A 72089-nucleotide genomic window follows, 5' to 3' on the forward strand; every position below is an offset into this window, starting at 1 on the left:
CAGACTACCAAACTATTATGAAAGAAAATTCCTTGATGATCTAGACAAAAAAAAAAAAGAAATGGAACCTTTCTCTAAAAGAGCATGCAGCAACAACAAATAATAGTAACAATAATATAATAATAATAATAATAATAATAATAATGAGAATATGGCCACAAAGAAAGTCAATTGCTAACTATTCCACCCCGTTTGTCACTGAAATTGTTTTTTTTAAGTAGCAATTATGTTATATATGACGGAAATAAAATGGAGTAGTATTGTACCAAAAAAAAAAAAAAGGAGTAGTATAAACATATATAACATAGAGTACAAGTAGTCAAGTCAAGGCTCAAAAAATCAAATAATTCCTCCACAGAAAAACAAGAGCGAAAGCTAAAACAAACACCAACAACCAACTACACTCCTATCAAGAACACCCAACCACAGTCGAATAAGATGAAGACTAGGAACAAAACCCTTCAGTCAACCAACGAACAAATCTCAAACAAATAGGAGCAAAACATGAGAACTCACACCCACTAGCCTAGGGATAGGTCATACTCTTAACAATCCTAGACAACCTAAGAGAACAAGAAAATTAACGTAGTGCAAATATCACACTTCAAAACTTACATACAAAAGGTTAAATCTACTAAACTAGATAGGAAAATAATTGTCTGTGCGTTTTACCATTTTACCCTTGAGGGGGCATTTTGGTAAATTAGAAATTGAAGCTCCCCTGCCCTATATATATGTGAAAAGCAAAAAAAAAAAAAAAGAGAGAGAGAAAGAAACGGGAGAAGAAGGACGAACGGGAACGGGAGGAAAGGGAGGAGAATTCTCCTCCGTCACAACTGCTGCGAAAAACGGCGGCGCCGATTGCTTTCTCTCCGGTTGCTCTATTTCTCAGGTTCGGTTCCTGTTCTGTTCATCATCATCATCATCGCTTTTTTTTTTCTTTTTCTGCTTGCATGTCTGTTCTTTGTGTTGTTTTTGTTGTTGTTTTGCCTCTTTTATTTATGTAGCTTGGTTAATTCAGTGTTTGTTTGGTCTGTATGTTGTGTTTGTTTTGATGGATTGAGAGATTTTGGTTTAATTTTCTGGGTTGTTAATTGGTTCAATTATTTTTTTGTACAATCATTATTCTCTCTTTTGTTCATCTAAGATCATGCATGTCTCTAAAAATGCTTTATTGAATCAGTTTTTGTTAATTTAGGTTGGAATTTATGTTTTTTCTTTCAATCTGATGTTAAGGGTTTGTGTATGGCATTTTTTTCTTATTTTCTGGGTGAATTTCGGCTTTAATTTTGCTTTATACAGGAGCTGTAAGAGAAGTGAAGGAAGAAACTGGGGTAAGATTGATTTAACTTAAAGATATTCCTAAGTTTTGATGTAAATTAAATTAAAAAAGCCTTATGTTGAACTTATTCATAAGGTTGCATGATAGGTTTCAATTGCTTAAAATGAAGACTTCCTTTTGATGCTAGCTGCTTTGATGTTGCAGATTGATACAGAGTTTGTTGAAGTCATAGCATTCAGGTAACACTATCATGTCATCAAGAAATTTAAATAATTTTTAATGAAATAAATTTGAAATAGTTACCATTGATTCTTTGAATATACATTTATATAATGTAGTTATGAATTCTGATGAACTTCATGATAAATTCTAGGCATGTACACAATGTGGCATTTGAGAAATCAGATTTGTTCTTCATCTGCATTGGTAATTCATATGTATTGGTAATTCATTGGCAGTATTTAGACACTATGTAGTTTGAAGAAACTTTATTTCTGTTAGGCACTAGGTAGTTAGGGAGTTAAAATGTCAGTATATGGTCAAATGTAAATATGGCACTTCTGAAAAAACTAAGTTAATTATTGGTTGAGATTCCTCCCTACTGCAGGTTGCTGGATAATTTTATTTAGGAGGACTATTGAACAAGAAAAAATTGAATAACCTTTGGAATGAATATTAATCATTGAATTTTTTTATGATTGGTTGCTACTATTTGTTATGCTTTGGTAGAAATTTTTTAGATTCTTTGTGTGGAGGGTGGGATTAATGTTTAGCTTTAGCTGCAGTTGTTCTTAGATAATCCCCTCTTCTGTTTTTTCTGTTTTATTTGGTTCCACTAAGCTTGCAAATTTATTGACATTGTTATGTTCTAGAAGCAGTGACAAGCTCGTCTGTATAGCAAGGGTGTGAATTTCTATTTATGATGTTGGAGAGGCAATCAAATTGAAGGTATAATCCTGGTTTTTAATCATGGCTTGAATTTCTATGATGTATGATTTTCTATTTTCATTTTCATGCAGTAAAAGGTGGATAGAAATTAGATTTGTGGAAGTTTGTACAAATGAGTGTTGTGTTTGTAGTTTTGGATTGATTTTGCTTCAGTTTTTTTTTAGATATTTTAAATATTTGGATTCAGTTTTGTATGAAAGCAAGTGTTGTTAAATTCTGATTCATAGGTTGCTATACTACAACTGGCAGGACTGAAAATATAGCATGTTATAACAATTAACCAGAATTTGTTTAGCAGACATGCAACTGCTCCATGAAGCTTATGATTGATATGACTATAAGAGTTATCCATCTAAATTTTTATTACTAATGAAAACTAATCTATCACTCTAATCCCTTTGATATTTCATGGCCTTTTTCTCTATTAAAACCCACAATAGTGGCATAGCCACTTTCAATAGTGGAAGAGGTTCAGGAATGTAATTTTTTTGTACAACTTTGTATTTTGGTTGGAAAGTGACATTTTTTTTTGTTGAGTTTGTTGGATTGGATCCAATTTTTGTGGTGGGTTTGGGGTTTGATTCAATCTGTTATGGATAGTGTTTGGTAGATTGGATTTTGAGATTGTGAAAGTGAGATTTTAAATATAAATTTTTTACAAAAAGTTGTGATGAATTTTGCTTCTTTATCAGGTTCTCTTGAATTGGGTCTCTTCAATTTTGCAAAAAAAAATTGATTGATTTTTCAGTTTGTTTTCTGAATTAGGGTATTTCAAACAACATTTGGAAAAATTGCCATTAATATATGTTATTGTAGGCACCATTGTTTAAATTGGTTAGCTTTTGGCTTAAATGGTTCAGAAATTGTTTTCAACCTTGCTGCCACCGTTGGTGAACTCAGCGAACCTATGTGGCCAATAGAGGTCAGTTGTTTTGTATTAATGGAAGACATGTTAGACTCCTTTCTACTAATTATTGTTTCTGATGCTTAGATTGGTTTCTGAGTATTTCTTAATGTTCATGACATATTATTCTATGCTTATACCTACAGGTTGACATTCAGCTGGAAATTAGTTCATAAATGACTAAAAATAATAAGAAAATTGGCATGATTTTATGGCTCATAGGTGTTATTGTTTTTCAGGCACGAAATGCTGCAATAGCAAATAGTTACTTTGTTGCTGCAATCAACCGTGTTGGGACTGAAACATCTTGCTCAATATGTGAAACCAGAATTTGAGGGTATTTAACCAGAATTTGATAATTGTTATACCATGTTAACAATTAGATACTATGTTTAATTGAGGGTTTGATTTTTTGGTTTTGGGTTTTTCCAGAATTTGTTTTTTATTCGATGGTGATTTTCTTTGTTGCTTTGATAATGTACATTTTGAATTGTACTTGAGTGAGGTGGTGAAGAGCATCAATAATGCTTAATTCAATATTTTAAAACTTGGTGCAATTTATTCACAGTGAAGACATAGTCTTAAAATAGAAGATGAAATCCAACAATGTAACTGGCATGATCTTATATCTGTTGTTTTTTATTCATTTATATTACCATTTTCTAACTGTATAATGGTATGAATGTAGGTTTCTTCACTAAATTTACAGTTATGATGGGCTCTCACGCTATCGCACTGACTTTCATGAGATTGAGGTACCATGTTTCAAAAGGAATTTTATTTGTTGAGAACTGTTTTGAATTGGTATTACCGTCATCATATTTAACTTTATGGTTTTGTATAATTCTTACTTCTCTTATCAGCAAATTGGTTGAGGGAACTTTAGCTGTGTTTTTAAAGTATTAAAATGAATAGATGGCTGCTTGTATGTTGTGAGTTATAGCTGGATATTGAAGGCTGGCGAACGAAAATGTTGCTCAATCCGAATAGTTTTGTAGGTAGTGATGATTAAACTGGTTTGGGCTGTTTGGGGACTGTTTTTGGATGAATTTTGACATGTTTCATGCAGGAAAATTGGGTTAAATCTGCAGAATTGTAATTTTCCATGGAAGCTGGCTCGAAATATTTGATCTTAGGTGCATTTTCCTCTGGAATCTAACTGTTTGGGTACGACCGGACAACTACCGATATCTAAAAATATCCTTTCTTAGATGTTTGAATCCTTTAGGCATTTTATTTTGCTGTTAGGTAAGTTGTAACGACCCTTTTAGCTATCTGTCATGAGTAATTGATATTTTTATACTTCTGATTGTTATACTGCTTTCGATTTGCAGCATGGCCAAGGAAAGGTAACAAGGTTCTGCCTCATTTTTTATGTTATGACTTCTGATGCTTTTATCCATGGCCTTCAATCTAGATGTAGCACAACCAAAAGCTGGATATTTAATATGAAAATAATGTGTAGTCTTGGCTAAAAAAAGGTATATTCTAGATTTGATTTCTGATTAGGGATTGAAGATGCATTCATGGTTTCAAGACAGCATTGATATTATTATTATTGTAGATGAAGTATTTTGGTCTGAATGAGGTTATTATTTTGCAGAAACCCATTGACAGTTATGACATAGGCTTTGAGGTGCTTAGATTTGATTGAAGTTATTATTTTTCAGCTGTAAACTGTGAGTTTTCATATCTCTTCATGACTTTAGTTGCATAATTTTCCTTATGTTGCTTCTTTGTTTTTTATGCAAAACTTATGTGTATAGTATCCCTTTTAATTTTGTTGCCCCTGGGGACATCAATGCAATCAAATAATCTGGTTAGTCCCTGTAAAAGGTTATTCATGAAAAAAATTCTGCTACAAAATCATACGAATAGGGAATTGAAAGCGTGACATACTAACTTCAATTTGTACAACTAAATGGAATGCAAGACAAACTTTCATTTAGTTTGAGCAGCGTGGGGTTTGAGGTTAGTAGCTAAGTTGTCAAACATGTTTGATGATTTCTTTTTAGAATAATTCCAATCTCAAATAAGAGCTTCACCAAAAGAAACAAAAAATGCCATGTTTGATTCAATGTTAGATTGGTTTCAAAAACATAAGATTATGTTTGAATGAATGTTTTGTATGTGAAGTATCAATGTAAGTAAAAATTGTTGACGGGTTGTTTTTGCTGTCATATTCTACTTATTAGCCACTGGTATAGTCCCTGTTATCTTTCTGTTGACATGGTTTGGACTTTGGATGCGGGGTTTTCTTCATATTGGGCTGGTGAGGTTCTTTGCGTTGATTTTAATCATTGTTCCCACTTATTGATGGCAATATCTGCTTGTGTTTTTGCAACTTTGTATGCATAAGATCTTTGAAGTAGTTGTATGGTATCCTGGCTGTGTGAATTTGTAAACAGGGTCCTTTTAATAGTTATGGATTGCGATTGCGGTGTTTGGAAGATTGAGTTGGATTTCAGGACACTCACATCAGATGATCTCTAATTTTCATTAGACCTTTTTTTTTATGAATAATGTTGCTTAATTGATTGAATTTCCAATTTTTATGTTATCATAGCAGGTAAACAAAATGACACATTTGGGTGAAAGGTGAACATGTTCTAGAGTGGTGTTGGACTTGCTTACTGCTCTGCGATTTTTGCAGTGTGTTCGCTATGTTCTGGTCCAGTTATGGTGCTACGAGAGGTTATTTTTTTTGCATTCTTTTTAGGTTACAATTGGATGCACGGGTATAGCTTTTAAGGGTATTATGTGCAGCTATTCTCCGTGGTTGTTTTGTGGTAGTTTTTCGATGGTTTTTGTTCTGTTTTTATCAAACCAAACACATATTGTACTAATAGTTGATGACAAATTATAATAAAACCCAGAACCAAATATATATGTATATCCTTTCTTAGCTTAGAAGGTTTTATATATTTGTTTTAAATATTGAATCAAAATTGCAAATGTGTGCTTTATACTATTTAAACTTATAATATATTGATTTAGTTCTTTCATATATACATGTGTTTCAATCTTTGTCATCTAACTTTCTCTTTTTGGCTATTCATGATTGTACATTCAACCTAAGATATGAGTTCAAATACTCAAAATGTACTTAAAGGTCTTCTTTGTTGGACGGATTGTGAATTGTGGCCTTCTTTACTCTCCTATTCTGGGTTTGGCAATGTAGATTGTATGTAACATGACTATATTGCTCGAGAGTAGTTTTGCACAGCTGCTACTATGTTGTGAATAGATACCCTTCTTATCTCTACCCTTCTCTTCTATTGGATTTAATAATAACAGTTTGAACCTTAAATGAACTCACCAGAAATTTTAATGTACTCCATAATTTTCATGTGCTTTAGCATTGAATCATAATTGGATTTAAACGCTTTCCACCTCATAAAGGTCGTTTTGTATCTTAGATGGATGTAACATGCGGTTTTTAGCTTAGTTTGTACCTCCCCTGATTTCAGACCAGGAGGTTTTCTTGTGGTGATGTTCTGTTGTCACAAAATGGATCTCTCTACTGTTGTACCTAATATAAGTGGTAGGGGAATATAAGGAAGTTTTTAGATCATTCTAAAACTGAATTTGAAAAATTTTCCTTGTGTCTTTCATATATCATGAATGCCAAAATTTGAGTAAAAATTCTCACTATAAGTTTGCACTCTAATCCTTCAACAAAAAAAAAGAAGTTTGCACTTTAAGTCATCTAGAGGGTTTTTGCTTTAGTATTTTCCTTCTGGGCAAAGACGATTCAATTTCTCCTATTCCCACACAGTGGTTGGATTTTGAGTTATTCTGTAGTGTGTGGAATAAGTTGCATTCGTTATAAGTATGCCAATGTACATGGTTGCAAGGCTCTCCAAGACAAAATATTGACAGGAGGTGGGTCTTGAAATGTTATCTTTGTCTTATGTCTGGACTGGACAAACAATTTAAATATATCCATATGGCATAACTTCTATCATATAAGTGTGTATGTATAAAGATATTTCTATAATTATATATAAAATAAAGTCAAACTGTTTTCATATAAGCTTAAATTGTTTTCATAAACTATCTTTTAGAGCTTTTGGAAATGAGATGATAGCAATTTATAGACATGTCATACGCAAACAGTCTCATAAGTGCTTATGCCACTATTTATGCTTATATATATATCAATCCGAACAGACCCAAGATTTTCTTTGTTATTATTTTTATTGTTGTTGTTGTTTAAATTTAGATGTGATTAAAAGTATTTTATATTTCCTATGGATTATGTATGATTTATGAAATTTTGAACGGATTATGTATGAATGTTTAAAAGTTGAGGTTTTTTTGTAATTAAAAAAAGTTTTTATTTGTACCAAAAATAAATAAATTCAAAACTCCATAATCGGTACCCATGGATACCTGAATACCCACGAGTACCCGTATAGTGGGTACCCACGAGGTTAGATTGACTCTGCATAGTGCAGGGGTGGTGGATTAGATCAAGTACATAGTTCACAATTATTCTACTAAATTAACTTTACAATTATTGAGTTGTTGAAAGCCACTACTTTTCCAATGCACGTTTAGCCTTCTCAATTGTTGTCTTCGCTGCAACTTGCTTTGTATCTCTCTCTACAAAAAAAAGTCCTTGACGTTTTCATTTGTTACTCGTGATAAGCCGTTTTGAACATTTCATTTTCTAACCCGTGATGCAGGAGTACTCTAAATATTGTGTTATGGTTTATAATTATCTGTCATTTCGCAATCTATCTGTCCGATATAATATTTTGTCAAAAAAGTAGCTAACCCCCGAGCGAAGCACAGGTTTGTAACTAGTAACTAAGGAAAACATGACAGACACATAACACACGCGGTCTGATTGGACCGATCTGCTCTGATACCACTAAATGTGACACCCTAAATCCCAAAATAATTATTCCTAATATTTATTCAAAAATAGAGTTTGATTTGCAGCGGAGAGTGTCAAATAATTTTTTTCTATGAATATAAGAATTCTTCCACAAGATTTAGGATACCACATCGACTAATAACAAACATAATTCACATTTCACTTCCTTAAAAATTATAATAATATTAACATCGAATCTTTTGCTTTTGAAAATACTTTCCTTTACATCATAGACAATGATTTTCTTGTACAAAACTAAATAGATAAGCATATCCCTTTTCCCGTATCACTATCAGAGCGGTGCTTTTTCCCCAAAATAACAGACGACACAAGTAAAGTCTTCATACAAAGCATGTACTTGACTCCAATACTCATAACCTATTGAACTACGGTTTCGCAACCGCAGGGCCAAGCCAGCAAACACCAACAACGAAGGGGTGAGTTTCGAGAACATGTAATAGTATAAAATAAATGAAAGGAACACGCAAGAAGTTAAGAGGAACACTATATCATATCAGTTCAAATTCTAGGAACACCATATCATATCAATTCAAATTCAGAAGGATTCTTCAAATATCAACGCAGTTTATTTAGTATAAATGTCACCATGTCAAATCACAAAATATAAGCATTGCCACATCAATCACATTTAACATAAATATCAAGATATATAGAATACAACAATCTAACTTAGCACATTCAACCAGTTCAGCCACAATTCAAACAATGATATGCATGCTCTTAGACTCTAGACTCTCTTCTTCTTTATTCAACATTATTATATTCTGAATCACGTGAGGGGGAATATCATGGTGGTCTTATCATAACTGATAAGCCGGGGAGGGGGAATATCATGGTGGTCTTATCATCGATAAGCCGGGGAGGGGGGATATCATGGTGGTCTTATCATAACGGATAAGCCGGGGAGGGGGGATATCATGGTGGTCTTATCATAATGGATAAGCCGAGAGAAAACTTGCCCTTACAGGTACTTCATCAATCCAAGACACCTATATAAAAATTATCTTTACTTCTAAACCTTTAACAACTAGTTTCTCCCCTCGTTGGCCTAGGACACCCCTTCGGGGCCCCATCTTAAGTCGGGTCGAAACTAACGTTATTCCAATCTTTTCGGTAATCTCACTTTCAAATATATCAATGTAGTCTTTCATTTCAAATTTTCGTCTCAGTATGATTCAAAACACTTTCGAATTAATAAGACACAATTTCAATTTCACATATGCATATTACCATTATAAAATACACAGCGACACACATAATTTCAATCAACAAGAGTCCAACCAACCAATTAAGCACACATTTCAACATCAGCACAACAACGAACTCACATGACATAATTCTAACAACACATATGCATAGTTCAAATAATATCTCACTATCTATAGTCATATACATTTTGCATACCAACGATTCATTTCAACAAGATCAACATCATATAACATCACAATTATATTAATAATTGAATAATTAATCAATTCAAATATCACTAGTAAATATAAAAAGTAAGCAGTACACAAACTATATCAAACACATCAATTACCACAAATTCCACATAAATTAAATCAAATAACACCTTAATAAAGTTTCTAATTTCTCTTTTAATCTCACACTTATATATTTGCACATTAGTTTATTCTTCTCTCAAGGGCTACAACCGTCGCAGTGAGCCCCGAATGAATTTGTGGGAAATATAATTTTCCCGTTCATCCCATTTAATTTACACCTCATGATCTCGAACTCTTCTCTCTCACTCATACCTGAATTGAAGCTTTCACGCAACACACGAAAATAAACAGAACTCGATGACGACAACAAACTTGAACCAATGATTGAATATGCGTCTTGCTGCTTCAATTATTGTGTCTAATAACACACGAGCACAATTGAACAAACACAACATACCAATAAAATTAATTAGTTATTATTCATACTATAGTTTAAAAATATATTTATAATATAAATAATCGCAGACGTACCTATAAATATAAAACTTATTTCTCTACCATATATATGGCTTGAAATTGAAATCAAGATCAAGAGCTTGAAAACATAACACGCATAAGAGAATGAAACGTGACGCCGATGTCAGCAGGTTGGCATAAACCTAACCGGACATATGAAGGGGAAACCTATCTCCAATGGATGGAACCACCACAACATCGACCAAGAACAATCCTTGACGAGGCTGCACCAGTTTTTGAACGACTGAAGAGATTTGTGCCAGAAGGATTAAGGGATGTTATAATTGATTAAAGAGAGAAGATATATACATCTTATATGCTTTACAAAAAGTGGAAAATAGTGGCGGCACCACTTCAAATCTAGGTTTTATGTTTGAAACCTATAGAAATAGAATACGAAGGAGTGATGGAAAATAGGCTAGCGGCATGCGTCATCAGTAAGGAAATAATAGGTCTTATACTGTCAAACAAATAAATAAGGAAAGCTACTAGTTTTGTGCACGCATGGATTCACTAGAATGATTGAAATTGAGTTTGGTCCGTTACAAGAGGGTATGAGTACCTAAAGGCAAAGAAATAAAGGGGTGCATAGAAGGACCAAAAGCACATTAACTCATTTTTAAAACTTTTAAAATAAAAAAAAAATATAAACTCTAAAATATTAATAACATATCAAGATAATTATTTATTTAATAAATGAATAAAAGAGAATGATATTTACAAGAAATAAAAATGTAGATTCGCACACATTTACTATCGCACATATACACATGAAAATAAACTTCAAATTATAGCAAGTGATTTATATATACAAAATATCAAATTATAATATAAATAAAAAATGGGGTGTTACACTTTTAGCTTAAACATGCACCAAAGCTAACATCCCCTTAACCTCAACAATAGGACTACTGTTTCAGTACACCAAAAGTTTTTCCCATAAATGTTGCCCATGCTTCCGACCTTTAACCACATTTCCGACATATTGCATGTGGACAATAAATACACTTACACTAAAACATTAAGAGAGTATGTTTGAATAAAGAAATATGTTCAGGTAATGGAAAATGCTAACAAGTGCCCTAAGGACATTGTTTAAGCATCTAAAAGTAGCAACTTTTGCATTGGAAATTGTACGGTTATGACTTTAACATGTGTTGGACTTGTATTTTCAAGACATAGTTTCTTTTTGTGGATTCCTTAAACAATACCCTTAGGACACTTGTTAGCAAGACCCTATAATTTTTTTGTAAAAACTAAAGTTCATCTAGGTAAATTTTGTTGTTTGGATGATTTTTTGAAAATATATTCAAAATAGTAAAAATTCAAGTTAAAAGTAATAAATAACTGGACCTAAAAATCAATTTTTAAGCTTACTTTTTTTGCCATAGTAACTTTTTATAATGTTACAGATGTCTAAAAACAAATCATTCAAAATTTATAAGTTTAAAAATAATTAAATAAATTCAAATTTAGCAGGAATTAAAAATGCACGCTGAAAAACTGCATAAGGATTCAAAATGCTAGGACGAACTAGGCTTAAGGCTGGTCAGTCAAAAATTTTAAAAACTAAGACTGTCGTGTGACCTAACATAGGCTTATTTTTGACCTGAGTCTGACATTAAAAAGTTTGATATGACATGCTAGCGTGTTTAAAAGCATATTTCATATGAACATCTTTTTTTCTGTGGTGGTCGGGGTTTGAACCCCGGACCTTGCATATGCATTATCTCTATCAACTGAGTTAAGCTCACGAAGACTTTCATATGAACATCTTTAAATATATAATGTGATTTAAATTTAAATAGACTAACGAACTAATGGATCAATGAGATTAAACTCTCTTTTGATATTTAACATGAATTTTTTAGAGAAATTGACTATATATTATGTTGAATGTCAATTTTAGTTTCTAATAATACATTTAAAAATGCTGAAAATTAAAGTATAACAATAAATAATATTATTCATATTTTTTTAAGTTGGCCTGTCTAATAGACTTAACGGTATGTTTTAATGGCATGTGATCCGACATTTTAAACTAAACAAGTCTCTAAAAAAACTCAGGTCTCCTTCTATCGAAGAAAAAAGTTTGGTCTGATCTGATTTGTCATAATCTAGGTTGTATGCCCGTGAGGCAGACCTGGTCTATTCTAATCCTTGCTTAAGAGACACATTTAAGTGTTTTTACTTAATGAAATATTCAATAACTTATGTTTTTCTACGAGAAAATAACTTATTCAATAGTACTAGCTAATACTTTTTTACGGTTTAATTAAAAGTTGACGTTACACTTTTTTAATTGATGCATAACCTCTTAAGATGTTAATAGACGCTTCAAACTTAGAAAAATAAAAATCCAGCAAGTTCTTTGAAGAAAAACTGAAGTGATGTCAAGCATTGTCTTTATATATTATTTTCATTTCCATTTAATGCAATTTTTCCAGGCGAGACTTCCTCTATTATTATTATTTTGGAAAATGTTTTTGTTTTCCATTTTTTATTAATCAAATACTCTAGCTTATGGAGAAAAGTCAAGAAAAAAGACTAGACCATAAATTAATTATCTATGCCGTACAACTTTCGTGTTTGAAAAGTAGAGGATGCATCAATATATATAGAGTGCAATGTTGCACGAAGAGTTCATCATAAAGTAGCAAACCAAATTGTTACTACTATACCATGGATACAATGGGGAAATTGTTTTTTCTCATGGCAACCTTAACAATTGTCTTGTCTAATTCAACAACAACAGCACAATCACCTATTCAACTTTTTTTAAATTGTCTTTCACATTCCCTTGTCTCTGAAGTTACTTACACACCAAACAACGCCTCATTCTCAACTATCCTCAACATGAAAATACAAAATAAGAGATTTAAAACAGCAACAACACCGAAACCTTTGGCAATTATAACTGCAAAAGATGATTCTCATGTCCAAGAAACAGTTAAATGTGCCAAAAGCAACAGCATTCAGCTTAGAATTCGAAGTGGCGGTCACGACTTTGAAGGTTATTCATATGTATCAGATGTGCCTTTTGTTATACTTGACTTGTTTAATCTCAATTCAGTTGATGTTAATTTACAAGAATCAACAGCATGGGTTGAATCAGGTGCAACACTTGGTAAGATTTATTATACCATTGCAAAGAAAAGCAACAAGCTTGCTTTCCCATCTGGGGTCTGCTTTACTCTAGGTGCCGGTGGTCATTTCTCTGGTGGTGGGTATGGAAATTTGATGAGAAAATTTGGTCTTTCTGTTGATAATATTATCGATGCAAAAATTGTTGATGTTAAGGGTAATATTCTTGATAGAAAATCAATGGGAGAAGATCTTTTTTGGGCTATAAGAGGTGGTGGTGGTGCTAGTTTTGGTGTTATTCTTTCATGGAAACTTCAATTGGTTCCGATAACTCCACAGGTTATCGTTTTCAATGTGAAAAGGAATGTCAGTGAAGGTGCAACTGATGTCGTTTACAAATGGCAATCAATTGCACCAAAACTGCATAAAGATATATTCATTAGAGTGCAACCTAATGTTGTTCAAATTGGTCAAGAGGGAAAAAAGGTAGTGCAAGTTAGTTTCATTGGTCAATTTTTAGGAAAAGTTGAAAGACTTTTAATTTTGATGAGTAAGGAATTCCCCGAATTAGGTTTGAACCAAAGTGATTGTCTTTCAATGCCTTGGATTAATTCCACTCTTTTTTGGTATGGTCAGCCAATTGGTACTCCTCTTGAAGCATTGTTGGAAGAACCAAAGGATCCTCAACCAATTTATCAAAAAAATAAATCAGATTATGTGAAGAAACCTATTCCTAAAGAAGCTCTAGAATCTATATGGAAATTGATGATTGAAGGTGAGAATTTCCTTATGCAATGGAATCCATATGGTGGAAAGATGAAAGAGATATTGCCATCAGAAACACCGTTTCCTCATAGAGTAGGAAACTTGTTCTTGATTCAATACTTTAATCCGTGGTCAAATGATTCTTCTGAAGTTAGTGAACGTCATGTGAATTTTTCAAGGTCGTTTTATGAATTTATGACGCCTTATGTTTCGAATTCTCCGAGGGAGGCATTTCTCAATTATAGGGATGCTGATATTGGTGCTAATCATCCAAGTAATGTAACGAGATTTGACATTGCCAAAACTTATGGAAGCAAGTTTTTCAAAGGAAATTTTGAAAGACTCGTTAGTGTAAAAACCAAAGTTGATCCCGAGAATTTCTTTAGATATGAACAAAGTATTCCTACTAGATCATTGTATAAGTCATATTGAGTGATCGATATAAATGTCATATGTAGTGTGAATTCCTAATAAATAAATTAATAAATAAATGGCATTATACGAATTCTTATCAGATTGCATGCACTGCTTTGTTTTCTTTATTTCAGCTCTCTATTTTTCTTAATAAGTTGTTAAATTATATATTCAAGGATTTCAAGGGAACAATAAGTTATTGTTGTGAAAGTGCCTCAAAATTGAAGAAATTGGAATTCTGGAAGTTGAAAATCGGTGGCCGATTTTCAGAGCACGGTGGCCGATTTTGGACTCTGTTTTTTTTGTCTGTTGGTTCTGCAAAAATCGGTGGCCGATTTGGTGAGCACGGTGGCCGATTTTGACAGCAGAAAATAAAATAGAAACGTATTTTCGGACCTAGATTTGTTCCAGTTTTTTTGAGAATTCTTTTACTATAAATATAGACATTGTATCATTGTAAACCTTGGAGATAGAGGGAACTGAAACAAGGGTTTAGAAATCAAACTAGGGTTTGTATAGAGTTTGTCTCTTGGGAACAAACTAGGGTTTGAGGGTTGATTCACCTTGGGAAACACTATTAGGATTGAGTCTCATGGTTACGGGAAGTGGTTGGGATTTGGGTAGAATTAGCCGGGAGACTTATTCTTGTAACCCAATATCTCTTTTGTAACGTTACTCATCATATAGTGGAACGGAGGGCTGCTCTCTCCCCCAGACTAGGTCAATTTGGACCGAACTGGGTCAACAAATTCTTTTGTGTTCTCTCTTCTTTTCTCTTGCTGTTTTTCTACTTTTGCGTGTTTAATTGCAATTCACTTTGATTGGTTGCTTAATTATCCCTTTGCTCCACACATCAAGTTGTTATTGGTGTGTTTTCTCATCGAATTCGCAACAATTATATATTGAAGTATATCAGTCTAATATCCTTAAATATATAACTTATTATTATCAGTCCACAGTACCAAATTCCAAGCAGATCTGTTACTTCTAAAAATTATTAATTCTATCGACGTCGATCAGAAAAAAAGTTGTTTTTTTTAGCATCCTATTCAAACAGGTTCCACTTTCACGTGGTTACAAAGTCAAACACTCCGCTACTTTATAAATAAGCTAAATTGGGATCCCGTGCAAATCTATTTTGAAAATGATTGAATGTGATATTTATAATTTATAAATGTTTCATTCTTGGTTTTATAAATGTTTCATTCTAACCCACTTGCGTTATTGACTTGAGACCTGCGAGTCTGCTCCTCCTTGAGATCTCAGGTTCGATTCTCTCTAAAGTCAATTTAAGTGGGTTAATTTAGATTCTTTTCAAAAAAAATAAATGTTTCATTCTTGGTAAATTTTATAAATTTTTAACTGTTTGGTTGTACGTTTCCGTTGCCAAACAGATGATTACAGATGTTCTCATCGCGATAAGTGGGTTAATTTAGATTCTTTTCAAAAAAAATAAATGTTTCATTCTTGGTAAATTTTATAAATTTTTAACTGTTTGGTTGTACGTTTCCGTTGCCAAACAGATGATTACAGATGTTCTCATCGCGATTTACATAAGCTTCAAAACCAAATTTTTGTGATATCGTTGTTTTTCATCGCAGAAATGGTAATCGCACCGCTAAAACAAACACGCGCGATGTTTAAAAGGAGTATAAAAGAGATTGAAAAAGTTGACAAATTTGGAATTAAATATTAGTGACCTTAAATCCTAAAAAATCTAATAAAAAATTTGAGAGATTGTTAGCAAGTAGCAACGCAACTAACACGGGTTAAATCCTGTTGAAGGGATTAGACTACAAAAATATTGCGAAACAATATTTGAATTTTGACCGTGAGAAATATTTATGTTTAGTATCTAACACACGTCAAATATGATTATGTGTATCGATAAGGACTTACGTGAAGAAAAAAATAAATACTTGAAAGGAAAATTAACGAGGGTTGAACATGTAAACATTGATTTTTAAATAATATCTATTGTAAGAACCAAATTGGTCCTATGAACAATTCATGGAGACATTGATGTTTTGATTATAATATAGCATGAGAACAATTCGTCTACTGACTTTTTGTTAAGTGTCACTACCTGAAGAAAATTGCTTTTTTGACATAAAAAACTTCACATTGACACATGGAAATTCCAAGAAAGCCCCCGGCGGTTGTTAACAACCGCTGAAAAAACCGCCGGCAGTTAACTGCCGCTGAGGCTCAACGGTAGTTAACTACCGCTGAAAAATTGGTTTTCTGTTTTACAATTCACACATATCTATTTGTGTCAGCCACCACTACATTTTTTAATTAATTAATAATAATTAATGTTCTCTCTCTATTCTCTATCATCCCTCCCAACAACCTCCTCTTCTTCTTCTGCAACCCTTTATGAGATTTGTATTGGCAACTATATTGGGCACTGTTCTTTGACCAATTGTGTGATGTTAGATTGATATAGGTTATGGTTAGTCATTGAGATATTTTGTTCATAATTGCTGTGAGGATCTGGAACTGGTGACTGTGACACCTGTTCTCTCACAGGAATTGCATAATAGAAAACATCTGGCATTATGATTTTTTATCACACAAAACCTTATCCATGTCTTATGCATTGCACGCAAATTTCTTCAATCTTTCTTCTGCTTCAACAAGCTGAAGCTAAATCAGTTATTTTCCTTGGTTGATTATTATAAATTGTATCCTAAAAATTTACTCTTTTCATCTTTTTATTATTCATAATAACTCGAGTTACAGAAGGTGTATAAACTAGTTTTCTATCTATTCTAACCAGCAGGTATTATTGATATTTTCAACTGTGTAATTTAATAACTTTAAAAAAATCACAGGAAATAAATTAAATGATTGTCAACATAATAACATATTTCTATGGTAGTAGTTGGCGATACAGGGTTGCCCTTTTGCCATGGCTTCTTACTATGAAGGTGAAGGCTTCTCTAATGTTCAGGTTGATTTTAACAAAAGGGTTGCAGAAGAAGAAGAAGAGGAGGTTGTTAGGAGGGATGGGAGAGAATAGAGAATAAAGAACATTAATTATTATTAATTAATTAAAAAATGTAGTTGGTGGCTAACACAAATAGACATGTGTGAATTGTAAAACAGAAAAGCAATTTTTCAGCGGTAGTTAGCTACCGCTGAGCCTCAGCGGCAGTTAACTGTCGGCAGTTTTGCCAGCGGTTGTTAACAACCGCCGAGAGCTTTTTTGGAATTTCCATGTGTCATTATGAAGTATTCAATGTCAGAAAAGCAATTTTCCTACCAGAAAGTTGTCATTCAATGACCGATTTAGAGAACGAAAAAATATCAGTCACTCCAGAGATAAATTTAGAGACCAAATAATTTGTAGCTTAACTCAGTTGGTAGGGACAATATATAAAATATGCAAGGTTCAGGGTTCGAATCCCGACCACCACCAAAAAAAAAGTATGCAAGGTTCAGGGTTCGAATCCCGACCACCACCCAAAAAAACAAAAAGACAAATTTTTTTTTTTAAAGAAACCATAAATTTACAAAGAAAAGTTAGAGAACAAATAATTGAAATTGATAACCAAACACAAGCTTCTCTCTAATTCAGCGGTAAAAATATTTTAGTGGCCAATTTGTAGACAGAAGTATCGGTGACCAAAACTTTAAACTTTGGTCGCTACACTTCACATTATTTTTTATGTAACATGCCCTTTCCGAAATTTTACTTTTTGATTCCGAAATTCGACTAACAAACACACCCTTATTGATTTTGGGTTTGCTGGGTTTTTGTAAGTAAAATGTCTTTAAATGAATTTTTAATAGATATGCAGGTTCTAGGTTTCATAATTTTATTTTTTTTATAAGGAAAAATATATTAAAATACTCATTTCAAGCACAAAGTAGTGCAAGAAACAAGAGAAGGAATATAAAATGGCTAAAATGCACTTTTGGCCCCCTAAGTTTTGCCCAGTAGCGATTTTGGCCCCCTATTAAAAAAAACCACTTTCCAGCCCCCCAACTTTACCCCCTTTTGCAACTTATAGGCCCCCAATGATTTTGACTTGGTCAAAGCACATATGACCAATAGATGGACGCCACGTGGCATTTAATTAATTAAAAAATAAAAAAACAAAAAAGAATTTAAAAAGAATTAAAAATCAATTTTGGTAAAAAAAAAAAGAATTAAAAATTCCACCCCGGCCCACCTCATCGTTTCTCTCTTCCCTCCTTCTTCCTCTTCCTTTCTTTTCTTCTTCATCAAATCAGAAGGGGACAAACTCTCCAAAGCTCTTTCATCTTCATCTTCTTCATCATCATCCTCCTCTACTTCTCCTTCTCCTGCATCCTCACCTCCGCCCGCACCCACACCCACACTTGCACCCGTTGAATCTCAACCGAAGAAGAAGGTTGTTGCAGCGGCGGTTGTTTACAAACATCCGGCGTCGGAGGGAGGGTATTCAATCAATATCATTAGCTATTTGCTAACTTTGCTTCAGTTTATTTCTGTTGGTATTGTTTTCTGCGGTCAAAATGACCCTTTTCCTTTTTTTCATGTTGGAGTGACATAGCTAATGTCTTGAGAAGCATTGGTCTAATTACCTAACTGACATTGGTCTAATACTAGTAAAAACATTGGTCTAATTACCTAACTGACATCATTGATTATGTCTTGAGAAGCTTAAAATACTAAGCAAAATATGCAATCAGTTAAGTTGACTTTCTTAGATGCTGCTTGTGTTAGTCCAGTAGTCATTTTGGTAAAATTTTTGAAGTTTGAAGAAGATTGAGACAAGGTTGTTGTGTTGTGCTGTGGTGTTTTGGGGTAAGCCGCAAGCTTCTTGTGCTGTTGATGAAGAAGAAAAGAAAGGAAGAGGAAGAAGGAGGGAAGAGAGAAACGATGAGGAAGAAAAGAATTCCTTTTTAATTCTTTATTTTTTTTACCAAAATTGATCTTTAATTCTTTTTAAATTCTTTTTAGTTTTTTTATTTTTTAATTAATTAAATGCCACGTGGCGTCCATCTATTGGCCATATGTGCTTTGACCAAGTCAAAATCATTGGGGCCTATAAGTTGCAAAAGGGGGTAAAGTTGGGGGGCTGGAAAGTGGTTTTTTTTAATAGGGGGCCAAAATCGCTACCGGGCAAAACTTAGGGGGTCAAAAGTGCATTTAAGCCAATATAAAATTATACATATAAACAAGAAGTTGCGACAGCGGCGAAGCTAGCACGATTTTCACGAGGGGGCCAAATATAAAGAAGTAATAAAATATATTTTAAAAACTAATATATTAAACTTAATCGATAAGTAAAATAAATTCACAATCATTTTTACATATATTTTAAAAACTAATATATTTTAAAAACTAATATATTAAATTCACAATCATTTAATGAAACGACAGTGAAAAAAATAAAATCTAACAATAATTATATATAAAAGTTGAGTTCTATGAAGTTTTAAAAAGTCAGATTTATCTATTATTGACACTAAACTAAATAGATTATCAATATTTTATTGATATTGTTCATCTTTGAATCAACAAAATTGTTTGGAGTAGCCAAATAATATATTAATGGGGTAGCTACATACAAAATTATACTAATTATCCAAGATTTTATTTTGCTTTTGGGGTAGCCAATGCTACCCCATTCATACAAAGCCATTCGCCCCTGAGTTGCGAGATACATCCAAATCAACATAACACCAATGATTAACAGAAGACAGCAGCACTAACTCAAAAAATCAGCACCTATACATCATCAATCAACATCCAATAATCCTACCAAGTTTGATGATTCATCAACACAATGTGATTAATTGGCTAGGATTTGCAAACTTTTTCGAAGAGGATCCACATCGTGATGACAATAGTGAGAGAGTTGTGAACACTTGTTTTTGGTGTTTTAGTGGAGAAATGCTTCCTTCGGAACAAACCCAAATTAAAAAAGTTTGAACACACTCACACAAATACCTTTTTATTTAAAGATTAAATGGTTTGGATGTTGAATGATATGACTAATTTAGTTATCTTTTAATTTCTTTCATTATTGTGTATGTGCCCAAATAGTTTAATTTGTGATTGTGCCTATGCAAGACTAGCTCATTTTAGTGTTGTTTTGCTAGGTTTGATGATCACTATGAACTTTGGAGGAACAAAATTACAAAATTGTAAAATTTTTGGGGTCAAAAGTGCAATTAAGCAACAAAAAAAAAAACCAAACCAACACAATTTGGGTTGATTTGGTTTTTAGCGAGACCACACATAATTTAAAGGCTTAATTATATAAATAGTCCCTTAAATAATTATGAAATTTCAATTTGGTCCCCTTACTAATTTTCGTCCCAATTTGGTCCTTTAAATTACCTCCGTCCATCAATTAAATCCATTCTGTTAAATCTTGTGAAAAAACGTTAACATTCATCCCTCCTTCATCATGTTCAAAATCAAACCCAGCAACATTCATCATCTTCATCAATAAACCCAGCAACATTCATCACCTTCATCATCAAAACCCAGAAAAATTCATCTTTTTCATCACTAAATGCAGAAAAATTCATCACCTTCATCATAAAAATCCAGAAAAAATTATAAAAACTCAAAAAATTAAACATTTCCTTCATCACTTCATAAATCATAAAAATCAATAAAAACAAAACATTGGATTCAATCAAATCGAACAAAAGCCTCTTCATTTTCTTTCCCCTGCCTATATCTTTTCCTACTTTTGAAATTTCCCCTAACTGTTTCTTCATCACAAATCTCAAAAAAAAAAAAAAAAAAAAAACCAACTAGGTGGTGTTGGAAAACTGGGTTTCTCCATAAGATATTTTCAACAAAATTAAACCTTCAGTAAAATGAATCAAAACATCCAAAATCACCATAATCACTTCTCATATTCCAATTCATCTTCCATAAAAGCACTCTTCCAACTCCACACAATTCTTCCAACTAATTCAAACATCTCTCACCACCTCACCCACCTCAAATCCCTAGTCAACTCGCTCCAAAGCTCAAAATTGAGTCTCAAGTCGTTCATAACTCGTCCCCTTTCATCTCACTCCATCACCAAAACTGCCGCTGCAATCGAATCCGAACTTCAATAATGGATCGACCGCGAAACCATCACCACCGTCGTCTCCGACAACAACAGCGAAAACGAAGACGAGTTGCTTCAACCTTTTAACTCGGTTCTCCGTCAAAGTCTCACAAGGCTTCAACTGCGAGTTACAACAACTTTGAAGGAAGGTGTTGTTGAGAAATTCGTTGAGTTGCAGAGATTGGAGAGTGAATTTGCAAGCTGTGTAGTGAGATTCGCAGTGCAATTGGAGGTTAGGGAAGGGTTGAGACAAATGGTGAAATTGAAACGGTACCAATTGTTGTTGTGGTTCGGCGGCCATGTTCTTAGGTGATTGATTGACTGAGTTTATGGATTAGGGTTAGGGTTTGAAAAAGGGAAATTGAGAATAGGAAAAATGGTAAGATGAGTTGGGTTTAATTTGGGTCATTTTTGTAATCGCGTGTTGGCTTTTTGTTATTAAACTCAGGATTGTTTAATTTTTGCTTCACTTTGTATGTTTATTTGTTTGATGATTTTTTTTTCTTCATGAATCCTATGAAAATGATGTTATAAAAAAATATGGTTTAATCTTAAGTAAACATGTTTATTTTTTTAGGTATATTTTTGGTTTGATTGATGAATGTTTATGAAGTTGATGAAGATGGATTTGCATAGTTTAATTTTTTTCCTGGGTTTTGATGATGAAGGTGACGAATGTTGCTGGGTTTATTGATGAAGATGATGAATGTTGCTGGGTTTGATGATGAACATGATGAAGGAGAGATGAATGTCAACGTTTTTTCCACAAGATTTAACAGAATGGATTTAATTGATGGACGGAGGTAATTTAAAGGACCAAATTGGGGCGAAAATTAGTAAGGGGGCCAAATTGAAATTTTATAATTATTTAAGGGACCATTTATATAATTAAGCCTAATTTAAAAAAGAACTATGTTATTTGCAACAAAGGAAAAACTAGCGAACACATCACGAATGAAATACAACCATTATATCAAAACACCTATCTTTACACTTAAAAGTTCCACACTGTTGAGCATTAATCAAGATCTGAGAAATAAACTTCATTATAATACATCTTGAAAATTTTAGTAGGGAGTGGCCCAGTTAAAAAGCACTCATTGCTAAGTTTATAGGTAAGTACACCTATTAACATATTTAATTCTAGATTTGGCTTATCAAGACTATTAGAAGTGCATCTCTGCTCATCAAGTGGATTGGCGCAGTATTTTGGACTGATATCTGAAAAAGTAATGCTGACTACAAGCTCCATAAAAAAATATTATAAACAATTATCCTAGAGACGCTCCACTCTTTAAACAAATAAAATAAAATATATACACAGCTTAAACTAGTGGATATATATATTTATATAGAATTCCATTCATCTTCCATTTCCTTCCACTTTGTTTTCATTGATTTGCCAGATCTCTTTTCCTGCATATTCAACATATTTCTTTGGAGTTCTATTATGTTTTCTTTCCCTGCAGAATATTGTGATGAAAGAGGGGGTTATTAGAAAAGCTATTACAAGAGAAAGTGATTAAAGACAAACAACAGATATGAAGGAATACAAGAAATTGATTGCTGCTGCCAACCACACTACTTTAACCTCTTCATTCTTTTATTTTCACATATGCAAAGGTATTCATCAAATTTATGCTATACATCATTTTATGGTTTTCATTTAATCATACATGAACTGGATTATTTTTTTCACTAAATCATAAAAAAAAAGTATTAAGATTTAAGACACATAAAGAACCAAAAATAAATTTTGCCAAGATCTGGCTTCCTACAGTGTTGTTGAATATTCGCTAATTACTCCAAGCTAATTACTCCAAACTGCAAACTATAGCTAAAAACAATTGTTATTTACTTTTTAACCTATCATTTGATGGTATTCATTAAATTTCTATCACCCTCTTCACTTTTGCAGATGGCAGCCCTCATTATAAAAGCAAATGATTTATTTTCTCTAAATTGTATGGAGAGAAGACTTTATTAGGTCTTCACTTTTGCAGATGGCAGCCCTCATTAAAAGCAAATGATTTATTTTCTCTAAATTGTATGGAGAGAAGACTTTATTAGGAAAATGTAGAACCTATGTGCATTCTTGAAACATATTCATCCAAAAAAGTTATCACTTTTGATGTAAAGACCTAGACTCATCAAAGATGAAATTCTAAACAAAACACTAATCCAATGTATCAACAAAAACGGTGTTATGGCTTCTAATGAGACAACCTACATGTTCACAATAGCAAAGGGGGATTTGTGATTTATACATAAATTGGTCCAAAAATCAAATAAAGCCATAAAATAAATCTAACTCATAGGTAAATTATAAGATCAAATTCAAGTTTTGAAGCAAAAAATATAAGGGTTGCAGCAAAATTAGGTTTTTCAGTAAATACGACACTTTAAATAGACATAGCTTTAGCCTTAATGGGTTATGTATAAAGTCAATAACAAACCAAAATTTGACATCATTACTTTTTCTTACTAATAATAATAATAATAGACACCTTTTTCCTTTCTACTATATAATGCAGTGTTGCATAACCCAATCATACTCATAGATTGATTAGGGCATTTAATGTTTTAGATTGAAAGACATGATTTAGTGTAGTCTCTTCTCATACATGACTGTACTTTGCTAGAAAAAATCTGCATAACGCATCCTAATTTTGTAGAAAAACTTGCAATTCACAAGTTTTAAATTTAATTTGATTTTTTTTCATGTAAGCATTCCTTTTAAGAGACTAAACAACAATAAATTAGTTTATGAGTATGATTGGGGGAAGCACTGCAATATAATAGAACTTATAGAAGCAAAAAAATAGAAGAAAATAAATTTCAGAACTTGTGGAACTTTTGCTAGAAAAATTCCAAACTGAAATTAGAGACAAAAATAATATCATTTAGTTTCCAGGTTTGGAGTTTTAACACAAAAAACGCCTTTTCCATGTAATACAGAAAGGAAAACACTGAATAGATATTAGCAATCGGATCAAATTAATCATCATTAACAGCTTTCTAATGTAAAGGTATTTAATTAATTCTAGCGTCAACAAAGAGAAATTTGTTTGTTTTCTGATTTAATTTGTTTATCTGAATGGGTACTAAATTCATGATGCTGACATAATATCCTTGCTTTAAACCTATGATTCAAGATGATTATTTGCTTATCAAAAACATACAAAAGTTAGCATTTTTGTGTTACCCTATACTCAAACAGGTTTAGATCCCAATCTGAAGGGAGTGCACAAAAGAGGATGTTTATGAAAGCAAAGATTCAAACTTTAGGAGAGGCGCGCGCGCGCACACACAGAGAGAGAGAGAGCTTACAAAGCCAATCACCATTATAGAAAGACCGTTGATAACTTTACAAGAACAGCAACACCATTGTTTTCTTCCATTGTTTCTGAAAATGCACAATTCACTGTTTCTCAAACTCTGTATTATTTCTTTTTTTAACCTTTTGTCTTCTTTTTTGGATATTTGAAAGGTATTTCTTTGTTGCTAATGGAAAATTCTTTCCATCTATTTTAGAGAAAAAAATATTAACTTATATTAGTGTTTAATCTCTCTTTTTTTAAATACTACAAAAAAAAAAAATTGAAGATACATGTTTGGGACCTTTTTTAGACCCATTAAAATTATTTAAAGCTAAACAAATTCAAATTTATTTGAAATGATTAGTTTTTACATACAAATAATGAGCAAAGGTGCATTTTCATTTTACTGGAAATATGAGTGTAAAAGAAAAGTTAAAGCTTTTAATTTTGAAGCAATATGTCCAATGTGTAGATTTTTTTCCAACAAAAAGATGGACATAATTGGAAGCCTCTTTGTTGCATTATATTATGCATTGAAAACAGCTTGCAATAGCATTCGTGGACAAAGGGACAACATATGGTATGTTGGATGAGTATGATCACCTTCATTTTCTTATGACCATGTGCAGTCAAGTTTGCAGAAATATTTCATCTTTCTTAAGTTTATTCTAAAGGTCATTGAAAAATGGACAATGATTTTGGGAAACACAACGAAAAAAAATAGACAATGGAGTTAGGAGACAAATCTGATGCAAATGTAAGTCATACATCTCAAAGTTGTTATAAATTTATCAATATCATGAAAAGATGTATTTTTTTTTCCACTAAATCATACAAGTTAAAATTCCAAAGATATTAACATGCAAAGTTGGTTTTTTTTCCTTCAAATAATCACTAAATCGCCAAATCATAATTAAGTAATCCATATTCAAGAAGTTCGTAAATTACCATTCAAATCAGTAAGAAATAGAGCATCACCTTTGCAAACGGCCATCGACGACAAGCTTAATCGACCTTAGTTGATGCAGGCACTGTCAATGACTTTGAAAATCACAAGGATGTCACAGTCATCTCACATCTATCCCCTAATATATCACGAAGAAACAAAGCTATCAGTGCATAAAATAAAAATGTCGATGAAGCAGGTGCAGGAACATAAGATAGTATGTTAGACATAATTGACAGTATGTTAGAGTGCATTGTCATAGATTGTTATTTCTCTCTCAACAGATTCAAGAATATTCAACCATTTGGCCTTTTTTACCACCAATTTAAAAAAAAAAAAAACTGATAAACAACAGAAATTTGCTTTTAGAAATTACGAAACAACGTCTCCTGTAGTTGTTTTAAATTTAAAGTTGATATCAAACGTTTGATATATGCTATGGAGGTACTGCAATGGAATAAGAAAATGGGTTTCCTATAGTTAAAGGATTTTGGACTTCAAAAAAGAATTATCACTTTGATGTTAAGACCTAGACTCATCAAGATAATATTTGAAACAAAACAACGGATCAATTTAAACAAAGATGATATTTTCAGATTCTACTAACAAAGGGAGGAAAATACACCTTGGAAAGCCTATTTTTTTCGCACAAATAAACAAAATATAAACTAATGGAATGGAGTTGAGACTTCGATACATACAAGTTTAGAATTAAAAAAATGGCAAGAGTACAAAAGCAAAAATAGAGAAAGAAATTTTCCAGGAAAAAAAGTGACTAATTTTTACACTAATAAAAATTCTACAAATAAATGAAGATGACTTTTTATTCTATATTTCAATTTGGAATCGTCTAACAAAAATAGTAATAAATAAGAGTATTTTATCTGATAAAAAACACAGACTATTTTTACAATGAAATAAAAAAAGGGGCAAAAAATTAATCTGCAGATTTGAACCAAAAATCCCCTTGATGACAGATCTGTAGATAAATCAAACCTTAACATTTACTTTTTCTTTACAGAACCAAACCCTAAAAAAATAGGACTTTATATTTGCTTTAAACCATTTTTCTCTTATCGATCTATGCATGATGTTTGACAGTGTTTTTAAACTATGGCGACAGTAACAGTGTCCAAATTAACATTGGAAAAATATATCATCTTCAGCTAGGACTAGAAGATTGTCGAAAGAGAGTAAGATGAATATATCAACTTAAGCCATAATTTTCCTTACCGATATCTGCATGCAATGGTCGCAAGTCACGATCAGAGGAACAAGTACGACGACGGCGACTTCCGGTACGGTGGTCACGGGTAAGGATGCCCATGTCGTGAAATAAAATAGTTAGCAGAGAGGTCATGTGATGAGGATCACAGATCGAGTACTCAACTCCGCTGAAAATAGATTGGAGGCGGTCAGAAATGGAGTTTTGGACGGCGACGACGACGGATCTCAACTCCACTGTTTTGAAAAACAAATGGTATAGAAGTATAGATCGCGGAGAGAGAGAAGGACGATGGTGTTAATATCGCAGCCAAATGAAGCTTTAGAGTGACAAAGAAGGTCATAAAAGAGTGTGGCGGCTACGGTATGAAGCAGGAAGAACAAAGACCATGTGTTTTCTTTTGACGAAAAGGGATAACTCAGAAAATGGGTTACATGGAATATACACGTGTGAAAATGGACAGCATTGGAATGGACTTGGCCCAATTCAGAATAATTCAGTTGGAGGTGTAAACCTAAATCAGCAGTGCAAATAGTAATATGTCCAAAATTTCATTTTTGTTAATTTTTTTGGTAGAATAATTTGTAATAAAATTCGGATTAAATGATATAACATATTTTGATTTTACTCCTTATAAAATAAAATGAGGTGTTTTCATCCTCACAAATTTTTTTATTTTGTTTTTGTTCTCTAACGAAAATAATTTTGACGTGTTCTTGACATTTTTTAAACATAATATGAACATACAAAAATTGAACATAAAGGACTCTTAATCTTGACATTCATATTAACAAAAATTGGCCATTAGGAACCAAAAACAAAATAAAAAAATTTGTGAGGACAGAAACATTCTGTTTAATTTTTCATGGACTAAAATAATATTTTGCTATATTTTTAAGGACGAAAAACTTATTTACCCTTAAATTTAATAAGACAATACAAAATACTTACATCTTCAAATATATCTTGAAAAATATTCAAAATAATAAAATTATTAAAAATCTTCTTTTAAAAAAATTAAAAATATAATACCCGCATATAATAAGTTTTTGTCGTTGATTAATAAATATAAATTAATTTTATAAGTAAGAAAATTTGACTTCCTAATTCCTTCCATAATTTTTTTTTACTTCCTAATATTATAAATAAAAAAATTATATGCAAAATTAACTTTATTATCATAAATTGCATGAGCTATCATTTTCGTAAAGTTTGTTCTACATTCCAAACACTGAAAAACAATTAAATGCCATGAACAAAAAGAAGAAAATAGATACATGTTTAAAATTAAAGCTTGAAATCATGAAAAGAAAAAAAAAACATCTTAGTCTATGTTATCTATCATGTAAAGCTTGATTTTTTCTTTTTTTGCTAAATCATACAAAAGTTAAAACTTAAGATCAAACTCAAGATATTATCTTGGAATGTTAAAGGGAACACGATATGATAGTATTGACTAACTGTGAGATCACTGGCAAAACAGGCTCCAACATTATCATGGTATGATACTTGCGGTGGTATTGAACATAATTATAACCAAACATATGTTAAATATACGACACCCTAAGTAAATTAAAATCGAGAAATAGTACAAACGAATGGGGTATCTAAAACCTGACCCAAATAAATAAAAGAAAAAATAGCCAAAATGGATATAAAAAAACAAAAACAAAAACCCTCGAGAGTATATAAAACCGATAAATCATAATCCAAAGCAACCAACCACGCACAACTTGAGCTGTCAATACGGGTTATCTGACACGTATCGGGCTAGCCATGCGAGTAACATGCTCTTTAGGGTCAAGCTGAAAAGCCCTATTTAAATATGTGGTGGAATAATAGAGCCTAAACCCTACTCTATATGGGCTTCCGGGCTAACAGGCCAGCCCGCCTAAATTAATGTTATTCTTTAAACAATAAAAAGTTGGTTTATTCATTTCAATAAATTGCATGGAGTAATTTCAATGCAAAAACTATGAGTTTCTTAGTTACATAGGATAGGTTTTGTTCTGCATACAAGTTAAACCTCATTCTTTGTGCTTAAATTACGTAAGTGAGGTCGAATTTTTTCCGTGCGTTTTTCTTCAGTGATGCTACCTTTAGAGGCATTTGAAAAAGAAATGAAGGCACCTTAATCTTGTGGTAATAATTAAGCGTTGGATCCAAACACTAAAAAACAATTAAAAGCCGTGAACAAAAAGAAGAAAATAGATACATGTTTAAAATTAAAGCTTGAAATCAGAAGGAAAAAAAAATATCTTAGTCTATGTTATCTATCATGTAAAGCTTGATTTTTTTTTTGCCAAATCATACAAAAGTTAAAACTTAAGATCAAACTCAAGATATTATCTTGGAATGTTAAAGGGAACACGATATGATAGTATTGACCAACTGTGAGATCACTGGCAAAACAGGCTCCAACATTATCATGGTATGATACTTGCGGTGGTATTGAACATAATTATAACCAAACATATGTTAAATATAAGACACCCTAAGTAGATTAAAATCGAGAAATAGTACAAACGAATGGGGTATCTAAAACCTGACCCAAATAAATAAAAGAAAAATAGCCAAAATGTATATAAAAAAAAAAACAAAAACCCTCGAGAGTATATAAAACCGACAAATCATAATCCAAAGCAACCAACCACGCACAACTTGAGCTGTCAATACGGGTTATCCGACACGTATCGGGCTAGCCAGGCGGGTAACATGCTCTTTAGGTCAGTCTGAAAAGCCCTGTTTAAATATGTGCTGGAATAATACAGCCTAAACCCTGCTCTATATGGGCTTCCGGACTAACAGGCCAGCCCGCCTAACTTATTGTTATTCTTTAAACAATAAAAAGTTGGTTTATTCATTTCATTAAATTGTAGAGAGTAATTTCAATGCAAAAACTATGAGTTTCTTATTTACATAGGATGGCTTTTGTTCTTCATACATGTTAAACCTCATTCTTTGTGCTTAAATTACGTAAGTGAAGTTGATTTTTTTCCGTGCATTTTTCTTCAGTGCTGCTACTTTGCATCTATTGACCTTTAGAGGCATTTGAAAAAGAAATGAAGGGTACCTTCATCTTGTGGTAACAATTGAGCGTTGGATCCAAACATTGAAAAACAATCGAAAGCCATGAACAAAAAGAAGAAAATAGATACATGTTTGAAATTGATGCTTGAAATTAGAAAAAACATCTTAGTCTATGTTATCTATCATGTTAAGTTTGATTTTTTTCCCGCTAAATCATACAAAAGTTAAAACATAAGATCAAACTCAAGATATTATCATGGAATGTTGGATATTTTTAAAAATAATCACTAAATCACAATATCATAATTAATTCAATGCAAAAGGAAACACGATATGATAGTGCTGACCAACTGTGAGATCACTGGCAAAACAGACTCCAACATCTTCATGGTATGATACTTGCGGTGGCATTGAACATAATCATAACCAAACATATGTTAAATATACGACACCGTAAGTAGATTAAAATCGAGAAATAATACAAACGACTGGGGTATGTAAAACCTAACCCATATAAACAAAAGAAAAAATAGCCAAAATGGATAAAAAAAAACAACCTTCGAGAGTATACAAAATCCACAAATCATAATTCAAAGCAACCAACCACACACAACTAGAGCTCTCAAAATGGGGCATGTAAAAATATTTGTTATGAATGTGGATATCTCGAAGACACGGTGTAATCTCTTATTAATTGCATCCTATTCATATTTAACATGTGGATATCTTGCATGATGTGTGAAATTAGTGTACCACTTTTAAATAATTGGCATTCAAGAATCAATTAATTAAAATATAATTGTGTAATCTATTTTGTGGAATGTCATATGAATGTAAAAAATATCGTTTGATGGAAGGACATGCCTTTGTAGATCTTCCAATGACAATTGGGTATTTTTTATGTGATATGATATTTTTCTATGTATTTGAGATAGTTATGCCCTTTAGATTGCCAATGTAATCTCTCATAGTTTGCATCATGTTCCTACTTAGCATTAGAATGTATTTAACTTCGAGGACGTGCAAAATTAATATACCACTTATGCAAAGGATATTAATTGATCAAATGATATGCTTTTGTCTAATCATCCAAACATTTTTTTTTGGTCAACTAATCACCCAAACTTTAATGCATCTAAATCTTAATTTCATTCTTCATATTATTTGAAGTGATGAATAATTTCGTTAAATTAATAAAAATAAATATTACATAAATATATTTGATTTTGGCAATGTTTCGTATAATTCAATCAAACTTAGTTTTAACCGTGCGACGCACGGGTTAGGTCACTAGTTGTTTGTCATTTGACTAAAAACATGGCTTGATGAGAATAAAAGGGATCCGCTGCTTGTACCAAAAAAAAAAAAAAAAAAAAAGGGATCCGCTGCCAATACATGTTGTCTGTCGTGATGCTTTCTTGAATACTTATGTGGCGATATATATCTTTATCCTTTAAAAAAATTGTCAACAATTTTAATTATATTAACTACAACAATTAACTAGATTGCAATGATTACCAATTAACTCCAAATACTATTGTGGTGCATAAACAGACGATACAAAGTCTTTAACAATTAAGTAGGTTGCAACAATTAAGCATAAACAAAAGTTTTCCAAATAGAGTCTAACTCCAAAAAAATTAAGTATAAAGACTCAACTCCAAAGCAAACAACGGTAGAAAGGTTCAACTCCAAAAACAAAACTAGAACTGTAGAAGTGAAGAGTGTTTGGGTTTGGTTGAGTGTTCGGGTAAGTTACTAATTTAATTAAGCAAGTCTGCGGTTTGGTTTGGCTCAGGTGGCAAAACAAAAACCGTTAACTAAACGATTGCACGGTTGAGTGAAAAATTCGTCCGAACGGGAAACGCGGTTTTTTGTGGTTTTCAATTTAGATTGGTTTGGTTTACGGTTTTCTATTAAGTTGTTTCGATTTTGAACACCCTTAATTATTTATGATTGAAAAAAAATAAACAGTTCATTCAAACCACTAATAGGAACAAGTGTCGTTGATATTTTTGTATAGAAGTTAGTTTTAACAAGGAAAGGGCCCCAAACCATGTGACTCTAGTAGTTTCACAAAAGTGAAATTCCGTCCACCTGTTTCATGGCTTTGAACATTGAACCGATAGACTAGATAAGTTGTCTGCCACGAATAATAGCAAACCAATTCATCAACTTTATCTTTAAGACATGGCTTCATCCCAACAAGCAGATTATTACTCATACCAACTGCTACGTCTTTCTATTTCCTTTCCCTTCTACATGTTTCCCTTGTTGTGTGTAGACAATAAAAGAATGCTTCGATATATATAGCTAGGATGTAAAGGGGTGCATTATAGAGGATTGCATAAGATTAGGATAAAAAAGAAGTTTCTAAAGCGTGTGTATCACACTAAGTTTTATGTTCAATTTGTCCTAGCCATTACAAAATTAGAATTTAGAATTTAAGATGAAGATGAAAAATGAAGAATATGATGATTAATATATGTGCTATTTTAGAGTGTAAATGCGCACTATTTATAGAACAAGAGATGAAGAGACACTGCTTCTTTTTTTTTTGATCAAGGCAATGAAAATAAAATGCAAAGCAGGATTAAGGCCTGAACCTATTTACACAAGAAAGAAGGGAAGCCTAAGGCTGTCCTAAAGCAACAAAAAGCAAAGAGGAGCCTGCCAAAAAAGCAAATGACTGCAAGAATACCCTAAAGAAATCTAAACAGACACAACAACAGTTATGTGGAATCTTAGAGTATCAAACCATCCTAATCCTCTAATCACAAATATTTGGGATTACTTTTCACTACACCCTTTTTTGAGCGAGTTTGTATGTGCTCACTACTTGTGCTTTTTGGTGAAACTTGTCTATTTGTTTGCTTCTTTTGCTTTTTGTTGTTAGCTGCTGATGGACAAACAAGGCTAGACTCATGCTCCTCATTAGTATAATCCCCCCAAAACTTTTGTAAAATTTCGACGCTTCTCTGAGCTTCAGAAGAACAAACAACTGCAGTATGTCCGAGTGTGTTAACAGGCTCCAAAACAGGACGCTTGTCTGCTGTTAGAGAGGTGTAATAAGTAGTGATAGGTTGAGGCATAGCACAAGGAAGGAGTGTGCTATCCAAACCAAACAAATCAGGAACCAAAGAAGAATTGGAGGGAACAACAACAACTATGTTCTCCATGACTGAAGCTGCTATTTGCTTAGTAGCATGAAAAAAATCAGTGTTGTCACAAAGGGGTTCTTCTTGAAGCTCTACATCCCCAGCTATGTCACCCTTCACCAAAGAGGAAGAAGCTGAGCTGGGGAATGACACCCTCCCAACCTCAGAAAGCTTCTCAAGCTGTTTAGTGCCACGTTCAATAAAAGGACTGCACCCATTCTCAGCAGGGGCATATGCCTTCTTTGATTTGCCAGACACTAAGCAAGCAACCTCTAGAGGATGATCATTCATGGTTTTATTGGCATCACATCCACCACAGCATTAACCATAGTGTCTTCCAAAATTTCATGCAGAGGCTCCCCCTCTAACTCCTCTGTACCAGATAGCAACATATCAAAGGAATTGTGTAAAACCATAGAACTCTCAACATCACCATTTTGCTCAGGTGCAGCAGTTGAAAATGTGACCACCTTAGATTTTGCTGCATTCACAAGATTAGTAAACTCAGAATCCTTATCTTCTGCACTAGAATTTCCTTCCTTGGGCTTCCCTGCAACATAGACAGCTGATGTAGAGACATTGTGCTGAACCACCTTGTTAGCATTCAGGGCAGAGAGAGATTTGAATTGAGATTTAGCAAAGTTAATACGGTTACATTGCTGAATGGAATGTCCTATCATCTTGCAATGGGGACAAAACGCAGGTTTCCTCTCATACTCTACATTTACCGGGAACTCGTATCCTTCCCTTTCCACCAACACGGATTCAAAAAGAGTGTCAGACAAATCAACATCCACCAAAATGCGAGCATAGTGGCCAAAGAGGCGAGATTGTGTAGCCTCATCAATGGCTAGAGGTGTGCCAATAGCTGATGCAATTTCCAAGAGTGTGGTTTTCCTCCAATATTCCTGAGGGAGATGCATTAAACGGATCCATAATTGAGCATGCGTCTGAGTTTGATTTAAAGGATCAAAGTCCTTGGACCAACAAAAGAATTTCAGTATTCCTGGCTTCAAATTGATAACACCCAGTGCCCACACCTTTTTCATTTCCTCTGCAGATTGAAACTTGAACTCAAAATACCCTTTACCTAACGGTGTCACTGACCAGTTCTTCAAATGTGGCCATAAGCTATCCAATTTCTGCTTCAGGATCTTCGAGGTCAGAGGAGGGTCACCTTTCTGTAACATAACACGACCATGGAGGTGACTCTTACAATCTTCAAGCTCAGCTTCATAAACCTTCTGCGTAATTTTGATGCGAACCTTATCGCCAATGCGAACCTTGGGAGGGAGACAACGCATCGGAGAATCACAGGGAGCTGTAACAGCCTGAGCGAATGATTTCTCCAGATTCACCGGCGGCGCCGTCTCCGATGAGGAGAGGAACGGCCAAGGACTGACCGAAGAAGCCATGACCGCACAGAACAAACAAATCGAGGTGAAACAGCAAGAACGAAAACCCAGCAACCCACTCAGAGAAAAGAAACTTAACCGGAAAAACTTCAATCACCGGAGAAAAGACGAAGAAGAATCAAAGGATCGCCGATCAAAACAGAGAGAAACCTTTGAGAGAGCTACGGGATCAAACTGGAACAATCGCGAGATCCATGAATAGATCTTGATTGAGGAGAAAAATCGATGAAGAACGCAACAATACATCTCTCAAACCCATGAAGAGACGGCATTTGAAACCCAAAAAACATGACAAAACCACATCTAAGTAAGAAAGCATATGATTGGTATCGTATCACGGTAGGTATGACAAAATCTCATAGAGCCGACCTGATTTTTTAAAAACTACACTTTATTCCTTCTACGAAATCACGATGGGCCACCGTGATTCTGGCATACTAACCGTGATACCAAACATACACAGAAACATTGCCCCAGATGGCGACTGACACGATTCCCCTGGCAAACAGGAGGCCAGCGCCTTGCACCCGCTTATGCAAGCACCTAGCCCCCTGCACATATATTTTACTATTGCATTTTGTGATTGCATTATTATGGAATTCACTCACAAAATAGGCAAAAATACATTATGTGGTCCTTGAAGTTGTTTAATTGTACCATATTAATATTTTTTATGCCACAAAGGTTCTTTAAGTTCCATTACAGGTACACCATTACTCTCATACATTTACTACGTTAAAAGCTATACACATGTCTTTTATGTTGCTCAAAAAAATTGTCTTTTATGTTGCTGACTTGGCTGGAACAGAGATTTTCATTTATCTTATGTACATCTATATATTTTCCAACTCCTAGGTTTATTTCAAACCCGTTTCAGAATTAGGTTAAGCAATTTCTACCAAATTGTCTAGTTCTTGAGGTATTCGTCTCCTAATATTGTACAAAAATTTGATAGGGAAAATCACCTCAGTTCCTCTTCTCACTCGTGAAATATTAACGAGGAAAAAATGAGACATCATTTTAACAAAATGGCACCAGTAAATATAAGATTGACTTGGTGGTTCGGGTAGAGAAGTTAAGGAGTTTGGAGGTTCTATGTCCATCCGAAATATAATAAGGCTAAAATAATTCTCTCATGTCACATGAGAGTTTAGTCCAATCTAAGCCATTGATTTGGCAAATGAGAGAAAAAAGAAGTAAGAGATTTTGAAATTAAGAAATTGATAAATAAGTTTTAAGATAGAGACTGCTCCAGACATTGATAAATAACTTAAATCATGCAGCCTATATTATTTTGAAATCTAATTTACGTCATTGAGCAAAAGAAAAATGAACCAAAATAAATGAGCAAGTGGGAATGTCATCCGAGGGCAGGGGCACTTACCGACCGACTTATACCATAAAAGAAATATCCAGGCTGCATGTCATGTGGTATAGGTGAAATTTCACATTCAGAAAACTAATACTACCACCAAAAGTGTTGAACAGGTTATAGTCATTAGGACCCTGAAATCAACGTCTAATATGGATATAGATTGCTGATCCGTTAAAGGTACGAAAAAGTTATGAACAGGTTCCATCAATTAAAGTTTCAAATCAATACTATCCAAACAGCCTTAGATTCATTGATTAAAATCACAAATTTGTGTTGAGTGTAAAAGCAAACTGACTTTTTTATATGTTAGATTTGTAGTGTTTTTTAGGGTTGATTTTTTAACATGTAAGGGGGAAAAATCGTTTTAGTGCTTAGAACGATAAGTCGTTATCACATTAATCATAAATGTATTAAAATTGCAAACACGTATTTAATATCTTTTTTCTTTGTATTTTTTTTTTGTTAATCGTTTTATTGACTAACTAAACAACGAAAAACATATCTGATGATTGAATCGACTACTAACATATTTAAGTAGCAAAATAACTGATAAAAAATTATTTGTGAATATATTTGTAATTTCCATACATGCATAGATCAATATTACAAAGAGCTATACTATTATGGATCAAAATGGGTTGACCCCTTTCAAAGATTGTGTAGCTTATTGCACCTTGTATTGTAGGACCACCACCCACATCCCTTAACCCCTTCCTTACCTTTATTATTCCATGCCTTCTTCTCACGCCATAAAGCTCATAAACCCCACAATAACACCCTTTCTTCTAAGCCCTCCCATGCATAGTGGACCTGTTTAGTCCCATCAAATTTTTCTCACTTTTTCCTCATCTCCCAAACACTCCTTTCTTTTCCATCATGACCTTACTTTTCTTAGATTCATTTATAGAATTGAAATTAGTTTCTTCCTTATCTCTTGATAAATTCATGAACTCTCTATATGTTGAAACCATTTCATCTATTTCAAAATCTTCAATGTTCTCTTCAAATCCTCTGTTTTCTTGCATTGTCACCTTTTGCACCTTGATTTTCCTCTACTTACCTCATCTTTTCTCCAAGATAGTTTTCTCTCCGGTGCTTATTCTCACCGGAATTCTCTTGCTCACAATCCTCCGTCTCGGAGCAAATCAAAAATATCATCATGAACAAAAGGATAATCAACAGAAACATGAATCCATCATCGCTAAAGAAGAAAACAAAGCAACCAAATGTGGAGAAGAGAAACAGAATTCAACATGTCCAGTTGAACCAAAGGAAATTGAGTCTCTAGAGCAAGTGCACTGTTCAGAAAAAGAGGTGAATTCCGAAAAGAGTTTGGAATCAAGTTCGAGTTTTGTGGAATGGAACGTGAGAGCACCATTGGAGGTAATATACGAAGAATATGAAGATGAAGAAAAATTGGATGATCCAAATGAAAAACAAGAAAACTGGAATATGGGTGATTCGAATTATTGTTCGTTGTCACGATACTATCCGGAATCTGATTCGGATAGCTCGTCGGAGGATGAGTTTCCGGCGAAAGAGGATTGGGACTCGCCGGAGGAGTGGGAAGAAGAAGACAGAGAAGGGTTGATTGAGATAGCTTTAGATGGAAGCAAGATGATGAAGAGGGATTTGGAGTTTCAGTATGAAGAAGAGAATTTGATTGAGATTGATATTTCTCCGACGAGGTACAAAGAGTTTTCCGGTGAGATTAGGTGCAACTAATGTATTGTTAATTGAAGATTTTTTAAATCGTGTGGTAGAAATATTATGTTTTGGGGTGCATGGGTAGTAAAAGTGGAAATGGAAATTTGTGATTATTTTTTAGAAGGTCTTTGAATCGCCTGTTTTGGGTGTCGGTTAGTGATTACTGATTTACTGTTCTATTAATCTTTGTTCTAAAAACGATTAAAGCTAAACTCAAAGATTCAAATTATTATACTCCCTACTTTATTTATGTAACTTACTTTAGTTGTATTATTTAACTAATATATAAATTCAAATATTAGTATGTAAAATGTTGTTCGTCACAATTAATATTTTTAAAATATTAAATTTTTATAATTTTTTATTTTTATTATAAATAACAAAAATATTAATGATCAAAATTGTATATTAACATTTATTTAAAAACAAAAAAGTCGTTTACATATTCACATACTAGTATACTACACGAGTTCTTTCAGCTCTTCTTAAGGGCAATTGAATTGGTTGTAGTAAGTAAATAATCTGCTTATTGTTTTGCACCGCTATTAGGGACAATTTTACTAACCTATCCATTCCTCAATGATGTCTATATGATCAGTATGGTGAGTGCTGACTAGGGCTGGACAAACAGGTCCGACCCGTCCGAAACCGGCCAAACCGCAAGAAAATAAAGGGAAACGGGCGGGTCCAAACGGGTTCGCGGGTTGGGCGGGTTAAAAATCCGGGTTGTGTTGGTTACTGATGGACGGTGGCGGGGGGTGTGAATAGCCCCGCGGTTAACCAAAACCGAACCGATACACATAAGTCCATTACATATTAATACTGGGCTCACTTGTCTGGCCCAAATAATTTCCTCAACCCAACCCAAAACCCACTTCATATTAATACTAAAATTTCTCACACCCAAAACCCTAATCCTCATTCTGCGCCGTTTCTTCTTTCCTTCTAGCCTGTTTCATCTTTTCCTTTCCTTGTTTCCAAATTCCAGCAAACAACAACACATTCCTTTTATTTATTTATTTTTCTTCTCACTTTGCTAGACTCATTCATCTCCTTCATTTGTTTTAGCAAGTCACAGTACAAAGCCTTCATGTTACAAAGCATATCTGTGACTGTGAGACTCATTCATCTTCTTCCCAGATCTATGCGATTTTACCATGGAACACCATTTTCGCTATCCATTATTTTTTGCGAACACCATCTGCTTCCCCGCCGTTTCTTCTTTCGTCTCATAAAACCGTGTAAACCGAACCGCTCAACCGGTTAAACCGATAAACCGTCAACCAGTAAAACCGAACAAAAAAACGAACGAGTTTGGAGGTGATTCTAGCAACCGTGGGTTGACTCGGATTTGAGTTTTGAGCCCGAAAACCGGCCGAAACCGTCTGCTGTCCACCCCTAGTGCTGACTACTTCAATCTCATGACTTGTCTCTATTGGTTACGAGTTTTTAGGATTATGAAACATAGCGACATACATGAATTTCCAATTGGAATTGTGGAAAGATATTTTTGTTAGGGTCATGTTAACCAGTGTCCCGGGGCACGGGACACTGGTTAAGGAAACTAAAAAAATGAAGTTTTAAAATGAAAGTAACATTTTTTATGCTTTTGAAGTGTTGAAAGCACAAGTTTCAATGTAATACTTACTACATTTGACTACTTAACCAGTGCAGGTGGTTAACATTACCCTTTTTTTGTTATTGTGGGATACAATTGAAGTTCATATTTTCAATTTGAATGGTTGAACTCTTCCAAGGAAATAGACACCACCATCCCTAGGTTTCATTTTAAATGAAGTTATCTCTGAATTAATTGTCGAATGGCTGAAGTCTTCCAAGGAAACAGACACCATCACCATCCCTAGACTTTCAGTTGTTTTCTTGTCTATCGCTGCAATAATTTCTATTGGGTCTTGTTAATCGGTGTCCCGGGGGCATTGGTTAAGAAATCCAAAAGTAGAAAAATTGTCTTAAAAATATAAACTATTACTTTTAACCAACTAATTATTACACCACTTTTTAATAAAATCTTACTTTTTTTGACTGCTTAACCAATGCACCGGGGACACTGGTTAACATCTGTAGAAACTCAGAAAGATATAAAAGAACTTTTGTATTTCATTGTGTGTCTCAAGTACAAGTAGGTTGTCCTATTTATATTACAGGATTGGAGACAAATAAACATAAATAATAATTACACATAAATACTAATTACTCGTAGCATAATTACAATATAATTACAATAAATGGAGAATCATAATATATCTTAACATCCCCCCTCAAACTCAAGTGGGTGGAGCTTTAATCAACTTGAGTTTGGACACTAAAGAGCGGAAACGTCCTGGAGAATGAAGTTTTGTGAACAAATCAGCCGGCTGGTCAAGCATGCCAATGGATATAAGATGAAGTTCACCATGGAGAAGATGTTGACGAATGAAGTGACAATCAATCTCAATATGTTTGGTTCGCTCATGGAAAACATCATTGTGGGCAATTTGAATAGCACTGCGATTATCACAATATAGATCAGTTGGTGAAGACTGTGATGTCTCTAAATCAGCAAGAAGCCAACGAAGCCACAATATCTCAGAAGTAGTATCAGCAAGAGCACGATATTCAGCTTCAGTGCTAGAGAGAGGAGTGGAAGTAGACGGGATCGACTTAAACTTTGATAAGGAAGAGAACATTATATGTTCCCAAAAGACAACATGACGAGAGATGCGAATACGCTGGGATATTGGATCCCAACATCGATAACCTTTGTGTTCAGTGCCATAACTAAGAAAACAACACAGACGAGCACGAGGTTCAAGTTTAGTATACTCATGGGGCTGAAGGAGGACAAAACAAGCACAACCAAACACCTTAAGTGACTTATAATCTGGTGTAGTGGAAAAAAGACGCTCAAAAGGTGAGACATTACCAATGACAGAGGAAGGGAGACGATTGATTACATGGACAGCGGTAAGGGCAGCTTCACCCCAAGCGCTTTCTGGACAAGAGGCTGAGATAAGCATGGCACGGACTCAGTCAAGAATGTGACGATGCTTTCTCTCAGGGCGACCATTTTGTTGAGATGTATATGGACATGAAAATTCAGACAAGGTACCCTGCTCACTAAGAAAAGACAATAGTTTAGAATCAAGATATTCTATGGCATTATCTCGTCGAAAAACTTTAATGACTTTAGAAAATTGTGTTTGGATCATTTTGGCAAAATTAATGTAAATTTGAGGAAGCTCATGCCTGTTTTTCATCATATATGTCCATATAAAGCGAGAATAATCATCAATAAATAGAACAAAATACCGAGAACCTCCCATGGTAGGTGTGGGAGCGGGGCCCCAAATATCAGAATGCACTAGATCAAATGGTGAAGCTGAAATGGAAGTACTTTTATTGAAAGATAAGGCTGGTTGTTTAGTAGTTTGACAAGCAGTACAATCAAAAGACTCGTTAATGATAGATCCTAAATAACCTTGAGACACTAGAGGACGCAATTTACCGATAGAACTATGAGCAAGACGACGATGCCAAAGTTGAATGGAAGAATCTGTGGTGGCGGCACAAATGTTGGACTCAATAGGAATATGCAGTTCAGTGAGCTCATATAGCCTTCCGATCTTACGTCCACTCCCTATGAGTTGTCCTGTCCGCGGATCCTGCACACGACATCCAGAGGAAGAGATATGACATTTGTGGCTTACATGCATAAGAGATCCATCAACAGTGTGGATAGAACGGGTAATGTCATTTTTAGATAGGGAAGAAAATAAATGAGACATGGATATCATGTGGTTGCAACATGCTGAATCAAAATACCATTTAGAATTACCTGGTGTGATGGAAAGAGCAACAGGAGTATTACCGGAAGGAAATAGTTGTCTGAGAAGGGACTCAATATTTGTGATAGAAAATGTTGAATGAGAAGAATCTAGAGAATTCATCATTATATCACAGTAGAAATGGACTTCAAAAAATAAAGGTCTCACCAAAATGAATTTGGCCGTGAATGAGCTCCCAATACTTTTAGCAACTCCACACCTTTTTTTTTTTTTTACTAGTGTTGGTGGTTAATGATGATGCCACAAGGGAAAGTGTAACGTAGATGTGAGATATCACAGGCAGGGGCGGACCTGAACAGGGCAGGGTGTGGCAATAGCCACACCAGTCCAGGCCCAATTGTTTTATTATTAGTGCACCACACCAACAACCTAGTCCATCAGTTTTCTTTTCTGATTCCTATCAGCCAGCCCACGTTTCCTTCTTCTTTCCCATCCTCACAAGCACATGCACACCTCCTCACAAGATATCAAATTGATGTCATCACTTGGGGTAAATGTATATAGATTTTCAATTTCATGGACTAGGATTCTACCTAGTAAGTATCCCTGATTCACATAACTAGTTTCCACAATTTTATCTTTCAAATTAGATTCTTAATTAAGTCCTTGTTCATGAGCTGTAACAGGAGGAGTATACGGGGACATAAATCCAAGTGGGGTTATGTTCTACACCAATCTTATAGACAATCAGCTAGTTAGATGTGAGTAACACCATCCACTTAGTTCTTATGGAAAAAAAAATTGCCACACTGATATTGTAAGTCCAGGTCCGCCCCTGATCACAGGTGATGCTTTAAGAATGAAGAACAATTAGAAATTCACGGAACAACAGCGGAGAACAAAGAATTCGTACGAAACGAAACACTCAGGAAAAAAAAACTTAAAAATTAAATATAAAAGAACTTTTGTATCTTTCTGAGTTTCTACAGCATCCTCCATATCTATTTTTCAGGATAATGACATAAAAGATAACACTTAGCACTTTTTCTTCTCCCTCGAGAGTAATTTCCATTTATATTTTTATTTATCTTTTGAAGTTGATGTAATTTTTTTTGGAGAATCATGTTTAAATTAGGCTTTTTTTTTAATTGTTAAATTAGGCTATGTTGTTGTCCAAAAATAATACCTCGAGTGAAGTGGCAAGTATATTGTATGTATTTTTTGTCTATAGATGAAGAAGTGAGTACCATTGAAACTCCCACGCACAACTGCAAAATTTTAGGTGAAGTCTCCATCATAACAATATTGTGTGTGTGTGTCCACGCACGTATCACATGTGTGTTTTTGTAATCATGGCATAGGCGCGGAATTCTTAAGGCTTAATTACACTTTTGGTCGTCGCATTTTGATCAGCTCACGAAAATGGTCCTGCCTCTTTCAAATCAAACAAAACCGTCCCTCAACTATCATTTTTTTGCAGTTTTAGTCCTACCTCCTATTTTCAACTCCAGAAACGCAGAGAAATAGCAGTTTTAGACCTACCCCCTATGCTCAACCATGAAATAAACAAGGAATAAAGCATGTGGGTACAAGGAATCCACTTTATTCAACATACTAACCAAAAAAACCCTAATTTCTAAGATATGTTACAATGTAGGGTTTTTTTTTGATATTAAAGCAGATATATCATAAAGATTCATCGTGATTTTACAGAAATTACGTCTATTATGTATATCATAAATAAGAGGCTCGGTATAGGTGGATGTGTGAAGTAAGTCATTCACAATGGACGAGTAATGTGAACTGTTGAATGAGTGGTGTAATAATGCACTTTCAATAGGTTATACATTCTTTTCTCTCTCATCTTTCCGTAATTTACACGTTCCTTTCTTCCTTCTGTCCCATAATGAAATCCTCTGTACATTCCCTCTCTTCCCATCATAGATAAAGACTTGATCATAATATATATGGCTATGAATTGATCTAGAATAACTTGATCCGGACAAGATACTCATCATTGTTGAATCACTAAACTTAATTGATGAAAACCCATAAATCAATAGGGTTTTAGTCGGGGTTCTACAACATATGAATGTTATATATGGATACTCCCTTTTAAACACTCTCTCTAGCATTCACTCTCTTATTGGATGAAATTAATGTATGTCTCACCACTTTAAGTGGAACCCATTTCCAAAGTGTGACACCCACCTTGATTTAAACCAATGAAAAAGTGAGTGTTAAAAAGATAGTGTTACTAGCACTACTCTCTACAACAAGGATTCATGGTAGAAATTGCAATTTGTTTTAATGGACCCAATATCTTTTTCCACTATAATTACATGTTGTCATGTGTATTTATATGATCAAATAAAAATAGCTCAGAAATTGAAGCAATTTGGGGATACTAAAAATCAATACTAAATTTCAAAGTTGGTAGCAAAAGAAATTGGAACGGAAATTCACAGTGAATTAGTAAATTCTTAGTTGGTAGCTACAACCTACAAATGAGTGTAAAGAGGATATGTTGTGGAGGTAGAAGAAAGGAAGAAGAAACATAGACAAATGAGAGAGGGAGAGAGATATGTATATTCTATTAACAGTAGATGACTTACTTTACTCATCCACCAATTGCCTAAATAACTTATCAAACTACACCCTCCGTTTTAAAATGAATGTCGTTTTAGCCAATTGCACACAGATTAAGGAATGAAATGAAATAATCATTAGACATAACACTTTTACTAAACTGCCCTTGTTTTATAAGAACAAACAAACTTAAAGTTGCATTGAAAATTGTGTGAGAAAAAAGTTGGAGTATTTATTGAGGGTAAAGTTGAAAGAAAAAAAAATTAAAGTTGTATTGGAAATGTAAAATGACATTCATTTTGAAACAATTTTTTTGGGTAAAGTGACACTCATTTTGAAACGGATGGAGTATAATTATGAGACCAAATTAAAAAAATGAATAATTTAGTTAAGAGACTAAATGTTAATTTAGTCCAATAAAAATATAAGAAGTAAACATACCTTTAATTTCTATCTTTTTTTTTCCTTTTCTCGTGTGCCTTTCAGGGGCGGATGCGGGATTGTCTCTTTGGTGTGGCTAAATTTTATTCACATCAAAAGCTTCCTTCAAATGACGATATTAGACTCAATCATAAAATACACCGTAAAAGTTTAGTATTTTCTTCTTCAAACTTTTTATTTAACCCTTTTCAATTCAAATATAGTCGATTAAAGGAAATAAGAAAGTAATTCACAGTTAAAAAATATTTTATCAAATGATTTTCTAAAGAAAATTGTTAATGTTTATCGGTGGTGAAAGAAAGTTGTTAATTTAATATAATTAGAGAATTTTTTAAATCAATTTAGCATTATATACTTAATTATCATTGGGCCTTTATGAATAAAAAAGTTCAAACAAATAAATTGGGCCTAAATTAGCCCGTTATCTTACTCGACAACATATACATAAAATCAATTATTTTCAATTGTATCTTTCAAGTGGTATTTTTTGGTTATTTTCCTATTTTTATCTCAAAAATAAATGGAAACTTGGGAAAGTGCTTTATAAACATATGTATAAAAAGAACATATTTCATCTAGTTTCCTTATGCCCACTATAACCAGTTATTTCGGTTTTCTACTAGCAGTTTTAACAATAACCGCGGGTCTTTTTATTAGTCTGAATAAGATACGACTTATTTGATTTGAAATTTTGAGATGAATTGTAAATTTTGGAATTTTTTAGATATTCTATAGTTCCTTATCATGTCAATTGCCAATTCTTGGTCATTGAGATTCACGGTCAATACAGATTCCTATTTAAGGATAGATATTACCCCATAACCCTAAGATTTCATTTAATACTCAGCTGTTGCCTGCCTCTTTCAGCAACAACACATCTTCTTCTTCTTCTTCTTTCCTATTTCACAGAGATCCACAAATAGTGGGATCATGATATTTGCACAAAATCACCAACAATGTTGCGCTTCTTCTCCTTCTTGTTTACTATTTTGTAGAGCTAAACTCAAAAAATTTGTAAATTCTAATATATGAACCATAAGGTGTAACACGAAAAAAAAATTGAGAAAATCTGGTGTGGCAACAGCCACACTGTGCCTCACACAGATCCGCCCATGGTGCCTAGTAAAAAAACTACTCATAAAATATTAGCACCCTGTACTATGATTGATTGATTTTAAACAGAATATATTTTAAGGCACTCATTTTTATTGGTTAGATTTCGTATAGATTACATTAAATTTATAAGAGGCTCGCATAATTTAGTTGAACACGAATTTCAACTAATATAAAAAAAGTTCTCTAAAAAAACTAATATAAGAAAGTGTGTTTGTTAAATAGATAGTTTTCGCATTATTCTCTCTAACATTTTTTTGAAAGAATTATTCTCTCCTACATTATTCTTTTAAATATTAACCTCACGGCGAGTTTTAGCATGGGGAAATTGCCAAATTTCCCCATCTTAGACCAATTTTGTTTTATCTGTGTTATTACCTTGTACTTATGTGTTATTATTACCTCTACTCCTTGTTTTCCTATATTTCAATTTAGACCCCAATTGTTTGGACTTTTTTTATTACGTGTAGAAACTTTTTTAAATTTTACTCTCCTGTTAAAAAATCTAATATTCTCAATATTCTCAAATCTCATACAACTGCATTGTACCAAAAAAAAAAATCTAATACCCATTGTCCAACCCCATTCTCAAATCTCAATATTCTCAATTGTTCTTCAGATTTCAAATCCCATACAACTGCACTGGTATACAAGTGCCGTCTTTCGCGTCTTTGTAGTCGTTGTTGTGTTTTAGATTGGATCTCGTTGGTTCTTGCTCAATCTCGGTTGTTGTTGTTGTTCAATCTTGCTGCACCGTGAATTTTGAATGTATCTTAATTACGGTAAAAATTTCTATTTTAATTAAAAACAATCCCTTCTAATTTGAATTTTATAATTCATTTCATAAAATTATAAATTCAAATAGAACTCTTTTTAGAATAATTTTTGGGTGGGCACAAGAATTTGGACCCTCTATTTGGTCACACACACACACAAAAATGGACATGCAATAATCATTTGAAAATTAATTATTATTTAATTATTATTTTTTCTAATTTTTCCTTTTTATGTGTGTCTTACTAAATAGAGGGCACAAATCATTGTTTCCAGTTTCCACCCAAGAGTTGCTCCTCTTTTTAAAAGTACAAAATTGATTCTAAAGGAAGTCATGTTTAGGTTATTTCAAAAACTTAAATAAATGAAATATATATAAAAAATTATAACAAAACAAATCGAGTGGAGCGTTGAGTAATTCAACCGATTTGAGATAAAAGTTAAAGTTTTTGGAGGTTTGGAGTTCAAATTCGAACAAAGGGGTAAATATTAATCTACAAACTACTAACATGTATCAAGTTTTTTTAAATAATAAAGAAAAATGAAATATTTATTTTGATAAAAAAATAAAAACAATATGGTAAAGGAAAATAAAATAACACCGTTATCTATATATTCTAAATCTTGTAACCAAAAAAAATATGTTCTAAATCTATAAATCTTTAAAAACGAGGTGATTTGTACAATTTCAAAAAATAGTACATTAGTTTCTAGGAAAATATTTGAGAGCAATCCTATCCATTGGTATTTAATAGTATTAAATCAACAGCCCTTGTTAAATTGCCCTAAGATGGGAAAATATGTCAATTTCCCCATTCTAAACGTTGCCTCACATGCATTCAGAAGATTGATCGCATATTGGGGTCAAGACTCAAGAACACCATGTGAGAAAGTTCCAAAAAGAACATTTGAGAAAGGTTGCGGATGTTGGAGAAAAAGTCTGTCGAGAAGTTCAGACCCAACAACCTAGCATTCTTCTAGAAATCATGACCAACTCATATATTTTTTAACAACACTATGTATGATCATTTGAACAGCAGAGCTCACAAACCCCTCATAAAAATAGTTCTCATTACTTTGGGATTTAATTTGAATGGCATGGCCTAAAGAAGGGAGTGTCATGACCCTTCTTACTCTTAGTTTTTTTTCTTTTTTTTTTTTGTGCTAACCTATATTCGTGCTTAAGAATAAAATGTGAATTTTGAGATTGATTTCAAATTGGTTGGAGATGCAATTAAGCACAACAAAAATGATGTGTAGGACATTGGCTTATTGATTTCTAAATGTGTGGAAATTCGTATTTTATAATAGTTCAATTTTGTCGATTATATTTTGAATGCGGTGTAAAATATTTGGGTAAAATAACAACTAATCATTTAACCGATCAAATGATTATATGACAACTAATCATTGAATATATAATATAAATTTTTTATATACTAATTAAAATTCTTAAATAAAAGTTTGATTTTAATACATAATGTAAAAAAACTACATCTAATCATACGTTTAAAAATAATAATGATAATTAAAGTGAAATGTTTTTCATTATTTCCCAATTCGCGGCTGCTATTCATTAATTTTTTTAAGACAAAAAAGATAGAAAAACGACATGAATAAGACTCGTGGAGATCACAAAGCCTCCACCTAGAAGACACGCAATTCCCATTCTCCACCAAGTCCCACCTTCCAGGATTCTTTTTTGACCAAACTCTCTCTCTCTCTTTTTCATCACCATTGCGTAATAATAAGACCATATACGAGTAAACGACACTTCTCTCTCTACAACTGCTTCATTCATTTCTTCCTCCCCCAACTTTGGACACAGATCTTCCTCATCACACAATGCGGAATTTCCAATTCTTCCAACGTTTCTCTAAAACCTTCCGTGACTATGACTCTCAGTTCAAACTTGTTCTCCTCTGCACCACCGTAAGGTAAGAAGATGTCATCAACTTCTATTCAACTCAATTTTTCTCTTCCTTCTGTTTTATCCACTTTAGAACAAGATTCCTTTAATTTAGCCGTAACGCCGATTAAATTCTACTTAATTATATTCTTAGCTAATAATTAATAGATCTACGAAAATTTCGGAGACGTGTCGTTATTTGATCGACAGTATTAAATATTTTATTTATGAATTAATTATGGTTTGGTTGATGCAGTGGCGGTGGTCTTTTGGCATACGGTGAGGCTGTTGCTACATCTGAATCGGTGCCGGAAAAGAAAAAGGTGTTAGTGCTGGGAACTGGTTGGGCAGGAACAAGTTTCTTGAGGAATCTCAATGATCCGCGATATGAGGTTCACGTCGTGTCTCCTCGCAATTATTTTACTTTCACTCCTCTGCTGCCTAGTGTTACTTGCGGTACCGTTGAGGCTCGCAGCATTGTGGAACCCGTCCGTAATATCTTCAGGAAGGTCAGGAATCTCAAGAAGATTAAAACATTTTTCTTAGCTCTGTAGCACTGACACTTTTGATGGAATGCATGTCCAGTCTCTGACATGATAAATGTGATTACGTTCAATTAATTAGTTTTCTTTCAAATTTTTACCCATGTTGACTTGTTTGTGTCAGTTTCGTGTCCGGTATGTGTAAGTGCTTCGGTGTTTCTTACTGGTGCATTACTATTATGAAATTGTTCATTTGTTTCATTAGCATGTGACATAGTTGGATACATTCAATTTCAAACTATTTACCTATGGCGTTATTTACAATAACAAATCACTGTTATTAACAGTTAATCATAAGCTGTTGGGTTTGGTTGGCCAAATTAATGTTTGTCTTATATGACTGCATGCCCACATGTACATGAATTTTTTTTATTTTATGGCATCATTGTGCTGTACTTTCTGTAAATTATTGTACTTTATGTAAATTAAACTTATCTTTTGGTTCATTTTTTTTTATCTGGATGCGATATAACTGAAGATTGTCAGCACTATTACTTGTGAAAAATATCATATTTTTGTTCATTTATTGGTTCATCTGATCCACACTTGGGATATTTTGGCGTCTAATTATAAATAGAAGATACATTTTGTGGTGATTAGATTGCACATATAGAAGAATTCCGTTTAATGCCTTAGTTCATTACTAGTGGATATAACTGGACCTTTTACTTGTTTCCATTCGAACAGAAACATGTGGACTCTCAATTCAGTGAAGCAGAATGTCTCAAGATTGATGCAGTAAACAGAAAAGTTTACTGTCGATCTAATATAAACAATAATTTGAATGAAAAAGAAGAATTCGTCGTGGACTATGACTACTTAATCATAGCTGTAGGAGCAAATGTCAACACATTTAATACTCCTGGTGTCACGGAGAATTGCCATTTCTTAAAGGTAAACTTTTTCTTTTTCACGTAGTGTTTCACAGCATTTTTTGTGGACAATAAAAAGCTTTGTGCAGTTAAGAAATAGTTAGTGGAGATGAATTGGTCAAAATCCAATGATGACTAAAGTGTGATTGCATTTTGTTTGTCCATGTTTTTTTGGTTTTTAGTTATCTCATGTACATGTGTGTGCATTGTACAGGAAGTTGAAGATGCACAAAAGATTAGAAGAACTGTAATTGACTGCTTTGAGAGAGCAAGTTTGCCTAGTGTGAGTGATGAAGAGAGAAAGAGAATTCTTCATTTTGCTATTGTTGGAGGTGGTCCAACTGGAGTGGAGTTTGCAGCCGCACTTCATGATTTTGTCAGTGAGGATTTGGTCAAATTATACCCTGGGGTAAAAGATTTAGTTAAAATCACGCTCCTGGAGGCTGGAGGTCATATCTTGAGCATGTGAGCGTCAAACTCTTTAACTTTATCATTATTAGCAGACATGCTTTGTCGTCCATTATTTGCATCTATGAGTACGCATTTAGAAATCGATTTGATTTGGTGATGGATTCTTACATGTGCTGGTTGGGTGGTTTTGTCATTTAGAACATAATTACGAACTAATACATTTTTATTCTCATGCTTATTTTTTAGGTTTGACAAAAGAATAACAACTTTTGCTGAAGACAAGTTCAAAAGAGATGGTATTGATGTGAAAACAGGATCCATGGTTGTGAAAGTATCTGGCAAAGAAATTACCACTAAAGAAATGAAAAATGGAGGAGAAATTACTACAATTCCATATGGAATGGCTGTCTGGTCAACTGGTATTGGCACTCGTCCATTCATAAAAGATTTTATGACACAAATTGGTCAGGTGTGTTTTCTAGAAAATTTGACATATACTTGTTTTGATTCATAATTCCATGTCATTTTTCTCTTGTGCTCTGTACTTCATTTATTATTTACTTGACATTGGTTATTCTGAACAGATTAACAGACGTGCCATAGCTACTGATGAATGGTTGAGAGTTGAGGGAACCGACAATGTGTATGCACTTGGTGATTGTGCTACAATAAACCAGCGAAAAGTCATGGTACCTATTGGCTGATGCTATTTCTCCATCATTTATTTAATTAACACAGGACATTCTTACTTCCTAGTGTCTTATACTTTTCCTATATTCCATTCTTTTGGATGGACACATTAATATCAATACATATTGAGTTTTTTTTCAATAGTTTGATGTTAAAACTATACACAGCGCACACATCTTGCAACTTTGTGCAGTATTTGTGCCTGCATTTCTAAGCTAGCTGAGTGTATTAAAGACAATTCTATGGACGATCTGGGATACTGTGTCAAGTTTGACCGTTCTTTGAATTTCAAATGTTACCTCTCTTCCTGCTGATTGTTAAATTGAATTTCGGCATTTTAGGAAGATATTGCGGCAATATTTAAGAAGACTGATGCAGACAACTCAGGAACACTTACACTCAAAGAATTTCAGGAGGTAATGAATGACATCTGTGAAAGGTACCCTCAGGTGGAGCTATATCTAAAGAATAAACAGATGCATGGCATTGCTGATCTGCTGAAGGAATCCAAGGGAGATGTTAAAAAAGAATCTATTGAACTCAATATCGAAGAACTCAAGACCGCTTTTTCCAATGTGGACTCCGAGATGAAATTTCTTCCTGCTACAGCTCAGGTGCATGTCATATTATTTTCCTGTAGCATTCACTTTAATGGTATGTTTCTGCTTTTGTTTGTTTGGTGATATGACTTTGGGTTTTTGAAACTACATATCAGGTTGCATCTCAGCAAGGCACCTACCTGGCCAAATGTTTTAACCGGATGGAAGAGTGTGAAAAAAATCCAGAAGGTCCTATTAGATTTAGGGGAGAAGGGCGTCATCGGTTCAAGCCCTTCAGGTAACTTGATCATGTTAACTTACTATACTAGATCTCAGTGTTATCAAATGGCAGTATGGCGAGAGGGTTTTTACCTCGCCGATATGGCGGATTTTTCCACCATACCCCATCATAACCGTGGATGAAATTGCAGAATTTTGGGCCTCCGCCACAAACCGCCATCCGCCATAGACAACGCTGCTAGACCTTTACTTTTATCATTCTCTTTACGTTGACACGTCGATGAATGATTCAATGTTTTTCAATAGTTCTCCAATGTTTCCTCATCAGTGCATGTTTTATTGTTCCTCAAGGTACAAGCATTTAGGTCAATTTGCTCCTCTGGGAGGCGAGCAGACAGCTGCACAGCTACCTGGAGATTGGGTTTCAATTGGACACAGCAGTCAATGGTTGTGGTATTCTGTCTATGCAAGGTATATTAATTTGTTTTCACTGAACTACTATATTCTTAAAACTGTTAGTCTCTAACGTCAAAAAAAAAAAAAAAAAACTGTTAGTCTCATAAGGCATTATGATTAATAAGTTATTAAAGCTGCTTCTAATGCATTGAACAGCAAGCAAGTCAGCTGGCGCACAAGGGCGTTAGTGGTGTCAGACTGGATGAGACGCTTTATATTTGGGAGGGACTCGAGTCAAATCTGAAGGATATTTAATATTTTCCAGATCCCTGCATTGGCAATATTGAAGTGTTCTTCAATCTTGAATATATTTTGATATAGGAAAATTTCTGTTTCAATTCCCGATTCTTTGAATAACGCAAGCATACTCTCAGCTGGAATATCAGTGCTGGGATTTATTATCATGACTTGCCACTTTTAACTCAATGTACGAATTTCTTACATGCCCCTTTCCCTTTTTGTTTTGTGCTTCTGGTATTGGAATTGTGGCATTAGTGGATCTCCGAGTTTTGCAGATCTATTTCGGAGATGCCTCCGGATGTTAGTTTTTCATGTCAAATCATTATTGTTACTTCTGCTCAAGCTTTGATGTAGTGAACTGGCAGAATGAATAATCATTTTAATACATTATTATATTTCTTCTGTCTTTGTCATTTGCAATTGGTTGATCCATGTTCAAAGTGAAGTGAATCTATTTCCCAAACTAAAATGAACAAGTTTGACTGAGTGAACAAGTCCCGATTAGTTTTGATGTGATCTTGTTAAGATGAATGCCGTGACTTGAATTCAAACCTAGGATATTCCACTTATGTGTGTCAGTTTTCAAGTAGTTATTATCATTCCGTCTATTTACCAAATTTTATGAATCGTCAAGCACCAAAAAATAGTAACTACCTCTGAAGGAGCCAAACCTTTCCACAAAAACATTTTTTTAAGTTTCACTAGAAAATCTGGCAACCGAGAGCTCAAATAGTCATGCAAATTGGACTGCATCATCAGAAAGGGATACAAAGGAAAGAAAGTTATTGAACTCTAGCATTGGTTGTTCTTCCCAAACAAAAAACTTCATTGTCTAATAAAATTTCAAGACGCAAGAGTCATCTACCCAGCTTCCCAAATCCAAAATTAAGTTGATTTAGTAGCGGTCAATAAAAACAATCTCGGAACAACTTCTTTTAGAGGATTCCATCCCATCCCATATAATATCATTCTAAAACGAAACTGAATTAACCCTTTCAATCTTCCTCTTTTAAGACAAAAGAGGCAATATCCAAGTTTCTATATACTCCAACAGTGCATAAATCCCACCATTAAGAAGGAGAATTAACACCTCTTTTCCATACTTGTCTCCATATATAGATAATTTGCTGCAAGTAGATATCTCTTCTCCTTATTTTTTGCCCCAGAGAACTGATAATGAACTCGTTTAAAGTTTAAACCAAAAACATCTTCTTTTTTTTTTTTTTTGTGGTTTCCAGAGTTCGAACCTCAACCTTAAGCTCACGTCGACAAACCAAACACATCTATCACTACTTGCTAAGTAAACTTAAACAAAACAAGGACATATATAATTTTCACCCCCAAAACATCGTTGTATCTTTGCTTGTTATTACATACATAAATATATCTCATATGAAGGAACTTTTTTCGTAATCCTCGACTCATTCCATAAAGATTTCCTTTACCTTTAAGGTGGATTGTTTTAGAATTGATTAACCTATTTTTAAACGTGATTTTAGTAAAATACAAGTAATAAAATTTACTTGAATTCGGTTAAGCAAAATTGGTTTTGTCATCAAACCTCATGATAGAAGTGATAAATTGTAGCTTTTGTGTAGGACTGAAATTTTTACGTTATTTTTATCATCAAACTTGCCTTTAAGGTAATAAGATTCAAAAAAAAAAAAAAAACAAATATAATCCAGTCTTTTAACAATGAAGATTCATAGAGAAAGTAAGAAGAAGAGAAAAGAGGTTAGGGTTCCAATAATATGAATAGCAAAAATTTAGAATACAAATCTTACAAAGAAAATATATAAGGGTTAATTAGGTTTTTAGTCCCTATAAATATTCACAGTTTTGTTTTTAGTTCCTACAAAATAAAATCACATTTTTTAGTCTCTGTGACATTTTCCTTAAGCATTTTAGGGATCAAAAATGTTGATGGAAATTTTTGACAGGGACTAAAAATGCTGATGGAAAATTTTTATAGGGACTAAAAATGCTGATGAAAAATTTTATAAGGACTAAAAAGTGTGATTTTATTTTGTAGGGACTAAAAACAAAATTCTGAATATTTACAGGGATCATTTACTTTATTAACCCAATATATAATAACACATAAAAAGTCTAGACTACCTTCAACCTTATTATAACAAGAAGTCCGATAACATGTTATCTAACATCTCTCATCAAATTTATGATGCATTAACAAAAAAAATCGAAAGTTTCAATCAAGAATTAAAACGATAGAATGGAATGCGTTTTTGTAAAATGTCAACATTCTGCAAAGAGGAAGAGGCAATGGAAAGTAATTGTGTCATGGTGAAGATGGTGATGTGTAAAGTGAAAAAAATCCGTGCCCGCGGGTATCCGCGGATAAAATCCGTCATGGGCACAGGGCGGGTAGCTAAACGGGTACCCACGGGTATATTAAACGGGTATTTAACTACTCGTTACTTTATGGACACGGACACGGATTTGATGGTACCCGTGCCCGCGGGTATCCGTACCCGTTAATAAATTACGTAAATTACTAAAATATTCATGTGTGTGTGTGTGTGTTTGTCTATATATATATAAGAGTGTGGTGTCTAAAAAAAACCTAGTTTATTGTACGGCTTTTTAGTTTTCTCTGTTCTTTCTCTCAAGAGCGTAAAAAATTTCTCTTCATCTCTTTTCTTTTCTTCTTCTCCTTAGAATGATTACTTGTTTATGATTTTAGAATTTATGGCTTTTTAATTTTAGAGGAATAAACTAATTTTAGGGCTTTCTAATTGTTTTATGGATTTGAATTGATTTAATCTTTTTTCGTATGATGAATTTGTTTGAGATTATGTAAGAATCCTTATTTTTGTTGGATTATGGTATGGATTATGAAATTTGAATGGAATATGTTATGTATGGATCTTTAAAAGTTCAATTTTGTACGTAATTAAAAGTTGAATTTTTATTTGTACAAAACAAAATAAAAAATTCATGGGTACCCGCGGATATCCGTGGGTATCTAAATACTCGTGGATTACCCGTATAGAGATACCCGCACGGGTATGGGGACGGGTATGGGTACCATATTTATCCAACGGGGCGGGGACGGATATCATACTACCCGTACCCACGGATACCCATTGACATCCCTAGACATGATTAGTGCGTTTATGAAAGACCGGGTTGTGGGCAATTTGAATGACACTCTTAGCTTGTTATCACGATACACAAGAGTTGGTTAAGAAAAAATGACATCAATACCAGTGTCATTAGAAGAGCATGTATGACATTGACATCAATATCAGTCTCATTAGAGTAAGCACGTAACTCAGAGAGAAAGAAAATTATGGAAACTAAAGGCTCCAAGTAGCGAAAATACTCAAATCATCTCAAATCTTTTAGCTCATCAACATTATCATTTGTAATAATCATATCATCAACATATATAAGAAGAGTAAAACATGACATAAGAAGTAGAATCATGATCACTAGAGCGAAATCCAAGATATGTAGTCACGGTTGAAAACTTTTTGAACCAAACTCGTAGAGCTTGTTTCAAACCATATCTTCAAATTTATTAAAATAATGTCTTAAAAAATAATTTAATTTCATCAAATCAATTATGTTCAAAAGCATATAGAGTTTTAAAAAATGCACATTTAGATTCAATTTAATAGTTCAACCCACCGCTAATTGAATAAGAAATTAGTAACAAAACAATTGGACTCAAGTGACTGATGGGTACATCAAATAATAAATTGTTCAGAAGAATATGAATTTTGATCCGTAAATGAAACAATTTTTTGTCAGACTTTCCTACCTTATGACCGAACTCAAGATTACCTTGACTCTCTTCCCACGACAACGGGAGGTTTAACCCAAAAAAAAAGACACGAGTGACCTATTGCCAATTGAGTCTTGCTATGTAGACCGAAAGAATTTTCGCGTGGATGGCACGAATATGTTATTTAATGCACAGTATATCTCGCTTAGTGCCTTTAATTGTTTTTTTTAAGCAAGTGGCTTTAATTGTTATTGCTATAGTTTATAGGGTTGTGCTACATATTGTTCTTAATGAGATTGTTCTTGAATGCTAATTATAGTTTATGGGGTTAATTAAGTTTTTAGTCCTTATAAATATAGCGAATTTTATTTTTAGTTCTCATTAAAAAAAAGTGATAGGTTTTGGTTCCTATAAATATTTTCACCACATAATTTTAGTCCTTGTTAAATTAAAATTTGTTTAATTATGCATAAATTTCTAAATATTTGAATGATTTTTTACAGACATGTTAATATCATCATAAGAAACTCTTTTATAAAATATTTTAGTTTTTTAACATGTCACAAACTAAATGTGGATTTTTCTAAAAGCCAAATTTTCAAGATTAAATTAATGAAAATTTGGACCAAATAATCAAATTTTAATTTAACAGTGACTAAAAACAAGCTTACTTAAAAACAAAAGATTACTTGAAAATTGACTATAATAATAGTGACCAAAAACTTATTTCCCAATTTTTGTTTAATTACAATGATGACATGAGCTAAATATGAGGGATGATGAGTTAAAAAAAGAGAGAGGTGATGAGGTAATAATAAGGGAAATTTGAAAGAAATCTGATGGCTATGCAAGTAACAGCTCATTCGCGGGTATAGCACGAAATTTTATCTCGTGCAATTTAGCATTTTTCTTGCCAATTTGGCGTTTTCAAAAAAATTCCCATTTAAAAAAGCAGAAATAATTAAATGCATATCACAAATGCAATGTGTTTTTTTTAATTACAAAATGCAATGGCTTTAATAATGTAAACATTCAATCACAAATATAATTAATTTGGTTTTGCAGCATGCCAGCATCCATATATAAACGGTCAAAAAAAAAAGTAATAAACACCAAAAACAAAAACCGTCCTGCATTTTAATGTGGGAGCTACTGGTAGTTGCATTATTATGATGCTTTTGGTGCATCTATCTATCAAAGAATTATGCGATAGATAGATAGATAGTTTAACACGGCCGACAAAGGGTACAGCCTCCGTAAACCATGAAATATGTTGAACTATGTTTATATATTATTTGTCCACTTGTAAATAAGGCCATTTTGAAATTAAGGGTCTAAATTGACGTTTATCAATGAATGATGTCTTGTCAGTTACACATAGTGAGTTAGTGGCATATTCAAGTACAGATATCATATGTAGGAAAGCTTTCTTCTGCAAATTGGCAGGTCAGTGACTCAGTGTACATAAAGAATTAATTCACGTGTACTGACAGTACTGTAGAGACTTCTGAAGCTGTTGCAAATAGAACAGTTGAACCAGTGCGGTTATGACTTATGATAGTCAATAGTACAAGGTCTCTAAATTTTGAAGGCCAAAAGTTCTAGTTTTTGGTCAAGTAGTCTGGTAGTTAGATACACTCTTTAAATTGTGGAGCAATGGAGAATCTGAGTTCGAACTCTGGTCTCTGCAAATAATGTCTCTAGTAGCTCCTAATTAAGCTATACTTACGTGACCGAGTTTTTGGTATTTTATTTAGTAAAAATATAATATTTTGAAATAATTTATAGGATTCAGCAATGTTTTTTTTGTTAGGCCATTTATTAAGATTAAACTATTTGTCAAAGAAACCATCAATAATTTGCATAGATATTGAAGGGAATCTATGCAAATTATTTCAACAATTATTGGACAATTGCTTTAAAAAAGAAAACAAGGAGAAATTAATTGTGAAAAACATGTATGCAGGAAAAAATAACCAAGGAGAATTTCATAGGTGCAGTAAGTGTGAGTGTGTTCCACCTAACAACTTATGTTTCAATCTAAATGGATTAGACATAGTTCGTAAAGGAAAACAATCTAGGACTTTCAAACACTTTCTTAAACCCCATTGGTTCAGCATCAGTGTTTGTAGTGCTCCCTCCATTGCATAAGTCAATTGTCCACCCCAGTTGGTAGGTTTTTAAAAATCATGAATTCTGAAATAAGATTTTTTTTATCTATGAAATAAGATTAATTGATATGCATGGTAATTTGTAAAGGACTAACACATAAAAATGTTTTATGTTTATAAAATGGTCCAAATGCAACCCAACTAAATCAATGGCAAATTGAAACGGGTCTTTTTTTGATAACAAATGAGAAACTCCAAATTGAATAGCATAGTCGAAAGAGGTACTAGGAAAAACATAAGAGAAACTCAACCACTTGAGAACATTAGGTGAAATATCCCAAAAAAATAAAGTCGCGCACAAAAAAACAGGTGATTAACATTTTCCTCCTTTTCCCATCCTCCTAATCATAAAAGAGAGATTGAGCATAAAATATCTCGTTGAGCCAAGTTATCCTTTGTTAGAATCTTATTGTTCTAAATCCTTTATTTGAATAAAGATACCTTCAAGGGAGCTGTTTTGTTACAAATGAGATCTCTGAGAGTCACATGTTCATCATGCATCGGCTGAGCCAAACATGATAAATCCCTCTAACAAAGTACATTTCATCAAATGTTATCCAACAAAGAACAACAATATACCACTTGTTTCTCCTCTCAAACATAAAGCCTCCTAGGCCACCTCCACCATACTCCTTCAACACCCAATCATTCACATGGTTTTCCTCCACCTCATAACAAGCAACTGAAACCTTGAACCATATAACTCTTGGATTGTGGTTCTTAGTATGTTAACCGAGAAATCTTCCATAGGCTCAATATCATAAGAGCATAAGAAAATCACCATATAAATAGTCAGTATCATAAGATCGTCCAACAATATCAAAAATTGGTACCAAATGGTAAATGGACCTAGTGATATTCAGGTTTGGGAGATATCGTACCTTAATAATAAATGAAAAATTGAAATTATAACTGTGTCTAATGGTTCTAACCATTGTCAGCAACTCCCACATTTTCAAAGCTATAAATTTTCCCTTCAAAAAGGTTGTTGAATAAGGTTTTTTAATGGTTGCATGGATTATTCCACCAACCTCATCAAGAAAAACCATTTCTATAGAAAATGGCAGACTATTTCTATTAAAATATGATATATGTCATAAGCGAATGACCCTACCCTTAAAGTTCTAAAATCTTTTTTTCAATTGAAATTTCAGAAATTGGAGATACTCAGACATATTAGCCATTGATTTTTTTAATTGTTGTTGAAGAATTCATATGCAAAAAAATAAAAAATCAGAATGAAAGTTCTAAAATTAAACTTAGAAATTGAAAACAGAGAACAAAAGAGGGAAAGAAAACAATGCAATGTTAATAAAAAGCAATGGTTGGTCGTGTTTTCCTTATACAAAAATGAACCATTTTACCGGCATAACCTAGGATTAAGGTGGAATAAAAACACAATAAAATTTGGGAACGATTTTGGAGGAAAAAATTCAAATTTGACAAGTAAGAAATTTTTACTTCATGGATTGCTTTTCACTTCATCCTTATCCTTGAATCCCTTCTCTCAACTAAGATTTTGGATAGATTTTCCTTTGATCAAGGTTGTTTTGGCTTGATTTGTTAACACTTTGAATGGCGAATTTCATTTTGGGGGGATGATCGACGGTAACAGGTTTGGGGATTTCATCATCGAATGGGAAATGTTTTTCTTGGGTGGTGCAGAGCTTGTGTGATAAAATTTGTCTCATAGCCGAAGAAAAAAAATTCACAAAGAAGGTTTGGTGTTGAACTTTTTTATGTGTTAAACCGCTTTTTGGAAAAGAGGAGAACATGAAGAGAAGAGAAGAGAAGACAAAGAGAAGAGAGAAGAGGCTGCATCGATTGTTAAGGTAAGGGTGAGACTAGCATTCAATACTATTAAGTGTATGATTATAATGATTAGATTTAACGAGTTGTAGGAAGAGTTTGTGAGGATTGAGGAATTAGGGTTTTAAGTGAAGAATTGAGGATTAACCAATGAAAAGTTGTTAGATTGATGTAGAAACTGTGTACAGACCTTAGATAATCCATAGGATGATTATTGGATGTAGTTTTGAGGTTAGAACCATGGATTTGGATGAGATGTTGGTGAGTTTAAGAATTAGAGTTTAAGAATTGTAATAAGTTGTTAATAGATTTGAGAACCCTTTGAATTTGCATACAGTAGGTTGATGAATAATTAGTGTTCTAATGATAGGGTAAACATAGGGTAATGATTAGGGTCAAGTTTGGAGAGTATTGAATCGAAAACGGAGTCGAAAAGATTTCCCAAAGGCGAAATCGCAGCTGAACTGCGATTTTGCTATCAGTGTGCAAACACGTTTTTATTGTCTTAGTTTGACAAGTTTAAGTTCCGAACTGGGTTTAGGTGTAAGCACGAAAGTTGTAGGTATGGATGTTAGTTTTCTAATGTCGTTGGTCTGGTGTCAAAATGATTTATAGAACTTGAGTTATGGTCAAATTACTGCATGTAGGTCACAGTGAATTTTTATGGACTTTCAGCACAACTTTTCCGAATTTAAAATGAAAACTGATATTGATCGGTGCAGAATTGGTCTTAGGCGTAAACATGAAAGTTTTAGATGATTTTGTTAGCTTTCCAGTGGCTTTGGTTTGACGTGAAAATGATGTTTGGTGTTTGAGTTATGATGAAAATACTACAAGGAGGTCTAAGCGAAATTGCACAGTGGCAGCATTCTCTGTTTCATGTTTTTGCGTTTTGTTCATATGTTTCTGTTTTGAATTGATCTTTGTTGTAAACATGAAAGTTGTTGATGATGACATTCTGTCATTACGTAATATTAGGGACTTATTGTGACATTTTGATAGAGTTCTCATGCAATTTATACTGTTCTGGAGTGCAAAAAGCTTAAAATTTGAAGTCTGTTCGAAGGAAATCGCGCCACGCCAATTTCAAGCCGTGCTGCGATTTTTGAAGCAAAAATACACACTTCCTGTAAAGGGGAAATCGCGGCACGCCAATTAACAAGGCGCGGCGCGATTTTGATGGGTCAGGCCCATGACTTCTATAAATACTGCACTCAAGCTGAAGAACAAGGGTGACGATTTTGGAGAGCAAAGTGCGATTTTGAGACATCGGAGACGGCTAGAAGGGCGATTTCTTCATCCTTTTACCAATTCATGTATGTTTTAATTATTTCATTGATTATGCTATTTGTAAACTCGATTATGAGTAGCTAAATCTCTTAGAGATTAGATCCGAGATGAATCTTTGTAACCCTAATTGACACATGTTGCTGTGAAACTCTATTTTGTTTATGAATTCAATTCTAGTTTATTCAATTCAATTGTTCTTAATGCTTTTTATATCTTGATCACATATAACTTGTTTTCGTGAGAATGAATGACCACTGACCATGGCTTTCAACTTAGACCTAATTGAATTGTTCTAATAATCAGGATTAGTCTAGGAATAGATAATCGTTTGTTAGTGATAATAGGTTAACGTTCGGTAAAACCTTCAAGAATTATTAGACCACCTAAGGAATTAGGGGCTGTAGTTTAAGAAGAGGGTCCTAACTCAAGGGATTGATTAGGGCTAATTTGTTAATCATCGTAAACTAGAAGAGGGTTCATAACAAATAGGTGCAGTAGACCAATTAGGGGAACTTAGAGGATTCGACGGATCTGATCTCATCTTTCTCTCCTATTTTCTTAATCAAATCTTTTCTGTTTCTTGATTTAATTAAAATCAAACCAAATCTACCGCCTAGTGGCAAAACAAAATAAATTTTATACATCCTAATTATATAACGAAATTGAATTATTGAAGTTAAAAACAGTCCTCGTGGGAACGATATTTTTACTACTTCGATAGTATTTGGTGCACTTGCCAGAGATCTATCAAGTTTTTGGCGCCGTTGCCGGGGATCTATCAAGTTTTTGGCGCCGTTGCCGGGGACTGTTGAATTATTTCAACAAGGCAATTACGTTATAGTTTAGGGTTTTTGCAATTTAATTTTCTGTTTTTAATTTTTATTTTTCTGTTTTCATATTCACTTGATTACTTTGCGTTGTGCAGTGCTACTAAGGTATTTTGCTGTTTATGCGAGGTAAACAGAGCTCTGACGACTTAGAGTACGATCCGGAGATTGAAAGAACTGCTAGAGCACTTCGGAAAGCTGTCCGATCGCAAAGGTTAGCTCAATCCGTTCCACCGGGTGTTCGAGAACAAGTACCGGAGCAACTCTCAAGTGAATCTGAAACAATCTCTTCTCCTAAATCTGCAACTATGGAAGGAGAAGGAGTTGTACCACCAAGACCTAAGCTTGGAGACTACGGGTTGGCCACTCATCGCGGTCAACTGACCCACACTTTTCAACCAGCTAACCCCGTAGCGTTCGACATCAAGACAACTGTCCTCAATGGTTTGAGGGACAAGCAATTCGATGGGACTGAAGCTATGAGTCCTCATGAACACTTGAGCCGTTTTGCTGAAACCTGTGAGTTTTGTGTGCAACCAGCCACCGTGACTGAAGCACAAAAGAAGCTAAGGCTATTTCCTTTCACCTTGACGGGAAGAGCAAAAGATTGGTTGCTAACAATTCCAAACGGGACTGTCCAAACATGGGAAGAGTTAGAGCTGAAGTTCTTGGAGAAATACTTCCCTATGTCTAAGTATTGGGACAAGAAGATGGAGATCTCTAACTTCAAGCAAGGAGAAGGTGAATCATTGTATGATGCTTGGGAGCGATTCAATTTGCTTCTCAAGAGATGCCCTAATCATGAGTTCACCGAGAAGCAATACCTCCAAATCTTCACTGAGGGGGTAACACCAAACACTAGAATGTTCTTAGATGCTTCCGCGGGAGGTAGTCTCAAAAATAAAACTGATCATGAAGTTCAAGCTCTAATTGAAAACATGGCTGGCAATGAGTATCGTGATCAAGCTAAAAAGAAAGAAAGAGGAGTGTTTGGGGTGAGTGAACAAACTGCTATCCTTGCTAACCAAGCAGCTATGAACAAACAAATCGAAGCTCTAACTAAGGAGTTTCAAGGCTTCACTTTGGCTCATAAGCAACAACAAGTGGCTGCAATCAAATGTGACTTATGTGGTGAAGAATATCCCAACGGTGAATGTGTTCCGGAAGGATCAAGTGAAGAAGCTAACTTCATGGGAGGATATCAAAGGCAGAATCAATACTACAATTCAGGCATTAATAAGCATCCAAATCTAAGCTACTCAAACAACAATGCTTTGAACTCTCAGATGCTAACTCCTCCTCAACAACAACAAAGGAAGCCATCAGCTCTTGAGGAAACTATGATGAACTTCATGAAGATGACTCAAGGCAACTTTGAAGAGATGAAGAAGAGTCAAGAAGCTGAAAGAAAGAACAATGAAGCTTCTAGGAAGATGCTTGAAACTCAACTGGGGCAATTAGCTAAGCAGTTGGCTGAACAAAACAAAGGCGGATTCTCAGGTAACACTAAAGATAACCCTAAGAATGAGTCTTGCAATGCTATTGAACTGAGGAGCAAAAAGGTTTTGACACCTTTAGTTCCAAAAGCTCCAAAGAAGGTTGATGAAGTAGTTGAGGTGGAGGAGAATGATGTAGTTGAAAAGAATGATGAGGATGTAGTTGAAAAAGAAAATGATCATGGAGTAGTTGAAAACGAAAGGAAGAAAAAAATAGAGGGAGAAAAAAGTGAGAGATTAATTGATGAAGATTCAATCTTGAGGAAGTCGAAGAGTCAAATTTTGAAAGATGGAGACAAACCACAGGTTATTCCATCATATGTGAAGCTTCCATACCCTCACCTTTCGAAGAAGAAAGAAAAGGATGAAGGCCAATTCAAGAAGTTCATGCAACTTTTCTCACAACTTCAGGTGAATATTCCTTTCGGTGAAGCCCTTGATCAAATGCCGTTGTATGCTAAGTTCATGAAAGACTTGTTGACTAAACGAAGGAAGCCTAAGGATGATGAGAACATAGCACTTTCTGAGAATTGTAGTGCTATTCTTCAAAAGAAGTTGCCACCTAAGCTGAAGGATCCTGGTGCTTTTACTATCCCTTGTTCAATTGGACCGGTAGACATTGGAAGAGCTTTATGTGATTTGGGAGCAAGTATAAATCTGATGCCACTTTCAATGATGAAGAAGCTTAAATGTGGGGAACCAAAACCAACAAGAATGACCATCACTTTAGCTGATCGGTCAATCTCTTACCCTTTCGGTATACTTGAAGATGTGCTAGTCAAGGTTAATGACTTGGTATTTCCAGCAGATTTTGTGATCTTAGATATGGCTGAAGATGAGGATATGCCACTCATTCTAGGAAGACCTTTCCTTGCAACTGGCCGTGCTTTGATTGACATTGAGAAAGGAGAGCTAATGTTGAGATTCCATAAGGAGCAAGTAGTGTTTAATATATTTGAGGCCATGAAGCACAAAGATGAAAATCCCAAGTGTTACCGGATTGACATTGTTGAAGAAATAGTTAAAGATGACTCTTGTGAACATCAACCAACACACCCTCTTGAACGTGCAATTGTGAATTCTATAGAAAAAGGTGAAGATGATGAAGATCTTGAAGTAAGTGATTGTGTGAAGCAACTAGCAGCAAGCAAGCAAGAGTTGGGTCCGGTAAAAACAGAAGAATTAATGGGTAAGCACTCTATAGATGCCCCTATTTTGAGTGGAGAAGGAGAGAAAAATCCAGAATTAAAAGAACTCCCTTCTCACTTGAAATATGTTTTTCTCACTAAAGATGCCTCTAGACCAGTAATCATCAGCAATACCTTGACACCTTTGGAAGAAGAAAAATTGATGAGGGTGTTAAGAGACAATCAAGGAGCTTTGGGGTGGAACATTTCTGATTTAAAGGGTATTAGTCCAGCTTATTGCATGCATAAAATACACATGGAGGCTGAATACAAACCGGTGGTTCAACCTCAAAGGAGACTTAACCCAACAATGAAGGAAGTAGTAAAGAAAGAGGTGCTGAAGTTACTAGATGCAGGTATGATCTACCCTATCTCAGATAGCTCATGGGTAAGTCCAGTTCATGTGGTACCCAAGAAAGGAGGAATGACGGTGGTAGCAAATGAAAAAAATGAATTGATACCTACCCGCACCGTCACTGGTTGGAGAATGTGTATAGACTACCGGAGGTTGAATACCGCAACAAGGAAAGACCACTTTCCATTACCATTCATGGATCAAATGATTGAGAGATTGGCTGGCCAAGCTTTTTATTGCTTCTTGGATGGGTATTCAGGGTATAATCAAATTGCAGTGGCTCCGGAAGATCAAGAAAAGACTGCCTTCACTTGTCCATTCGGTGTGTTTGCTTATCGAAGGATGCCCTTTGGGCTGTGTAATGCGCCAGCAACCTTTCAAAGGTGCATGCTTTCCATCTTCTCTGATATGATAGAGAAGAACATTGAGGTATTTATGGACGACTTTTCTGTTTTTGGTAAGTCTTTTGATCAATGCTTGTTCCATTTAAATGCTGTACTTAAAAGATGCACTGAAACTAACCTTGTTTTGAATTGGGAAAAATGTCATTTTATGGTAACTGAAGGTATAGTTTTGGGGCATAAAATAAGTGCTAAAGGCATTGAGGTGGACCAAGCTAAGATAGAGGTTATAGAGAAACTTCCTCCACCAATCAATGTTAAAGGAGTGAGGAGTTTCCTGGGGCATGCCGGTTTCTATCGGCGGTTCATAAAAGACTTTTCTAAAATTTCCAAACCCCTCTGTAACCTCTTGGTCAAAGAAAACGAATTTAATTTTGATTCTGAATGTCTAAATGCTTTTTCTTTGATTAAAAACAAGTTGGTGACTGCACCAATAATCATTGCACCCGATTGGGATTTACCTTTTGAACTTATGTGTGATGCAAGTGATTATGCTGTTGGTGCAGTCCTAGGCCAACGCAAGAACAAATTTTTCCATGCAATTTACTATGCAAGCAAGGTTTTAAATGAAAATCAAGTTAACTATTCCACAACTGAAAAGGAATTGCTTGCTGTAATCTTCGCATTGGAAAAATTTCGTTCTTATCTAATAGGCTCCAAAGTCATTGTTTTTACAGATCATGCAGCTCTCAAATATCTCTTAACTAAAGGGGATTCAAAGCCTCGACTGTTGAGGTGGATCCTATTATTGCAAGAATTTGATCTTGAAATTCGTGACAAGAAGGGAGTCGAGAACGTGGTAGCTGACCACCTCTCAAGGCTGGAAAATGATGAGGTAACAAAGAAGGAGAAGGCCATCAAGGCCGAGTTCCCTGATGAACAGCTGTTTGCTATTGGAGAAAGACCTTGGTTTGCTGACATGGCAAACTTTAAGGCCGGTAACATAGTTCCTGATGATATGACCTATCCTCAGAGGAAAAAGTTCTTCAAAGATGCGAACCACTACTTGTGGGATGACCCTTATCTGTTTAAGATAGGTACTGACGGTTTGATTAGACGTTGTGTTGCAGGTGAGGAAGCACATAGTATCATGTGGCACTGCCATAGCTCAGCTTATGGAGGCCACCACAGTGGAGAAAGAACAGCTGCAAAAATTTTGCAAAGTGGATTCTGGTGGCCAACCCTTTTCAAAGATTGCCACGACTTTGTCACAAGATGTGACAGATGCCAAAGGACAGGTAACATATCAAAGAGGAATGAAATGCCCCTAAAAGGAATCATTGAAGTTGAACCATTTGATTGTTGGGGTATTGATTTTATGGGACCATTCCCTTCCTCTTACTCTTATCTCCATATTCTAGTCTGTGTTGATTATGTCACAAAGTGGGTTGAAGCGATACCATGTGTTGCTAATGATGCCAAGACGGTTGTCAATTTCCTTCAAAAAAATATTTTCACTAGGTTTGGAACCCCTAGAGTATTGATCAGTGATGGGGGGAAGCATTTTTGCAATAATTTTCTTGAAAATGTGCTCAAAAAGTATAACATTAAGCACAAAGTTGCAACTCCCTATCACCCACAAACTAGTGGTCAAGCAGAGGTTTCAAACCGACAGCTGAAACAGATTCTGGAGAAGACAGTTGCGTCAAATAGGAAAGATTGGTCCAGGAAGTTAGATGACGCACTGTGGGCATATAGGACAGCCTTTAAGACCCATCTTGGGTTCTCACCCTATCAGTTAGTGTATGGGAAGGCATGTCATCTTCCAGTCGAGCTAGAACATAAAGCTTATTGGGCCATTAAGGCCTTAAATTTTGATCAAGTAGCCGCTGGTAAGAAAAGAATTTTGAAACTTAATGAACTTGAGGAGATGAGGCTTAGAGCGTATGAAAATGCACTCATCTATAAAGCCAGGACAAAAAGGTATCATGACAAAAACTTAGTGCCTAGGGATATTAACTGTGGACAACTAGTTTTGTTGTATAATTCCAGGTTGAAGCTGTTTCCTGGGAAGCTCAAGTCAAAATGGTCTGGACCATTCTTGGTCAAAAGTGTGTCACCATATGGAGCTGTTGAACTAGTGACACCTGAAGGAGATCGAAGTTTCAAAGTAAATGGACAAAGAGTTAAACCATACCTAGGTGGCGACCTACCTAAAGGAAGGGTGGCACTCATTCTGAAGGACCTCTAAAGATCCTTAGCAGTCAAGCTAGTGACGATAAAGAAGCGCTGGGTGGGAGGCAACCCACTAGATTTACTTTGTTTTTCAATACATTCAGTTTTTATTTTCTTTTTAATGTCGAAGTCCATTGAACTTATTTCCCTATTGTAATTGCTCCTGCACTTGTTTATTATTAATGAATTTGTTTTGTTTCATGTGACCTATTCCAGTTTAGTAACAGTTGTTTGATGAAACGGTATTCCAAAAGTTCTAAAGGAGGGGTGACTTGATTCAAAGGCGAAGTGTACGGCGTTGCTAGGTAGTCACATACTCCCAGAAATCTCAGCCATAAGGTTCATTGCCAAATCTTGTTTTTCAATTTACTTATATTTAGATTAGTTTTCCATGCAACTACATTTCTAGAACTTGCATTGTTTCTCTATTATTGATTGGTCTTTGTCAATTACACACTGAGGCAAAAGTGCTTGGTCCTGTGAGCCTTTTTGAAGCCTACCCTGTTTTAATTTGCTGAATTTATCCTTTCTTAACCAATTGTGAGCCGGTAGGATTAGAACTTTTTGTTCGGTGACAAACTACATTACAAGCCTAGAGACTTTTTAGGACTTATCCCTTAATGAATTTCTGAGTTAAGGCATTGTAGAATGTTGCTAAAGATTAAGTTTGGGGTTGCTATTGGAATTTGCAACCAACTAAGTTTGGGGTGGGGGTACTAGAGAATAAGAGAACAAAAATGAAAGAAATATGAGATTGTCATGCAAAATATACACAAAAATGGTGTATCAAAAAAAAAAAAAAAAAGAAATTGAATGATGAAAAAGGGACAAAACATTTAAAATCCGAGTAACTTCAAACTCGATTGTCCCTAAATGTTAAAAATATTCTCTAGTACCTTTGCATTGATTGTTATTCCACAAGGTGAATGATTGAAGGATTGAATTTTGTGCTATAACTTCCGTAGGAATGCCTAACTCAAATTTTGTGTAGCCTACTTATCCAAATATATCCCACCTTTCACCTAAGCCCCGTTATAACCCTAAAGACCTCAAAAGTGTGTAATGATATTGACTTTGATTGATATTTAGAAACTTTTCAAGCGTATGGTAATATGTAGACCTGCATGTCGACTGGTAGAACCCTGTTTCAATTTGATGCGAGGAGTTGTGAATTGGTGGATGCGAACAAGTCAAACTAGCTCATCTTTAGCTAGAAGGAGAATGAACTTTTGGGTACTATCGTTTTGTCAGGTAACTGTTATTTTACTGTCGTTTGTCACTGTTGCAAGCAAATTCCTTGAGGACAAGGAATGGTTTAAGTTTGGGGTTGTGATGACATTCTGTCATTACGTAATATTAGGGACTTATTGTGACATTTTGATAGAGTTCTCATGCAATTTATACTGTTCTGGAGTGCAAAAAGCTTAAAATTTGAAGTCTGTTCGAAGGAAATCGCGCCACGCCAATTTCAAGCCGTGCTGCGATTTTTGAAGCAAAAATACACACTTCCTGTAAAGGGGAAATCGCGGCACGCCAATTAACAAGGCGCGGCGCGATTTTGATGGGTCAGGCCCATGACTTCTATAAATACTGCACTCAAGCTGAAGAACAAGGGTGACGATTTTGGAGAGCAAAGTGCGATTTTGAGACATCGGAGACGGCTAGAAGGGCGATTTCTTCATCCTTTTACCAATTCATGTATGTTTTAATTATTTCATTGATTATGCTATTTGTAAACTCGATTATGAGTAGCTAAATCTCTTAGAGATTAGATCCGAGATGAATCTTTGTAACCCTAATTGACACATGTTGCTGTGAAACTCTATTTTGTTTATGAATTCAATTCTAGTTTATTCAATTCAATTGTTCTTAATGCTTTTTATATCTTGATCACATATAACTTGTTTTCGTGAGAATGAATGACCACTGACCATGGCTTTCAACTTAGACCTAATTGAATTGTTCTAATAATCAGGATTAGTCTAGGAATAGATAATCGTTTGTTAGTGATAATAGGTTAACGTTCGGTAAAACCTTCAAGAATTATTAGACCACCTAAGGAATTAGGGGCTGTAGTTTAAGAAGAGGGTCCTAACTCAAGGGATTGATTAGGGCTAATTTGTTAATCATCGTAAACTAGAAGAGGGTTCATAACAAATAGGTGCAGTAGACCAATTAGGGGAACTTAGAGGATTCGACGGATCTGATCTCATCTTTCTCTCCTATTTTCTTAATCAAATCTTTTCTGTTTCTTGATTTAATTAAAATCAAACCAAATCTACCGCCTAGTGGCAAAACAAAATAAATTTTATACATCCTAATTATATAACGAAATTGAATTATTGAAGTTAAAAACAGTCCTCGTGGGAACGATATTTTTACTACTTCGATAGTATTTGGTGCACTTGCCAGAGATCTATCAGTTGATAATTGTGATATCTTTCCAGTAGCCTTGGTTTGACATGAAAATATGTTGTGCATGATTATTTATGTTCTTACAAAGATGCATGATGAATTATTGATACATGAATACGATGATATATGATGAATTGTTGATGTTTGAATACGATGTTATATGATAAATTGTTGATGTTTGAATATAATATTAATGATGATCTGTGAAGTTGTTATAAGATGATTTAATATTGTTACTGATGATATATATAATCGTATATGCACTATATGTGTTATTTATGATGCTTATGTTGATGCGATGTTTAAGATGTTGATGTTTATCGTTTGATGTTGTTGTACCATGATACTGATATGATATGAATTAATATGTGCTGCATATGTTGCTGTTAATCTTTATTAAGATGTAAATGTCGGTCTAAGTCAAAGAGTTGTAAGATGTTCATGAAGTTTCTAAGACGTAAGATGTTGAGTCCATGCATACTCATTTAAAGATGAGGGCTCATGCCCTGGAGCTTTTGCTCAACGACGATGAGGGCTTATGCCCTAGGAGTATATTTATGCTCAACGACGATGAGGGCTTATGCCCTAGAATGGTACCACATGCATTTGCATTTCATGATGATTTGAGATGGTTTAAGACGTTAAGAGTTGCATAGTCGAGTCTAGATGCATTGTCAAGTCAAGTTGTGATGTTTTAACGAATTACCTTGTGATGTCTTTTAGTATGATGATATATTGCTAAGATGAAATGATGATGTCTATGTATTTGATTATAATCGTTAAATTATAAGATGTTTATATTGTTAAATGTAATTTATGATTTATGAGCTTAATATTATTGTTTGAGAAATCTCACCCCTTCTGCTTGAAAATGTTGCTCTTCGTATGAGTAACTTGCAGGTAACCAAGATTAGTTGCGGTCGTGAGTGGACTCCTCACAAGTGTATCTTTGGTGCTCTGATACGTAACGGGATGGGAATTCGTTATTGCTTTCTGTTCCTTACGTATTATTTAAGAAGTTTTCATGAATTATTATCGAACTAAGTTGCTTTGAGATTTTATGTTGAGACCCTTGTGCCTGATAGAGCCAAACCGCAAGCGCACGGCCTATCGAAGTAATAGTAGTAAGTAGAGTATCGTTCCGCTAGGGAGTTGGTCAATTTAATTAACTTTTAATGAATGATTAGAGGAGAGAAAGTTGATTAGAAAGGGTTTGATTGCTGAAGGTAAAAACAATAATAATAAAGGGGCCTTAGGATCATTGGTTCATCTTAATAACTAATCCTTCACTAGACAAAACCTAAACTTCTAATTTCATGGTTTACACACTAATTTCTAAAGACCGGTTTCCCTTAGCCCCTCACCTTTCCGATGAAAGTCCGGTGAGAGTTTACTTCTAGCAACCAAGTCTATTTCACTGACATGATTACTAGAAGATGCATAGAGGATTGAAACTACTCTTTGTCTCAATAGTTGCAAAGACTATTTCACTGTTTTGCAACTATTGTCTAGATTCACTTGTTCCAACATCAAGACTCCGCTCTCGCTTTATGAATTGATGTTTGGGATGATGGATTAACGATTATCAAACCCTCCGCTTTCGCTTCCACAGTTTGATAATTGTTAATCCACGTTAAGACGGTGAATCTAGATTAGAAATTAGGGTTACATAGAAATTAGGGTTTAGACATGTTTTGTTTAGGATTGAGTCATTAGACTCCCCAATAATCCTAAGACTAAGAAGTCTACTCACTCATGTTCATCGTAGACATGGAGGAAGAAGAGAGAAATACGGTAAAATAAATTGCAAGGAAAGTAAAAGGAAAATAAAGACTTTTATTAAAATAATACTTGAAATAAACAAAGTAAAGGATGATTGTTCATGGTGGAGAGCTACTCTATTTATAGCTTTACAATCGACTTAGAAACTAAGCAACTAAAAGGGTAAAACAGTAAAGCTGCAACAGGGTAACTTGGCCTTGAAGAAAAAGCAGCAAAAGTGGCTCTGGAGGGTGGCACGGCCGTGCCACATGTTGGCACTGGCCGTGCCAAGCTTCTGACTTGGTGGGAACATATTTTTGTCCCGTATCTTCGTATT

General features: G+C 34.2%; 4 protein-coding genes, 5 long non-coding RNA genes, 1 other non-coding gene and 1 pseudogene across 23 annotated transcripts; 6 read left to right on the forward strand and 5 right to left on the reverse strand.

Moving 5' to 3' along the window:
• The first annotated feature begins 774 nt into the window (after positions 1-774).
• Positions 775-6056, forward strand: LOC146932461 (uncharacterized). 13 transcript variants are annotated; one of them, XR_015007118.1, is made up of 10 exons: positions 775-892; positions 1303-1334; positions 1487-1521; positions 1656-1708; positions 2155-2230; positions 3091-3152; positions 3374-3471; positions 3823-4382; positions 4469-5105; positions 5701-6056. It is a non-coding gene; the product is annotated as an uncharacterized LOC146932461 (long non-coding RNA). The 13 variants fall into 13 exon arrangements; XR_015007121.1 differs by lacking the exon at positions 775-892 and having other exon boundaries at positions 1030-1334; positions 3823-4132; positions 4204-4382; XR_015007119.1 differs by lacking the exon at positions 775-892 and having other exon boundaries at positions 1049-1334; positions 3823-3889; positions 3998-4382.
• A 2035-nt stretch (positions 6057-8091) lies between these two features.
• LOC146932462 (uncharacterized) lies at positions 8092-10453 on the reverse strand. The gene is made up of 2 exons (XR_015007122.1): positions 10017-10453; positions 8092-9903 (listed from the first exon to the last, which is right to left on the reverse strand). It is a non-coding gene; the product is annotated as an uncharacterized LOC146932462 (long non-coding RNA).
• Positions 10454-12646: 2193 nt separating this feature from the next.
• Positions 12647-14364, forward strand: LOC146932463 (berberine bridge enzyme-like 10 pseudogene; annotated as a pseudogene).
• Positions 14365-22365: 8001 nt separating this feature from the next.
• On the reverse strand, positions 22366-27243 carry LOC146932464 (uncharacterized). 2 transcript variants are annotated; one of them, XR_015007123.1, is made up of 4 exons: positions 26837-27243; positions 25636-25742; positions 24668-24743; positions 22366-22800 (listed from the first exon to the last, which is right to left on the reverse strand). It is a non-coding gene; the product is annotated as an uncharacterized LOC146932464 (long non-coding RNA). The 2 variants fall into 2 exon arrangements; XR_015007124.1 differs by having other exon boundaries at positions 25606-25742.
• LOC146932465 (uncharacterized) lies at positions 22796-25271 on the forward strand. The gene is made up of 2 exons (XR_015007126.1): positions 22796-22960; positions 24296-25271. It is a non-coding gene; the product is annotated as an uncharacterized LOC146932465 (long non-coding RNA).
• LOC146932466 (uncharacterized) lies at positions 23185-23517 on the forward strand. Its single transcript, XR_015007125.1, has 2 exons — positions 23185-23324; positions 23408-23517. It is a non-coding gene; the product is annotated as an uncharacterized LOC146932466 (long non-coding RNA).
• Positions 27244-32632: 5389 nt separating the features above from the next.
• LOC146932467 (uncharacterized) lies at positions 32633-33291 on the reverse strand. Its single transcript, XM_085704150.1, has one exon. It carries the CDS (start codon positions 33035-33037, stop codon positions 32633-32635), a length of 405 nt encoding a protein of 134 aa, XP_085560276.1. The 5' UTR covers positions 33038-33291.
• On the reverse strand, positions 33291-34666 carry LOC146932468 (uncharacterized). The gene has a single exon (XM_085704149.1). It carries the CDS (start codon positions 34429-34431, stop codon positions 33304-33306), a length of 1128 nt encoding a protein of 375 aa, XP_085560275.1. The 5' UTR covers positions 34432-34666; the 3' UTR covers positions 33291-33303.
• Positions 34667-36704: 2038 nt separating this feature from the next.
• LOC146932469 (uncharacterized) lies at positions 36705-37747 on the forward strand. Its single transcript, XM_085704151.1, has one exon. It carries the CDS (start codon positions 36752-36754, stop codon positions 37529-37531), a length of 780 nt encoding a protein of 259 aa, XP_085560277.1. The 5' UTR covers positions 36705-36751; the 3' UTR covers positions 37532-37747.
• A 10252-nt stretch (positions 37748-47999) lies between these two features.
• On the forward strand, positions 48000-52527 carry LOC146932470 (external alternative NAD(P)H-ubiquinone oxidoreductase B2, mitochondrial-like). The gene is made up of 10 exons (XM_085704153.1): positions 48000-48152; positions 48381-48633; positions 49354-49560; positions 49753-50003; positions 50196-50418; positions 50534-50638; positions 50981-51253; positions 51355-51476; positions 51770-51889; positions 52031-52527. Exons 1-10 carry the CDS (start codon positions 48061-48063, stop codon positions 52116-52118), a joined length of 1734 nt encoding a protein of 577 aa, XP_085560279.1. The 5' UTR covers positions 48000-48060; the 3' UTR covers positions 52119-52527.
• A 10136-nt stretch (positions 52528-62663) lies between these two features.
• LOC146932471 (small nucleolar RNA R71) lies at positions 62664-62770 on the reverse strand. Its single transcript, XR_015009203.1, has one exon. It is a non-coding gene; the product is annotated as a small nucleolar RNA R71 (small nucleolar RNA).
• Between the last annotated feature and the right edge of the window lie 9319 nt (positions 62771-72089).

Source organism: Medicago sativa, chromosome 4 (assembly GCF_051527215.1).
Source record: "Medicago sativa cultivar Bolivia chromosome 4, Bolivia_mono, whole genome shotgun sequence".
Classification (NCBI taxonomy): Eukaryota; Viridiplantae; Streptophyta; class Magnoliopsida; order Fabales; family Fabaceae; genus Medicago; species Medicago sativa.

Excerpts from the sequence above, each read along its gene's own strand:
- LOC146932467 (XM_085704150.1), bottom strand. The coding sequence starts at position 33,037 with ATGGAGAACATAGTTGTTGTTGTTCCCTCCAATTCTTCTTTGGTTCCT.
- LOC146932470 (XM_085704153.1), top strand. The coding sequence starts at position 48,061 with ATGCGGAATTTCCAATTCTTCCAACGTTTCTCTAAAACCTTCCGTGAC. Across the intron at positions 48,634-49,353 it reads TCCGTAATATCTTCAGGAAG|AAACATGTGGACTCTCAATT; the intron begins GTCAGGAATCTC and ends CCATTCGAACAG. Across the intron at positions 51,254-51,354 it reads TTCTTCCTGCTACAGCTCAG|GTTGCATCTCAGCAAGGCAC; the intron begins GTGCATGTCATA and ends ACTACATATCAG.
- LOC146932469 (XM_085704151.1), top strand. The coding sequence starts at position 36,752 with ATGAACTCTCTATATGTTGAAACCATTTCATCTATTTCAAAATCTTCA.
- LOC146932468 (XM_085704149.1), bottom strand. The coding sequence starts at position 34,431 with ATGGCTTCTTCGGTCAGTCCTTGGCCGTTCCTCTCCTCATCGGAGACG.